The sequence below is a fragment of the Dasypus novemcinctus genome, chromosome 2, assembly GCF_030445035.2.
Source record: "Dasypus novemcinctus isolate mDasNov1 chromosome 2, mDasNov1.1.hap2, whole genome shotgun sequence".
Taxonomy (NCBI): Eukaryota; Metazoa; Chordata; class Mammalia; order Cingulata; family Dasypodidae; genus Dasypus; species Dasypus novemcinctus.
This window is the reverse complement of record NC_080674.1, coordinates 130,863,449-130,935,537: the sequence shown is the minus strand read 5'-3', so window position 1 is coordinate 130,935,537 and position 72,089 is coordinate 130,863,449.

The window sequence follows — 72,089 nt, the reverse complement described above, 5'->3', positions numbered from 1 at the left end:
ACTTTCATATGAAAACCATCTAGTGAACTGTCAATAAATTGCCTATTTTTCTTAGAACTTTGAAAACTCATGGGAAGTTGTGCAAACTTGGCTTGAAATTTACCCTGAAATATTTTTTTCCCTTTCAAAATTAGACTTTTATGGTATGGCCATTTGGAATGGAGGAAGAAAATAAAGACTACTGGGTAATCAGAATCTTTTTAATTGAGCCTCAATATCTATTCAGGAAGTCTGAAAAATAGATCCATTCTAAGGAAGGTGATTTTTCTTTAATTCTCAGCTGAAGTTGTTTGGCTCTCAATTGGAGATATTCACTAATGTCTGCTCTGTTAAAGTTTCCATTAGTATTACAATAATTTTACACTTCCCTACATGTCTATTTTACTGCCATGGGCTCTATGAAATGTGTATGCCCTCCCCTCGATGAAATCTTGGCACATACTTCCCTCTGGGTGTTCTTATTTTCTCAGGCAGCTCTTCTTCCACCATAACCGAGCTATTGAATTTGACCTCATACTGTAAACACACACGTTATACATTTCCACAATTCTCCTTTCAACTTCAGGGTTTTGCTGTCCCCCTGAGGCTCATCCATGGACCCAGGTCAGATACAAACCATAGTTCATCAAATGAGAGGTAGCAATAATTTATTCAGTCCTTCCCATTTGCCAGGAACCATGCCAAGTACTTCATGTAGTTTCTCATTCAAATCTCAAAATAGTAATCCCATGGTGGTGGCCATTATTATTACCACTTTATAAATGAGTAAAATGAGATATACCTATAGATGAGTGAAGAAAGAATAAATAACCCATCCAAGGGCACATAACTAACATTTGTCAGCAATGGGATTTAGTAATATGGTGTTGAAATTAGGAGTAAAGGTTTTGGACTCAGACAGAACTGGTTTGAGACCTGGCTCTTCCAAACAACAACTTTTCTTGTTTTCAGTTTTTTTTATCATGGGGCCTAGGAAGTACCTAGCACATACTTATGTAAGTATAATAGGTATGGAGTCACAAATACCATGCTCAGGTGTAGAAAATATCCAGTTACTTAATTTTTCCCCAAATCAAGCCAAATCTGATTCTAGTCCCCATTTTGATGACTTGGCAGAAAAATCATTACAGGTCAACATTGGAATTCCCCTTTCCTTTGTCCCAGGTTTGTAGAGATACCAAGACTATTCTATTTGAACAAGTATGAGTAAATGTTACTTTTTTCAAAGATAGCAAGGCACACTCATCATACTGGAGCACATCACTGCCAAAAAAATTATGCAACTTATAGAGAAACTAACTCACTACTAGTTCCTCTAAAAGTGGCTGCAGCTTTTGGAGTAGTGATTTGAGTTTACAGTAGTGAATTTGAGTAGTGAAAGTCCTACACTGTTATTTCCATCACATTAGTTACAGCTTCAGAGTGAGCAATGGTTATGATCTGGCATTTCCATGACTATTTATTCCTCAGCATCTCAGACGCTTTATGTTTTCCCATTTCCCAAGAAAATGCCATGATTTGTCATCGTGAAGTAGTCCCTCATGGATAGTTACATTTTCCTATTTTCTATCAGTGTTCAGCTCCTTCTTGGCTCTTATGAGCTGTTCTTGCTTTCATGTTACAGTTAAGTTGTTCTGTTCTTAAAGCATTTAAAGATATATGTCTATTTTTCTGACTTTTCTATCTGAAGGGTTAGTCTTATCAATTCACCCTCACAATTTGTATAACATCAAATATTCATTCAAACCTAAACATAGGTATCACTTCGCAAGACTCCCATCCCACTGTACCCGGAGTACAGGAAACTCATGATACCTGCTGGGCATCATTATGGTTACGCTGCCTCCAGGGTAGAGGAGCCTCACACACAGGAACCACACATGGCCAGAGTTATCCTCCAGGGTGATTCATCCATCCGTTCTCCCGACTTGATCTGGAGCCCATAGTGAATGCCCTTATTTAGATGAACTAGGAACTCCACATATCGGCCTTTTAAACTTGCTCCTGCTACAGCATGGTTAAGCCACGGTGTGGAACCGGTCAAGACGTGAGGTAAAACGATGTGTCTTGTTTTAGTCTCACAAAAATTAGTAGTCAAATTCCTGTAGGTGTGTCATAAGGTTTTTTGATAGTAAACAAGAGATTTGGTCAATAAAGAAATTGTGCTTGCTGCTTGTTGGCAAGCTTTGGAACAGTGGTACCATAAAAATGCTATCAAAGCTGGCACGTGTGTGTTTGTGCTCTATCATTGTCGAAAGAGAAAATGTACTGATTCCTATTTTCCTTGCTTTAAAAATAGCATGATAATGTGTCTTATGTTTAAGAGAATTCTATTAACCTTAAATCACCATGATGTTGAACTAGAAAAAAGGATAAAAATAAGATTCCTTATTTCAATCATCTTTGCCAGTTGTTGTTTCATACATATGCATACAGTCCTGTTAAATAATGAAACTGTAATAGCAATAAACTGCCCTTAATTTCTAATATAAAATAGGTAACAGCATATATAATATTTTATATTCTTTATATAATATATAAGACTCCAACAATTTATTCTTAATGAAGAACAACTAGTACTGGACTTTTTATTTGCTCTAATGGCCTAACAAAAGAATAAAGGAACAGGGATGATTTGACTTTGCCCTGTCAAGGTCTTATGCAGAAAGGATAAAATTGAGCTGGGAAAGAAACCCCAGTGAATTTGTGCTAGTGAATTATAAAAACACAAAAAGTGGTTCAAGATATATACCATAAAATATGGTTGTTCTAAATTATTATTTCTATACCTACCTCCTCCAAAAAGCAATCTTTGTATTTTAAAAAGGATCACTACCCAAAAATTTGTTGGTGTCATAATCATACCACATACTTGCCTAAACCCCACCCCCACTAACACACATGTACATGCATGAATGTGTGTACAAAACTCTTATAGTACATTGGATAAATAAGTCATAGGATTTATCCTCCAACTTTACATTTTCCATGGCAGCAGACTGATACTTTTGGCAGAAACAGAAACAGTTTTTGCATAAGTTACATGTTTCCAAATCTTCCCCCACTCCCCCTGTCAAATAGGAGTATTGTAAATACCAGGAAAATTGTCAGGAAAATTTCCCTGAAGCTAAACAATTTAAGTTAAAACTTCATACCAGCCAATTTGTTCAGATTTCTTGTCTCCTACAGTTAAACTGAAGGGGAGAAAGTATTCAGTGAAATGTCTACTCAGTGATTCCACCAGTTTGGGAGCAGGATCAAACAAGCGAATGAATCGTGCAGTAAGCCTTGTACACTGGAAAATGGGTCATCTTTCTGTGAACAGTAAGATATCTAGAGCCAAACCTGGTTTAGGTGGTTGAAATGTCATTTAAGTGGATTCTTTTAACTTGTTCCTGAAAAAAAAAATGTCACTGACAACTATTTGTCTTTACAAAGACACTACTTTCAAATATCTTATCCAGCAAGCCAAAGAATATATTTAATTCCAGAGAAAAGCCTTTCAGTGCCCTGAGAAATCCTTTTTGTTCAAAACTAATCAATTTTTGCTTTGTGCACAAAAGTAAAACACTTTGTCAAACCCTCTGCAGAAATCCTTTTAGCTATCTTAAAAAATACATTTGGTACAGCCTTGGCTGATTTCTGTTATATGGGCAAAAATTTACTTTGTCAAATTATACTCTTCAGAAAGCCTTTCAGCTGACTTAAAAATCCATTTTGTGCAAAACAATGACCATGCATCAGCTCAGAGTGATTGCACAGTAGTTACTTAGCCTGGCAAATGGCAGCAAAATGTCAGCTGAAATGAAAGACACACAGCCCAGGGCTTATCAGGGAAAGTGCAGATGATTCATGTAACATCATAAATAAATAACGCTGACTTTGTGTTAAGGTAGGTTTAACAGCAGAGGTTCCTTTACCAGCCATAGTAGGTTTCAAAGCAACAAAAACGGAGGCCTTACCTGATGACAGAGACATGGACTAAGATAAGGTATCGTGTCTTTAACACTCATATTTCAAGGTCACTAAATATTGTGTTTTTGGGTAAACAGGGGAAAAATCCTCTGATGATAGGGTGGAACTTAAAGTATCATCAAAGTAATGACAGTCATGAGAGAATGAAATTCCCCAACTGTATGCCCAGAACACACTGCAGTCTGCTTGTTGGGTAGCTGCGGCAGAGCTACGTAGAAGAAAGAGAGTGGGTTCAAAGAGAAAGGAAGACCCTGGCCTTAGCTCATGAAATACCAATTAGGAACAACATGACAGTGGTCATCAGCCAGCTCTCAAGGGCAGCTGTCAGGGACACGTGCTCAGAGGGTCCTGTGCTTGGTTTCACCTTCTGCTGTAGCCATCTTGAAATTCCTAACAGTTTGAACAAAGGGCTCTGCATTTTCATTTTGCACTGGACCCTGAAAATTATGTAGCTGGCCACCATCAAGGGTCATCAAGGATGCCTTAGGACTTTCGTGGGCTTAGGTACTTTTACATTCATGAAACTCTTCCTCCATAAAACATATTAAAATTACATTTCTTAACTGCATTGGTATAAAAGCGAGTGTATTAATAGTTTCTTTGACCTAGAAATTCATTTTTTTCTTTTGACTTTAAAAGAATTTAAAGCATTGTCATGAGCTGTAAAACTAATGTGAGCCCTGGATCCTCTGTTTTCTGTGCCTAATGAAGAAGTTGGCCCCGTGTTTCCAGGTTTTCACGGTGGAAAGGGGACTTCTGCAAACCGTTGCCAACGCTGCCATCAAGCTGATGTGTGCTGGTGGGAAACTCGTACCTCCTGGGTGTCAGAGTACTCACTGAGAGACGGGACCACATTCTCTGAACACATGGTCTATTGTGTTATGCAGAACATGTGCCTCCTGAGCTGCAGTTAATAACTAAACAAAGATCATGGTCATTATAAAGAAGACTCCAGAGCCCTCAGTCTTTTCTATAAGAACCTGACAGTGTACTAAAAGTCCCAAAGCAGAACATTTGTTCTCAGAGCTATTTCAGTTTGTGGCAACCATAGCATATACCTTAGCCTCAGTTTGCTATTATATTTCTGTTAAGCAGGAAACATAGGCCCTAAGCAAAATGGCTGAGTGTTCAGACCACTCTCCCAGCTCTGTATTCATTTATTTTGATGTACCTTTTAACACTATGCAAGGCAGCTGATGTCTTCCTTTTGTCCCCCCACACCCTTTAACCCAGAGATTCCTACTATAGCATCCCACAGGGTCTGCTCCTTTCAAAATAGTCCATATTTTGTGTCTTTTACTTTCCTTCTTCCCTGCCCTTCATAAAAGCTTTTCCATCCAGGTGGCTCTGATATCTGCCCACATGCAGCACAGAACTATGAAAGGATGAGGTTCAGTGGAACTTGAGAATTCTCCTAATATAGTGTTTTTCAGCCCTACCTATGCAACAGCATCACTAGAGAATTGCAAAAAAAAAAAAAAAAATCAGACTCAGGCTTATCCCTAAACCTACTGAAATCTGGACCAAGTAATGCTAATGTTTGGATTTATAACCTCTACATCCTCTTACCTGGTCAATTTAGGCAGGACCACCTTTACAATGTTCCTGACTGCACTTTGTTCTGCATTTCAGAAAAAGGCCTGAGCAGTGCACAGATGCTGAATATGCCGTCTAATTATAAATTATGTTTGGTCTCTTTGTATGATGCTGTATCTTATGTGGGATTATGGGGTGGATCTTTACTAATTAATGAGTACTATATTTGAGATGGTCAGTTAAAGTATGAGCTATTTGACATGTGTAAAATTTTGTCAGGGAGCCTCTGGGAATACCTCAAATAGAAAGGTACATCTTCTGAGTGGCTGAACTGAGTGCACAATGAGAGACCATGTGACTGCCCCAGGAGAATGTGGAAGACGTAGGAAGATGACGTGGACAGAGAAGACCAATAAGGAAGTCAAATATGAACTTCAAATCAAAAACAAGGAGGGGAAAAGTCTGAATTGCAGTCATTGATTTGTGATTGAACTGCTTCTCTCAAGAGCAATGTTATGTCATTTTGCTTTAGGTATAATGTTGGATGCTCAATAAATGTTTACAGTAGGCTCCATAAAAACTTGTTACATGAATGAAAGATGACAATGAGCTTATGGGGATAATTATATCTTCTTTGTTAAATAATTACCTTTTATAATTTGGGCCCAAACTTAAGAGAGATGTCACGAACTCGTTTCCAAATTGCATAGTCATCGTTTTTGAAATGTAACAAAAAATTTGTTTTCCTTTTTGTACTTTCTTCAGGACACTTTATGTTGGAATGCTTGAATCTGAGACAATATGACAATGCAAAGAACCTTTTATGTTACCTACAATTTGCTGTGCAGCCTGGGTTCATTACTGCCATATTCTTCAGAATTTTTTTCAGATTCAACATCAAAAGAATTTTAATGGTAGAAAATATCTTAAACACTCCATAAAACACCAAGATTACTTGCTGAAGACTGGCTGCAGAAACAGTCTTTGCTTTGTGTTGTGACCACAGTCCCCTCCATGAAAGTCTATAGGTCCAGTCTGAATGCAGAGTGCTTTCAACGTCAATCTCTCCCATGTGGCTTGACGAGACAAGAGAGTGGGACTTTAGATTCTAATTTATCAAGTTAATATTTCAGGAGTGGTTCACTTTACAGACTCTACCTCCCAGGTCAGGAAGGTCTCAAATTCTCAGCACTGTTGTCCAGGATAGACTTGTAAGGGTGACATCATTTCTGGTGCAATTATTCTTAAAAGTTCCAGTCTCTCTGGGAATTCCAATAACCTCTGGATGGCCATGAATTTTCTTTCCCCATTCTTTTGCTGTTGTAGAAATAGCTATTGTAGCTCAGTAGTGATGTTTTATTGAATTTTTCAATTCTTACTTCATCAATGGCTCTAATTTTACAGATCCCTTAAAATAGCAAGATTATCATCATCAAAACACCCTAGATTTTCACAATTATCTGCCTATATACATATAAAAGGTCTTAAAAAACTCATTATGCAGTGCTTATGTACGCCCAATTCACATTCAAGTTTAAAGACTTCTCTGCCTAACTCCAGATTGCTATTTGCAGTACACTATGTAAAGGCAGGTAGTTAAGAGCAGAGAGAATCCTATATTCATAGCACAAGACCTCATATTCTATGTAAATTATATGCTCACTTTTCTCACAGTTCAAAAGGAGATCCTAGGGAATTTTTCTTTTAGTTCATATGCTTTATGTTCTCTCTTTAGCAGGTAACAGAGAAAGAGACTATTTTGGAAGCAGGAAAGAATTCCTAAACATAAGCGTTTTTTCTGAAGATGGTTTGGAATGTGGTATTAAGTATTTCGATTTTACTGGGTTTTTTTAGAAATAAGTCACACCCTTAGTCATGGTCTGTGTTTCTACAATGGTTTTATATATTTGCATGTGAATGAATTTGATTTATTTTTCCTGTGTCCTCTCAAATTATTCCCTCCTTAGTATTTAAGTCAGCTATGTTGGAAAGTGTTTTATACCTGGGCTCCAAACTCTTTGCTGATTCCAATTTTATTGTGGGTCTGTTAAAAGGTCACTTTAACCTCCGTGCAAAACAAAGAGCATAAAGATGTATAGCTTTTCTGTCACTTTACTGATACATGTTAGTAAACGTTCAGCTGAGCTTATTCTGTAGTATGTTTGTGCAAGAAAAGCTGTCTAGATACAAAAGATGACATGATGAATAATCAAAATAATTCTGAGCCTCAAATCTAATGCTCTGGGAAGTGATATGATGTACAGTCTTGGGCAAAAGTCACATGATAATTTCTATGTAAAAGACAATTAATGCTGGATTTGTCTCCTCTAGGATACCATGCTGAGTAATGTCCTCTAGCTCTGGAAGCCCTCGGGTTACAGCCAAGCATCGATTAGTTGTCAGATAATGCTATCAGACTTACAAAGACATCTACAGAGCTCCTGCCAGGAAACAAATGACTCCAGCATCCTTTTTTGGAGAGGGGGAAAAAAAAAGAACACAATGAGATTCACTGCAATAAGTGCTCTGAAAGTTTGTAATACAAGGATACCAGGTAGAATGTGAACTCGGAGTAATATTCCAGGTCTGTTACCAAGATGATTAAAAACATTTTCTTTCCATAACAAGACATGGCTTTTGTGTTTTGGAGTGGGGACAGTTGGGACTTGAGGTTTTTTTCATTGGTAACCTGTGCCAGGTGATTGGTTACATTAGGTCATTCAATTCTCCCAGTAACCATGTGACATCGATATTGCCCATAGTCTAGAGAGGTTAAATGACCTGCTTAAGGTCACCTCCAAGTAAGAAGTTTGCCACCTGCAAAATCTTTGGGTGGCTACCAAATATTGTGGTTACAGACTTGTAGAAAATGAGTGTTTATTTGTGCTTCTTCTAGAACATTTGGTGCCAACTGAATTCAAGCCCTGGTAAAAATTTTTGTCTGCTGGAAGGTGTGGTGGCATGTATGGTTTTGGGAACTGGGAACCACTCTGATTCTCTGGTGCTATGAAAATCTTCTATATATTATAGGTATTTGGTCCTTACTTTCTTGGGGCACTCACATCCCTCGGACATTTTCCTCTACTTACTCTTGGTATCAAAGTGCTTAGTAGGGCTCTTCTACTGCTTGGGACCTCTCCCTTTATTCTGAGGGCTTTACTGGTCACTTGAAAATTCTGAGTCCTGAGAATTTTCTCTGTAACTGTTCACAGCTGTATATTTATACAGGTTGTGTATTTATATAAGACTAAGAACGCCTGTAATGCCTTGTTCTAAAAAAAAAGGTTCCCGTAAAAATAATAAAGAAATAAATAGCAGGGGTGTCTGTGTATTGGAAATCTTTTCTCCTTTCAAAAGGTGGAGAATTTTCATTAATATGAAGCACGGCAAAGTGAGCCTTCTTGCTTCACCCCTGATATTGATGTAAGACCAGAATAAGGACACTTGTTCCCCTCTAAGCGTTAACAGCTGCCTTTTTGGCTGTACATGGCATGTTCACTTGCTTTAACAAGATTTACACAGTCCTAACTCACTTATTAAAGGCTTCAAACACGTTTTAAGGCAAAGATCGTCGAAAGGAAAATGCACACATCGGCCCTCAGTCTAAAGCCTACTGAATAGAGCTCCATGTTCACGATTTATATCTGCGTGCCGGGGTCAAAAAGAAACCTGTTGGTTTCGCTAATTTTTCTAGTTCTGAGTTCTGATCTATTACCTTAATTTCTTTTCTTGAATCCCTTCAAAAACATTCTATTAAAATGATGTTTTGTTTTGTTTTTAAGTTTTACTAAGCTAAATTGAGAATTAATGGATATTGCAGTTTTTCAGTGCATGTAGGCAGGGAGGACTAGTAAAATAGAAAGAAAGAGATGGCAGCATGGTTGTGGTCCTAGAATAATCTGGAATGACTGAAAGTTGTGCAGACTTAAAGGAGAGTTAAAGAATGCCAGCAACCCTGTCAGATGGATTTAGAGGTGGCAGAAATGAAATCATGTGAATAGAATGTGCAAGGAAGAAACGCTGAAGTGTAAGGGTCATGAGGTCACCATAAAAACATTTGTCTAAAGAAAAGCACTAACTAAGCTCAGTTGAACACTTAACTATTACAGCCTTTAGAAAGTCCTATACCAAATTCTATTTGTTTTCCACCAAAGAAATAGATGAGAGGATTCATATGACATGAAAGATTTTTAAAATATTGTTGTGAAGAAGTATAGGACAATAAAAAGAATGAACCAAAGAAAAGGGAAATTCTCTTTTTCTTGGCAACCCAAACTTCTGATTCCCATTACTGTTGTAAGAAATGTTTCCTAGAGATGAAGTATTACATCGACAGAGGGAAGAGAAAGACCCTAGGACATGGACAATTTGCGTACATTTAGCTCTATTAATATCATTAGGCAGGAGACTCAGTGACACTGCGGCTAAAAGCTAGAGATGAACTAACCAGCGCTTTATCTCTTGTTGCCAAGGACTACGTGATGAACTCTGCAGTGACCCAAATTTATTACAGAGTAGTGCTCATTGCTGCTGTACCAAGCACTCGGTTGCAATTATAGCACATTAAGCAGAGGAACAAATCTCAAGGGGAAATGTCTAGTCTTTTAATCAAATAGTAGAAAAGTCAGGGTGCATAAAAATTACTCTTTAAGATTATATATATATACACATATATATCCCATCTGTACATGTGCATCTATATCTGATAACAGTCCTAGTTTTGCCCAGAAAATGCTTTCATTATATACGAGAGTCATGAATGTACATTGCCCTCACTTAATCTCTTCTCTACTGCAGTCCATTTTTTTCTTATTTTATTCTCAGTCTTCAAGAACCTAGAAGCCCGGGGAAGTTACACAAAATGAAATAAGCACTTGGAAGAATAATTTGTCATATGGTATTTTTGTCTTTTTCATTTTCCCAAGAATACTCCTCTGTTTGCCTTTGTTTTCCTTGCCTGTGTATTTTTTTAAACAGCAAGGGCTCCTCTGGTTTTCAGCAATTTGATTGCCTCAAAACAGACCAACTGATGTCATTGCAAAGGACGTATTTTAGTATTTAGTGGAAACAGAAATGCTCACACTGCCAGCCAGCTGAAATCTGGTAAGTCATTGATTGGTTTAATGGATGGCAGGAAAGCTTGTATAAACACAGAAGACACTATTAACGGGTTTTACAGGAGAAACAAGTAATTATTTTACACAATTCTCTAAAGCATCTTTCAAGAAAGGTTCAAGAATTATACATCTGAATCACAAATAAATCGAGTTGATATAGTTAACCAAAGTTTATTAAGAAGCTGAGCGTATGACAGGAGGAAGAAGAAAGGAAGCAAAAAGGAAACAATAAGGATAAAAGTAGAGGCTGGAAGAAATTTACAGGTTAGGACTGTGCTGAAGCCATGGTGAGATTCTTCACTCTGTCTTTGTTGTACTGGAGTGTGCTTTAAATCATCTGGAGCTTACAAAGTCATTTAAAACCGTGAAACCAGTTTGTGCAGGTAATCACAGCCTACCACAGAACATTGCAGTTATTTAAAGGTACAGCTGTGGCAATTATGCTGATCATAACATTTCAGAACTCCCCATTGATACCTTTTCCAATGCAAAGTCATTCAGTGACTCAAAAAGCTAGCTGAAATATGTTTTAGATAAGGCACCCATTTTTGATCTCGAGAGAATGTGGCATAAATAAGGGACATCCAGCTCACTGGTAACAGTTGTATTCTCAGCAACTCCTGTGAGGTACACCTGTATTTTTTTTTGGTAAGTGCTCATTTTCAATAAGAAAAACAGCACCTCCAAAGCTCATGTGCTATATCATGTTACGTCGTGGAACATTTGGTTTCTATTGTCCTTGTGTCCTTCCTATGTTTCTCTCCTATTCTAACAAATTCATAGCGCGCTCTTAGGAGGATAAGCACTCTTGTCGGGGTATTTAAAGGTTTCATTTCTTATTATAGTCACATTGCTAGGCCCTCCAAAATGCACCTGGGGAGTTGGGGCCCAATACTTTCCTGAAATGTCAGTAATATGATTTTAAGCCCTTAAGCAAATGCACCGCCATCAATATTTCTCTACTCCAGCGTATGGATTTCTGTTTCTGGGGCCTGCAATCATGGGGAATTTATGTCTCCCAATTTGGTCAATTTTTACTACCTATTGTGCATGTCTGATTTTGTGGGGTACTAAACAATATATCGACAAATTAGATCAGTAGAACACCATTTAAGTAGTAGAAAGATTGGTTCTTTGGGTAATTTATAAGCTTACCCTTTCCCACTTTGCTCTTTCTGGAGTTTTAAATAAAGGCTTGGGCAAGTACATTGGAGAACAGGGAAAGAAAATGAGATGTCAGAGAGGTGGACAAGTCAGGGCTGAGGAGAAAACCTAAAAAGCACAATAGATTTTTCAAAGTAAGATGTATGACAGAATAAGGGAAGGTCTGCAGAGACCATGAAATTAAATAAGATGGACTAACAGAGATGGAGAGATCCTGCAGAAGGGAAGCTGCAGATCCAGCAATGGGGAGACATTTTTCTGATATCAGCGGAAGTGAGAACTGGAGACAGGGCTATTACAGTAGAAAGAGAAAGACAAATGAAGCAATAGAAAAAGACACATATATACACATCTCTGTGAATAGTCCCCCAAGAAAGATAGCAAAGTCAAAAAGCATTCACCAATATATACAAGCTGGAGAGGATGTTATCATTATTTAGTCTTTACAGAGTACTTTCTATTCGGAAAAAGCTTCTATATTATTTTTCTCAAGTGTAAACACATGAAGGGGCAATCAATATTATTATCCAGAGTTGAAGAATTTGAGGCCGAATAAAAAGTGAGTTAACCTGAAACAAGAATTAGAAACCAAAGCTAGAAACAGTCCATATACTCAGACTTTTAAAAAATTTTTTAATTTAAAAAAAATTTAATGGTGAGAGTTGAATGGCTGGCCAAGTCTTAAATGGTTCTGTGTTATCACCGTCCCCATCAAGAAGTTTATAAGCATTATAAAGCAACTGCTTCCTGCCCCCCTCCTACCTCCGTTTTGATTCCTTACAAGATCTCTGCTTAGCTTATGCTGCTACTTGATGGTTGTAGCTTACTTACTTTTAGACTTAAAGTGACTAGAGTAATTATCAGGAGAGTCCATGTGAGCTCGGTTCAGTTTTGCTTGGGCCATATTGGGATTTAATGCCATGTTGGTACATAGTTGGCTGGACCCTGAGCAACCATGGGACCGAGACATTCTAGGAACTAGAGATGCCTCAACCCCTCAGCTCAGGGAAGGCATTGTTGGCAGGTTCTTCCCTGGAGTTCTTGTCATAGAATTTATACCCAGGATTGGTCCAAGGAATACTGCTTCTGAGATGAAACTTGGTGGGGATTTTTCCAAGACAACATCAACTCAACTGTGCAATATGGTCTCCAAACCACTAGTGGAAATTAATTTAAAAAATCAGAGGCTAGGTTAAAAACTTTTTTGATTTCCAAACCTCATTTCCATTTGCCTGAGGGTTCGATTCACTTGTATATCCCTTGTCACTTAAAACTCAACAAGTTCTAAACCTAATCAATCTTGTCTCTTTCATGGTTTGTCCAATCCTTACACCAACTCTTGTACTGTATTGCCAAATGATCTCCAAGGTTCAAAAGCCTCAGATCATATTCTCTTTCTCAATACATTCAGTAGCAGGGTGTCATTGTTTCTACCCCTGTACTGCCATTACATCTGCCCATTTTTTCCATCCTCATCATAAGTGTTCTAGTTATGGTTATTATTAACTTTATTGGTACAAAAATTAACAGTGTATCTTATATACTCACAGTTCCTCCCCATTCCACATCATATGGCACACCCCGGGCCAAGTATCTTGTTAAAGTACAGTTAAGCCTTTAAAAGCCAAATGTACAGAGTAATCTTTATCCTTGGGCCAAATAATCAGCCATTCCAAGTCCTTTCCACAAATGTTAACGTCCACTTCATCTCTCTTCCTATCAGGTGCCCTAAAGCCCCTAGAGCATAACTCCACACCAGATGTGATGTGAATGTTACTCTTCAGTAATACTGGTCATGCTGATCATTCCTGAATGTCCACTACTCTTCAACGTCCACCCAAACTTTCGCTCTTGCAGGTTCTTCAGACTTCCCTCAGCACTGCTTGTGGAACTCTAATAGAGCTGCTGAGTAACACTCAAGTTATACCTCCTCTCTGAGGATTCCCCATATCCTATTCATGCCCCTTCTTCCAATGTCAGACTGATCTCATCTTCCTTCCTCTGCTATACAGCAAAGACCCATGGCATAGATAATGGAAGGTCTGGAATTCCTACAGGGAAGAGTTTAGAGGTAGCAAACTGTTTGGAAGAGAGGACAAAGGAATGCCTTAAAAATGTATTTGGGGAAGCGGATGTGGCTAAATCTATTGAGCTCCCACCTACCACATGGGAGGTCCCAGCCTCAGTTCCTGGTACCTCCTGGAGGGGATGAGCAAGACAATGAGCTGGCATGACAGGTAGGGTAGCTGCAGCAAGCTGATGCAACAAAGAGATACAGAGAGGAAAGACAATGAGAGACATGATAAAGTTAGGGAGCTAAGGTGGCTCAAGCCATTGAGTAAGTCTCTCCCACATTGGAAGTCCCAGATTTGGTTCCGGGTGCCTCCTAAAGAGAAGACAAGCAGACACTGAGCACTGAGAGCACACAGCAAATAGACACACAGAGACAACAAGTGCAAACAACAGGGGAGTGGAGATAAATAAATAAAAAATAAACCATAAAAAAACCAACTGTATTTGCAGAGCAAGCATACTATTTTACTTACACTATAAGCGTTTAGGGCAGGTTTCAGGAATTGGTGGGAGTTAATGTGGAGGTCAAAGTCTCCCCATGGCACTTCTTGGCAGCATCAACTATGTTTTATACTTAAGGTATAAAACATATATAGGGAAGCAGATGTGGCTCAAGCAGTTGGGCACCTGCCTACCACATGGGATGTCCCAGGTTCAGTTCCCAGTCTGTCCTAAAGAAGACAAGTAAGACAGCAAGCTGACACAATGGGCTGATATGGTGAGTTGATGCAAAAAGAAGACACAACAATATAATGCAATGGGGAAACACAATGAGAGACACAACAAGCAGGGAGCTGAAGTGGCTCAAGCAATTAGGGACCTCCCTGCCACATGAGTGATCCTGTGTTCGGTTCCTGGTCCCTCCTAAAAAAAGAAGATGAACACAAAAAGAATACACAGCACATTGAATAGACACAGAGAGCATACAGTGAGCACAATCGACCAAGGGGGTGGGGGCAGAAATAAATAAATAATGTAAATCTTTAAAAGAAACCCAAACGTATATAAAGGACTATTTCAGAAATGGGGAGGAGTTTTATCTTTTTGTCCTTCATAGAATGCAGCAAAGTGCCTTTCATTTCACAGACGTTTCATGAAAACAAACTTTGGACAAATATTGAAAATGCTAATATTCCAAACATTTATGCTTTGTGTAAAGAACTAAGCTCAGTCAAATTTTGGTCAATTGAATCCTTAATCTGTTTCCCCGTTTATTCTACATTTGAATCCAAAACACACTGTCTCTCTTTGTCTCTCCCTCTCTCTTGGCAGTTTTAGAGTACTGATAAAAACTAGCCCTTAAAACAATTTCTTAGGCAGGATTCCTAAAGTTTTAAAACTTAGGTGGTCAGATAGAGAGAGATGGATTGTGAAATATTTTTTCCATTTTATTTCACTCCAAAATGAAGATGAGCAGAGACATATCACAAAGAGATTTTAAATCACATTTAATCAATTGTTTCATTCATTTTTGCTGTTGTTTTCTTGAGCGGTTACAGGTGAACCCAAAGGATTGTAATATAGAATCCTTCAAAAGTTTATTATATTTTGCTGTCCCAATGTCTAGTCTGAGTTTTTGGGTTCAAATAATATTTCTAAGTCAATATTTAATATTTTATACTTTAAACATTCATGAAAAATGATCTCTATAAATATTATCTCTGACCAGTTGAGAAATTTAGAATTTTCCAGAACGCTTATATGTAGACAATTTAATTTTGGCCATCTGTTTTTCATAGGGACACAAAGTCTAGGACTTATACATAAATATCACTAATAGCTGCTAACTTAAAGGGATTGAAAGATAAGGGGTTTTGAATCAAAAGAAAATGCCTCTCCTGCCAAACATCTGCTCAACTAACTTGTCAGATATGATATTCTCTCTGTAGCTAATGCAGGGAATTGCCATTTCTTATACCAGACCAGGAAATGAATCTAATATGTGAAACCAGGACTGAAAATGCAGTTAGAACACCCAGTTAAGTTATGACAGCCGCTCTGTAAACAAATGAGGCACGGATTTTTCAAATCTGAATCCTTAGGATATAACCACAGGATCTAATACTTGTAAAATGCCCCTGCTCTTTGTTCTTCTCCCCAAGCCATAGGAATATCCATACTCCAAATCCTAACTCTGTCTTTTTTTAAGATTTATTTATTTATTTAATTTCCCCCCTCCCCTGGTTGTCTGTTTTCTGTGTCTATTTGCTGCGTCTTGTTTCTTTGTCCGCTTCTGTTGTCGGCAGCGGGCACGGGAAGTGTGGGCGGCGCCATTCCTGGGCAGGCTGCACTTTCTTTCCCGCTGGGCGGCTCTCCTTACGGGTGCACTCCTTGAGTGTGGGGCTCCCCTATGTGGGGGACACCCCTGCGTGGCAGGGCACTCCTTGCGCACATCAGCACTGCGCATGGGCCAGCTCCACACGGGTCAAGGAGACCCAGGGCTTGAACTGCAGACCTCCCATGTGGTAGATGGACGCCCTAACCACTGGGCCAAGTCCGTTTCCCCTAACTCTGTCTTGACCAGAGCAGAACATCAAACTCCAACCCTTTGGAGCAGGGATTCAAGTTGCCTCACTCTGCCTGGTCTTTTACTGGGATTTGATGCCCCAATGTTGATCTTTAAATTCTTTTTTATTTTTTAAAATTTTATTTATTTTAGTTTTTAAAAATTTCTCTCCCCTTTTCCCCTCTCCCCCCTGCCCCATTGTCTGCTCTCTGTGTCCATTCACTGTGTGTTCTTTTGTGTCCACTTGTATTCTTGTCAGTGGCACCGGGAATCTGTGTCTCTTTTTTGTTGTGTCAGGTCTCCGGGTGTGCAGCACCACTCCAGGGCAGGTTGCACTTTTTCATGTGGGGCGGCTCTCCTTATGGGGTGCACTCCTTGTGCGTGGGGCTCCCCTACACAGGGGACACCCCTGCATGGCAGGGTATTCCTTGAGCATATCAGCACTGCATATGGGCCAGCTCATCACGGGTCAAGGAGGTCCTGGGTTTGAACCCTGGACCTCCTATGTGGTAGGCTAACGCTCTATCTGTTGAGCCAAATCCACTTCCTGATCTTGAAATTCTTAAATTGCTTTTTGACCCTTCACATGCCCAGTAAGGATCAAAGAGCAGCAGCCTTGTGCAATCCCTTTTCGCCTCATTTTGCTCCATGTTCTTCTTGTGAGTTAGTCCCTGATTCCCTGAATCATTTGCAGTCAAATGTCCAAGATCCCATATCTTACCTTTGTCTCAGTCTCTTATGGGATGTCTTATCTTCCTTGTAGGACCCTACCTTAAACTTATCATTCTTATCTCTGGATACAAGCAAGTCCTCTCTTTGAACCTTGGCCCAATAGCACTATCAAATCACTATCAAGCCAAGAGTTTATATTTTCTTTGTTGTACTTATCATTGTTTGATACTTCCTTGTTTGTTTGCTTGTTTCTTGACGGTGTCTTCCAACTAGATTTAAATAACAAGAATGTTTGGACCTTATCTGTCTTGTTCTTCACCCTACACTCAATGTCTAGAATAGCAGGGCTCAGTAACTGTGTAGTGAATGAATGCACGAATGAGTAAACCTTATAATAGGAAAATGGCCAAGATACTAACGGCCTGTCTGCCCAGACTTCTGAGTATAGCCTCTTTGGGTTCCTTGGGGAACTGTTTTACACTAAGGTCTTGTGGTGCTAACAGCTTGTGTGAATATTACCTGAAGTATATAGTGCTCTTAGATGCCTAGACAAACCTCAAAGCATCTAAACCTGAGCCTTAGCCTACTGGGTCTTATCCAGGTTCCTTTCTAGTTAGAAAGTTCCAGTGCAAGCTAAGCAATTAACCAACACTGATGCCTCCACCTTTCCTCCTGTTCACAAGAATGATATGACTAATATGGCTAATTGTTTATTACTCCTTCCCACCAAACAAAGTATAGCTTCATAGTCACAGTTTTTCACTTAGGCAATACCAATTGATCTGCAATGACATTTTAGTCATCCCAGAGCTAATCTAACGTCTAACTGAAGCACAAGGTCTAGATATAACCTACATGAGAGTTGATCATTCAACATCTACCTGAGAATTGCTGGTAACAGGGAGCTCATTACCACCTCTTGGCAGTCTAAATTTCCAACAATACTAAATTTTAGGAAAGTCTCCTAAATATTCTGCCATTTGAAAAACCTACATGACGAAGTGGAAAGCATTCCCAAGCCCAATGAAAGTCATACCTATCCTGAAAGAAATAACCCATACAGAGACCAGTAAAAAAATGCATGAAAATGATTTTGATAACTGGGCTATTTGATAAAACAAGAGAAAATTTAATAGAAAGAAATATTAAATCCTTCATTTAAGATAAAAATATCAACTATACAACTACAAGATAAAATATACCCAACTTGCAGCAATTCTTTGAAAGTAGATCTAACATTAAGATTAGAAATGTGATATGGCTATAAATAACAATATTATTAACACTTTTGTTTATGTCTCCCTCTTTGCTGGGGGACAGTAAATTTCTCAAGGACGGAAGCTATGTCTTTCTTTTTGTTTCCTCATGCCTAGTATAGCTCCTTGTAGATGGTACATCTATTGATTTAATCTTAACTTTTGTAAATCCCAAGGCCTCAATCATCCAATGTCTCCAGCAATTCACATCTACAATTTCAAAGTGTAGCAAAACAAACTGATTTCAGTGTAGTTTATATATTTATTTTCATGTCTTTAGAAAGACTATGGGAGATCCATGTCAATAACTTTCAAAAGACCTGAATCCCCTCCCTAATTCTTTTTTTTTTTTTTCCAGGAGGTACCCAGTATTGAACCCAGTATCTCATACATGCAAAGCAGGCACTTAACTACTGAGCTAAACCCACTGCCCATCTCCTCCCTGATTCTTAAGTAACCCAAAACAGGCATTCACCAATTTCATTAGAACTCTTTTCCATGCTTTAGGAACTAATTTTCTGTGTCAGTCTTGCCATCACTCTCTCATTCTGCTGCAATATTATTTTCTTTCTATGAAATCAGTCTCGGGAGTGGGGAAGCAGAAATTATTCAGCAATGTCAGAATTTTTTCTTTCATTACATATTCAAATAAATAAGTACAATGTAATGGAAATATTAAGTGCTGAGAGTACTCCCTTTACATCCACATACCTTGTTCCAGAAAATCTTCTTTTAAAATTTTTAAAAAATTTTTACAAAAATTTCCTCTCCCTTCTACCCCAATAACCTCTATCTGCTTTCCATCTCTGTGAATTCTCTATATCTAGTCACCTCTAATATGGGATATCATACCATTTTTGTCCTTGTGTGCCTTGATTATTTTCCTGAGCATAATGTTTTCAGTGTTCCTCCAGGTTGCACACGTCTCATAACTTCATTCTTTCTTACGGCCAAATAATATCCCTTTGTGTGTATGTACCACATTTTATTTATACATTCATTTGTGGATGGGCACTTGAATTGTTTCCCTCTTTTGGCTATTGTGGGTAATGCTGTTCTAAATTTTCACATACAAGTATCTGTTTGCAGCGCCCTGTTTTCATTCTCTTTGGGTATATAACTAGAAGTGGACTTGTCAGATCATCTGGTAGTTCTATATTTACTGCCACATTGTTTTACATGGTGGACACACCATTTTACATTCCAATCAACAGTGCACTAGAGTTCCAATTTCTCCTCATCCTCTTCAACACTTGCTATTTTCCATTTTAAAAATAATAGCTATCCTAGTGGGTGTGAAGTGGTTTTGACTTGCATTTCCCTAATGGCTATTGATATTGAACAGTTTTCATGAGTTAATTGACCATTTGTATACCCTCTTTGGAGAAATGTCTATTGAAGCACTTTGCCCATTTTTAAATTGGATTTTTTTTTTTTTGCTGTTGCATTGTAAATTTTCTTTATGTATTGAATTATTCTTAGTGAATTACTAGAAAGAGTCTATATTAATAAATTAAATACCTTTCTTTGTTAGCGAATGAATGAAGTCCAACACAATAAACATTACTCTTGTTTGATGACAGAAGAGTTTTCAGATCAGGGTACAATATAGCTCTTTCTAGTCTATGCTGAGTAACATGTTTGGTATTAGCTGTTCCAGTCTATCAAGTTACCCAATCAAGTAGGGTATCTGGAATTGTGAGGGACATGATGCTCTGCCACACAAAAATGGAGCTATTGAGTTTGGAGAAGCAAAGAGGAAATGAAGTGTGGTCTCTCCTTTTCCTGCAATACTTCATGGTTAGAATAATTTCTGAACTTAAGCCAATAAGTGTGAGATATAGGAAAATTATTAGAAGGCTGTTTTGTGGAAATGTCTATTAAATGTTGTTCTTAAGGACTTCTCTGTGACGGGATTGGTGTACTCTGTCAGGTGTGCTATTTTCTTTTTGGGTAATTAGAAGATTGAATATGGACACTTTGGTGGCTCTGTTATCAGATGACTCATGGATTTGCGCAGCTACTGGGAATTTGAGCAACAAATGCTTCAGAGACCTGTAGGTCCAGTTAAAAATATTAATTGCAGGATTCAAAGCCCATAATCGCTTGATCTGGGCCCTGTTACAGGAGACGTGTTCACAGATCCTGGAAATACCTTAATTAATCTCCTAAACATTGTGCTCACTTGTTTGCCTAAAAAACTTGGGTAAGAATTTCATTCCTTAACATTAAAGTTTCTATTCTGTTACAATGCATTTGAAAAATGTATTTGAAAATGAAAACACTCAGGCTACTAAATACTTAAACTATTGTCAGTCATTTTTGCCTTGTTTTAGGGAGAGTCAGATTAACATTTAATAGAGAATGAAATGAAGGAGTTAAACTTTCAAGTGGAAAGGAAGGTTGCCTGTTATGGAGGAGAAAATGGGGCTGACTGGGGAGACCAGCTTGGACCAAGTAACTTTCTTCAACTTTGGGCCTAGGACACATTTTGGGTCTCATACATTAGTTAGCTCAAAGTGCATTCCAGAGCAACATTATTCCTGCATGAGTCACCTTATAAAAATGGTTTTTTGAGGTCAAATAAGTTTGGGAAAGCTGGATTCTAGGAAACTCAAAATCTGGTAAAGTAGGTTTAAATCCATATTTTCTGAATGAATTGCCTTAGTAGGAAAAGAGAGTAGGTGGGTAACACTTATTAACATTGCATGGATTTAATGTTCTCTGGAATACACTGTGGGCGATACTGCTTATTCTTCATAGAAATATAAATCAGATGGAGTGATCCAGCTAACCATTACCACATTTCATCGGTAAAGATCTCAGGAAGAAATCAGATTTTTATGAAAAACTCTTGTTTGTGGAATTCTTTGTTCACCATAGTTCAGCCCAATTCTTGTCTTATGACCTTTTTTAAGCAGAGCTGCAAAGAACTGAAAGCCATCTCTTAACAATGACATCTTATTTAATTTAATATATGCCAGTTGTTGCTCTAATTTTTATGCATTCTGATTGCTATCCTTTTGAACTTTTGCCCTGAGGCAATGTAATCATGATTGGTTCAATTGTGTAAATCCAATAAACAAATCTTGGTCCCCTGGAGGTATTATTCCGACATTTCTCTGGGTGTGTTTACAAAGCCCTTTTGCCTAGTCATAAAACCATAGCTTTTGCCATATATTCTTGGATTCAGAGAAACCTACCACTTTACAGAAAAAGCATCTGAGATCACATGAATGCCCTTCATTCCTAAAAAGAACACATTATTTGATGATTTTAAGTCTCTAATTTCCTTCATATTTATATGTTAAAAGCAGTCTCGCAAAAGCATAGCCACAAGGACAGTGCTTGTAATAGAAACAAGCCGTTACAGCCACACCCAGCTCTAAAACTAAATATAACTAGCAAACTTTATATTTTACGGCTTTTTTTCAAAGGGAAAATTTCCAAATCTTTCACAATTTCTAGGTGTAGCCTATTCTAAAGAGATGTTTTCTACTACCTTTAAATAATTACTCTTACTTCAAAAGTAAAGGTGTTCTTTTTCCTTTCATTTCGAGCTTCCTAGGACCAAATGCTAAGATACTGCTCAAAATTGATCTTCCATAATAAATATGCAAAATATATGACAATGGAGTTAGTACGTACCCCAGAGTAATATACAAGCACAATTTGGGAGCTATAGCTAAGATATGCCTCTCCCTGCTTTTTTTCCCCTAGGAATTGTAAATATTTGTGGGAGTTTTTTTATTATTAATTAAGAAACTTGAAATTATCATTTTAATAGTTCTTGTCTTCCTTTTGAAAGGGAGAAAAATGGGCTGCTGCTGTGGACATAATTTCATTTCTCCAAGCTGTTTAAGATAGCTATTTTCATGTAGAATATTTAAATCAGCTTGTAAACTGATATATAAGAACTTAAAATGTTTCCACTCCATATACTAATGTTTAGTTCTGGTATTCACCCAAGAATTGGGCCCCTCACAATTAAAGCATCTGTTTTTGTTTGGTTAATTTTATAATCTCAGATGTTTCCATAAATCCTGAATTAAAGAGAAAACTGCTGGGACCAATTTGTGTGGGTACACTGAATGTATAGTCTACCATCACTGTGCAAGGATGTTTTCCTTTCCTTTTTTTTTTTTTTTTTGCCCTGTGGCTTTTTATTATAGATATCACATTTCAGCAAATGCTCCCACCCCTTTAAAAGCAAAACAAAACAAACAAAAAACAGTTGGGTACAGAAAATGGTCTATTTCATTTTGTTTCAGTAAGATATATGGGATTTAGGCCATTTGTGTCATTGGGAACAAATGAGTCGGTCACTTTTAGCTCTCATAAAATTTTCTGTCAAGTTCACAGGCATTTCTAGTTTCTTAAGATAGTTCAACACACACTGGCAAATGGTTTTTTGGTAGTCAAAAAACAAGATCAACGAATAGAATGATCAGGAATACAGAAAGGAAAACAGTGAAAAGGAAAAGGTAAAAACATTGTGAAAAGGCTGAGAGTCTGTCTTTCCATGTTACTGGATGGATTCTCACAACCTGAGAGATTATGAACCTGCACAGGATCTTTGCAGATCCCTTGCCAATAACCTGGTAATAAAGGGAGCAAGTGTTATTCACTTTATGAAGAATTGAGCAGGCAGAGGCTTTTCAAGCAGCTCTAAGTAGTGCAGTGGAATTCTCAGAAAGGCTAAAACATGAGGAATATATTTTAATTGCTTTAGAGTTCCATCAGATGCAGGATTGTAAGGGACAATTTACAAACCAGTAGCTGGGGCTTTTAAGAACTTGTATATTTATTTGATCATTTTATGGGTATTTAAAATATATTTCCTTATCACTGAAGTCAATGGAATCACAAATAAAAAGAAGCATTGCTGTCAACCAGTGCTCCTTTTTTCTTTAGGTAAAATCCAGTTTGAGTTCTGCTCATTTGTGGATGAATGATTTGAGGGACTACACTGGAGGATTGATTTTTTAATTGAAGCCTAAAAAGCTGGCTAGGTCTATCTTTCAGATCATAATAATTTTTCTCAACAATATGAAGTTATTTATCTAATTTTCATTTAGAAGACAATTGAATTTTTCCAAAATGGTTCCAGTTCTTTTATGAAAATTAATTGATGGCATTCATTTAAGTCTAACTTCTGAATTTTTAATTTTGAAAACTAATTTTATGTGCTTTAGAGCACATAGTTTCCTCTTTATAGAGAAATGGAATATAATTTCATTTACTATTATAGCTCTGAGGGACTCCCTTAAAATATTGTTATCCTTTATTAAGCTTTCTCCCTACAAGTTACTTGACCTTTAGTTATTTTAGATAAGGACTTGCAATTTTATATAAGGAAAACATCATGTTGGTCAGTTTGTTTATTAGACATAGCAGAAAAAGGTATAAAATATACTTTGGAGAAAGTAACAAATCTGACTAGACACTGTAAGGTGAGGAATGGTGGTCCAATGGTTACAGATCTGGAGCATGGCAGATATGATCCCCTCAAATTTGAGACTTTAATTAAGGTACCTAACATCTCTGAGTCTCAATTATGTATAATTGAACATCAAATGGTTTCTATGAGGGTTTAGTGGAAGAGTAGCGTAACGTACCTAGCATAGTGTCTGGAACAAATACGGAAAATAAATAAATAATTTTAGTGGCACCACATTGAAAACAAATGATTCTTAAGGATGCCAAAGATAATACCAAAAATGTCTACAAAATTTCAAATCTTTCTTTGCCAAGACCTTCATGATTTAGATAAGACTAAACAGAAAAAAAAAAGCCAAAGGAGACCCTTCTTGCTTTATATTATAATACGTCCTTTCAAGTCTATCTAGAAGTTAATATAAGCTTATTTAAGCAACTAGGGAAGAAGCTGAAAGGCTCAATGATATTCAAATTAATATTTCTCCTTCTATTTCATCTAATATAAAATCCTGGAATATGGAAGACCCAAACCAGTGTAAGGAAAAAAGTTGTTATTAATAATTTGGAAATTCACAAAAAGCTTTTGTCAAACTTTTTTCTTTTTTCTGAAGGATTCAAAATAATTTTATTCTTTTTTAGATAAGTCCAAATTTCCATGAAAACAAAACATGTAAAACATGTTCTTTGAACTTCCTTTTTCTCTTTTTAATTTAAATTTCAGGTTCTGTCAAACAAGAACCTATAAAACACAATTTAGTAAACTTAGCATTTTGAAAACTTTTTATAATTTATTTTTTTACTATACAAATAATATATTTTAATTAGAGAAGAGCATGACAAAGAAATTGAAGGTCAGTTCTAATTCTAGTACCCCATAGAATTACTTATAACATTTTATGTCTTTCAGGTCTAGTTCTCTAGAAGCTAAGCCTGAGAAAGGGATTTGGTGCACCCTATAAATTCTAGGTACATTTCCAGGGCAAGGAAAGGGAAGATGGCAGGATGGAGCAGAGGAAGGAGCTGAGGAAGGCTGTGGAAACAGCTGCAATCTTAGTTGGTCTCCTGGGGAACTCCTGCATTGGCTATACCACAAGCTGTTCCCAATTTGAGGCAATGGGGCTAAGCGTTTTTACTCTGTATAAGTCAGTCACTGATGGCAAGTGCTCCTGAGAGGCGGTGTTGTGACTTTCTGGGAGAGGCATTTCCCATTTGGCAAAGGGCATTTCTAGAGAAAGGGGTAGTGGTGAGGTTGTGAGCAAACAACCTTCATAGCAGCAGGGGTTTGAGTGCACTGGCCCAGTAAACTTAATAAAGCAGGGGTACTGTAGCATTTTGCCAGAGCTGCCTTGACAGATACCACACAATGCGTTGGCTTAACCGAAACTTAATAGCTCAGGGTTGGAAGGCTAGAAGTCCAAAATGAAGGCATCAGCAAGGCCATGCTTTCTGCCAAAGTCTGTAGTGTGTTGGTGTTGGTGTGCTATAATCCTTAGGGTTTCCTGGCTTGCATCTCTGCCATCTGCTACATGGCCATCTCTTTCTGCTCTTCTGGTTTCTGCTGGCTTGCAGTTCCTCCTGTGTGTTTCTCTGACTGCACGCAAATTTCTTCTGCTTATGAAGGCCTCCAGTGATTTGGACTAAGGCCCACCCTGATTCAGTTGGCCACACCTAAATAGTATCTTAGAAGATCCTAATGACAAATGTGTCCACACCTTAACTGTTAATACATCTTCGAAGGATCCTGTTTACAAATGAGTTCATATCCACAGGAATAGGAATTAAGATTACTAATATATCTTTGTTGAATTACATAATTTAATCTACCATAAGCACCTACAGCATTCACGACACTTTCAGGTTAACAGAAGTACACATTATCTAATATTTTTTAAATTGCTTTTTAAATCCTCCCCCATCCCAGATGGCTCCCTCGTCTATCTGCTTGTTGTTTTCTGCTTGTTGTCAGCTCACTGTATCTACTAGTTGTCTACTCATTGTGTCCATTTGTTGTGTCTACTTGTCTGCTTGTTTTCTTTAGGAAGCACCAGGCACCAAACCCTGGACCTCCCATGTGAGAGGTAGGTGCCCACCACTTAAATCACATCCACTCCCTTTTGTTGTGTTTGTTTGTCTGCTTGTTGTATCAGTTTTTGTATCAGTTTATTGTGTCTGTTTGTCTTCTTTAGGAGGCACCAGGGAATCAAACCTGAGACCTCTCATGCAGGAGGTGGGCACCCAACTGCTTGAGCCACATCTGCTCCCCTTAAATTGCTTTTTAAAGCTTTAACAATATATGGTGGATATCTTTCCATTTAACCAATAACATAATATTGAATTGTATGCATAGATATATCACATTTATCATTTATTTCCAGATCTCTCTCTCTTTTTGATAGAAGAATATATTTTTAAGTTTTTTTTTGTCTCAGAAGGCATAGGTGTTTGAGCTATGATCTTATTCTCCACACATATTCATGTGTTGTGTTTATGCACTTCTGTCCTGCCAAATGAATAATTTCTATAGTACTCTTTCTGAGATAAGGTTTTTCTTGCTAGTTTCTCATTTCACAGTCTGATCAAGAATGTAAACCATACTAATAATGTCTTTTTATTTCTGATATTTGCTTGAATCCAAGTGATAAACACTGAAAAAGCCTGAAGTTCCATCAACTGATGTTGCTAACTCTCAAATGGAGTAAAGGCTTAATCTGAATGGTCTAGAACATGTACTGTAATTTAAAGAGAAAAGATGGTTGTTTTAATATTAAGTGGTTTAAAAGAACTTCCCAGTCCATGTGAGGAGTACAATACAGGAATAAATCAAATTTCTGAATGACTTTATGTTACATATATGTGTTCTTTGTGATCCTCAGGTGTTTTTCCAAATATGCTCTCTCAAAAAGTTCTTCAATATGTTTCTTAATAACAACTGGACTTGGTACGAAATGAGCCTTCAATCACTGTTACCTCTGCTACTACCACATTGTGCTGCATCTTCTTCCTAGATTCATCATCTGCAAGTATAGCAGTTTCTATCTCATGTTTTCTGTCAATATCTACTTTCTGCCTTGTTTCTGTCCTTTCTGGGTCAGACTCACCTTGTTTGGCAGCAACTGTTTGAATTTTGACTCTACTTAGTGTGGATATTCTTAATTTATGAAGAAAATAAAAATGACCTGATTTGGAGAAATTTGATAAAGAAAATTTGACAGTGAAACCAGTTTCCTCCAAAAAACCTTTTGTCTTTACATGTTTTAGAAAATGTTCAAGGTTTACACCTTTGCTCAATAACATTATAATGGATAACTGTATACTGCAGGATATTGTGCTTACAATAACAAAACAAAAAATAAAAACATGTCAGGGCTGGCATGTATTTAAAGGCTCTAAAATTTTCTTTTGATTTCTGTATTCTTCATGTTTAATACAAATACTAAATCATATACTTTTTTTTCATAATTTGTATGTAAACTTTAAAAACATTTAGCCTTCTGCATATCTCATTTTGGTTTATATTACACACACAATCAGCCAAAATTTATCGAGTTTCTCTCTATTGAGTTGGGCAAGGGTTTGTAGGAATTTAAAAACAATTCATGGTCCTTGACCTCAAGAAACTTAAAATCTAGTTCTGGCTAAAGTTAAATAAAATATAGCAGCTAAATAACTGCATAAAGCAGAAAGAGAGTTCATGTACTAAGGCAATTTACCAATTGCCAAAGGAGTTGTGAGGAAATACTGGTCATATTTTCTTATGTAAACACTGTGAAACTGCATGATTTCGAAAAACTGTGCCAAACATTGGAAGTAGAACTACTTTTGAAAGATTTGGAGCATTTGGGAAAGTAGAGAAGAACAAAGAAGTATTTCAGAAAAGGGTAAGAGTTTGAACCAAGTTAGAGAGTTTCAAGCAAAAGAGTGTAACTCTTCTAGGAAGTTGACACGATTTATTAAATCAAATCAAGACAAGATTTGGAAGAAAGAATGAATGAAAAGAGAGAGTGGGGAGAGGGAGGGAGGAATGAGAGGGGGAGGAAGAAAGGAAGGAAAGAAGACAGGGAAGGAGGGAAAGGAGATGGAGGGAAGGAGGGAATGAAAGAAGGAAGAGGGGAGGAAGGGAGGAAATCTTGATTGCTGTGATGATTTTTAGAGAAAAATATCACCACATTTCTTTTACACTGAATTATAGAATACAGCATTTTCATGTATAATTCATTTTATTTGTCTAAACATATTGGTCAAATAAGTCACTCTTAATTTAAGGAAATAGATATTGTGCTGTGTTTTCAAGGTTTATTCAAATCTGAAAGATATCAATTACAATGATTGAAGGACAAGTCATGACCTTACTTTTTAATAAACAGTCTGAGTGAGACTTGGTCATTTTTTTGATCATCACAAATCCTATTATTTTAAAACTATAGCATTCAGAAATGTAAATTCAGAAAAAGATAAAAAATGTGTTTTCAGCTTCACTCTCCTAAATGAAAATATAAAAAACAGAAAAGTATGAAAAACTTCAAAATTTTATCCTCAGTGTAAATAAAAATATTGCCTCAGCTCCTACCCAAACTATAAAGATCAGTCAATGAATATGGAAACATTTGTACCAAACCAAGCAAGGGAAATACATAAAATAATCTAGGAGTAAATAATCCACCTCGGCCATGAGAGGCTCAATCAACAACCCTTTATTTGGAGTTGCAGTATGGGAGCAAGTTTGTTAGCAGGAATATCCCCAGCCACATTTCACTCAGCAGAATGGCTGGGGGCTGTCTTAGCACATCCTCACCAGAAGCTCCTTTCAGAGTGGCTGGGTGAAGTGTATGAAACCCATCAGCTTTGCAGCTGCAGCTCATGGTTGGTTGAAGAGATATAAATAAATGCCAAATGATCATACAAAACACCTGGGTCTCATCTGGGCTTCACTGCTAATGCCCAGAGGGGAAACTCTGCTGGGGAGAGACCTCATGGTAGGGTGCACCTCAGATTTGTTGGCCAGGAATATTGGGGCAACATATCTGAATTGGCGTTCCAGGCAGCCCCAGCTCACTTTCCCAGCACCTTGCCATTCTGTTCTATAGCTGGAGTAGTTCACCTGGAGGAAAAGGATCCTGTTGAACTATGAGGAATAATAAGAAAGTCATCAGTAGCAGTACTACCAGAAAAAAAAAAAAATAGACAAGAAACACAAATGGAAACTATGCATCAGAAGAAAAATTATGACAGGAAGTTGAGCTCATGAAACACACATTTTGGATTATACCAAGAACACTAGAATATAAACTCTGAAACAGAAATTGAAGGAACAGATACAGTGAATCCTATTAAAAATAAAGAAACGAAAAGGGAGCCAAAAAGAAATGAAAGAGAAATATAAAATAATGACAGAAAATACAGCACAGTAGAAGTAGCAAAATGTGAAATGGATAGGTTGAAAACACAATTATAGACATCTGGAAAGGACTTGAAAAGCATAGAAAATAAGGTGCAAAGAATAAAGAGTAATAATTAGAGAGAAAGATAATACACAAAAGACAAAGGAAAGCCAATAAATAAACAAGTGGAGTTACTGAAGAAACTAGGGAAAAAATGAGAAATTGTAATAGAAAAAATAATAAAATAAAGGAAGAACTCAATTTTCATCATTTTGGTATTAAATGCTGCCAGGGAGGGACTGTAGCTCAAATGGTTGAGCACCTGTTTCCCAAGTACAAGATCCTGGGTGTGATCCCCTGGAACTCCTAAAACAAAACAAAACAAATTGCTGCCTGGAATAATTTACACAGGAAAAAATGTATAAATAATAAATAAGTTACTTGAAAAACTGCAAAATTTTTGGAAGCCTATTCAGCAGTTGACAAGCAGAATGAAGGTCTATTACAAGGGTACATGGCAATATTTTCGGTGTGCAAACTCCTAAATGTTTGCCCCAGAGTTTTTCACATTTGAATTCCTCACCTCAAAGATTCACAAGAAGGCTTCCAGGAAGTATTGGCAAGCCAGCGAATTGAAGCATTGCTAGCATTATTCTCAATGGGTAGTAGGCCATGTCCAATTTGTGGGTCTCACTCCTTTCTACTGCAGATATCCAGAAGATAGAGAGAGGAATCTGACAAGTAATTCCCACTTTGTTTTCCTTCTTTTGATATACTTCTGAAGTTGGTGAGACCATCTAGCTCCCCATCTATCTCTGGATAGACTCAGAGTCTCTCTTCCTCTCCAGAATTAAGTAAAAGAGTGGAATTAAGAGTCATTAAAATAATATTGCATTTTTCCTGACAGTTTCATTACATTTGAAGTCAGCTGATTTAGCACATAAATTAAATAGGTTATTCATGTAGTTATAGAGAACATACATAATTATACTGATGCTTTTATATTATTGACTTAAGCATTTCCACATACATGGTTGGATATATTGACACAAATGGAAAGATTACCCACCTCACTTTACACTTTACACTTATTTTTTTAAAAGATTTCTTTATTTATTTCTCCCGCCTTCCTCCATTGTCTGCCCTCTGTGTCCATTTGCTCAGTGTTCTTCTGTGTTTGCTTGTATTCTCATTAGGCAGCTCTAGAAACTGATCCTGGGAACTTCCAGAGTGGGAGAGAGGTAAACATTCTCTTGTGCCACCTCAGCTTCCTGGTCTGCTGCATCTTTTATTGTCTCTCATCTATGTCTCTTTTTGTGGCATCATCTGGCTGCCATCAGCTCTCCGAATGGGCCAGTACTCCTGAGGAGGGCAGTACTCTTGTACAGAGCAGCACTCTGCATGGACCAGCTCGCCACATGGGCCAGCTTGCCTTCACCAGGAGGCCCTGGACCTCCTATATGGACCTCCTATATGGTAGACGGGAGCCTAATTGCTTGAGCCACATCCACTGTCCTCACTTTAAACTTTTTAATAAGTCCTGGTCAGCTCATGGAATGGAGAATACATGGTTAGAAAATGATGAAACATGGTATACTAATTGTAAGGCAGTGAGTATTTCTTTATTCGTGTTGAGAACAAGTAATGACTCAGAGCACAGAGACCAGAGCTCAGTGCACAAACCAAGGGCCAGGAAAAAAATGAATTAGGAATTATTCCTAGAGGGCAGAGCTAGTCCCTAATAAAGGAACATTCCCTGACCCTAGAGTAGGGGACCCTGAAAATATGTGCCTCATTGGATTTTAGAATTGCTATGGATCAGCAGCAGCTATGCACATTTCATTTTCCATTTTTTGGAACAGGAGTGTCTGTTTGTAGCTAACCTATTTCTGTCTCACCATTGTACTTTGAATATGTGTGTGAGGTGGAGAAAAAGGGAAGAAGAGATAACTTGTCATTTTAGGTCACCAATCAAGAACTGCTCTTGAGCAGCTGCATCTGAGTAACTGAACCTGTGGTTATATGTCTGCATCTGGATTGGATTTAAATTATGAGATTTGGACTGTGAGCTGATGCTGTAATTGAATGAGACTTTGGGAGTTTGGGGAAGAAATTAGTATATTTTGCATGTACAAGGGATATGCATTGTTTTGACCAGATCCTGAAATGAAATTGACTGTCTACAAAATGACCACCAACAATTCCTGTCATCTCTCTGCTTGCACACCTCTCATGCCATCAAGAATGATGAAAGTCCATTTCTTCTTGAATCTGTGCTGGCCTTGTGATTAATTTTGATCAAAAGAATGAAATGGGAGTGATGCTGGGCTTTAAGAGGCCTGCAAGTTTCTGTCTTTGTTCCTTAAGAACACTCTTGCTGCTATGTATGGGATCCTAGACTAGACTACTGAATGATGAATGACTAGGTAAAGGGAGAGGCCCACTGTCCCAGCGTCCCAGTGGCGTCGAGCCCACTGTTAACTCGTCAGCTGAACACAGTTACATGGATAAGCTCAGGAAGACCAGCAAAGAACCACTCATGCAAGCCAAGGAACTTTAAAAAACAAAAAGTAATTTATTGTTGTGGGCCACTAAGTTTGGACCATTATATTACATAGTAATAAGTGTGCTCTCAGCCTAATCTGGATTTTAGGCATTACTAGGCAAGTCTGGGAAAGTGGCAAAATATTTCTGATAGGGCATCCTTTTTAAAACAAACAAACAAAGAAACAAACCTCTGGTTAAAGGAAAATGAGACAAGGGGTTTAGACATATATGGAGAAAGAAAAGTGAGAGCTGGAAAGAATGGAGAGAACAACAGTGTCTGCCTCAGACATAAACTTGGGCTCATGGTAAGGTCCTGTGGATAGAGAAAGCTGGGGGAGGTCGTAGAGGGCACTTAGAAATACAGCTTGTTGCCCAGTGTGACAAGGAGTGACTTGGAAATTGTGCCTGTCTTCGGCTTAGTGCGTAGAAGAGGAGCACAGCTGCCCTCTGGCTCCTTGGATGCTGACACTTTATGAATTTGCAGGATAACACCTGGATGCAAACATTGCTCTTGTCATGTGGCTGAACGGGTTGGTTGTGAAGCGCAGTGGGGGATCCTCAGCTGGCTGCCTGGAAGAATCAGTGAGGAACAGAAGCCGGGCGTATGAGAAGCTTCTTATTTCTTCACTAACTCCTAAACTCCACTCCCCCTTGCTCTCTTGAGACAAGCTGGGTCAAATTTAGAGGTGGCTTCTTCAGGATGTGGGCAATGGCACTGGTGACATTCAGATTATTATTGTTATTAATAATATGACCTTACTTAAACCTTACTTAAATCGATACATCAGTCCTAGAAAAATTCAAGCCATATCTTAGCACTTCTAATATCTTTTTATAAGTTTCTTCACACACTTTATCTCCTTTAAAGGCCTCCTGACCATCCTATGAGAGATATGAAGCAATATTATTGACTCCATTTGGACTGAGAAGTAAGATCAGCTTAAATAAGAGATTAAGGGATCTTCCTAAGATTACAAACTAAAATGATAGAACCAAGACTTGAATTCAGTTTTTCTAATTCCAGAAAAATGCTTCCATACCAGATTGTATGTGTGTATATGATATTTAAGCACTGAATTTGGAATATCAAATATATATGCATATATAGATATGCATAGACACAATTGTGTATTCATATAAACACATAACTTTTTCTGACATCTTATAACAGAGTTAAAGAAAAATATGTAAAACCAAATTATTAGTAGTATCTAAACGACTGTCTTATCATTAAAAACCATACCCTATAAAGTCCCCTATAATACATATGCTAATACAATATTTTAAAAATATTTTGGCTTACCCATGTGTGTGTGTGTATATATATATATATATTTCTCTAAATATTATTCATGCAAACATATTTCTAGCATCTAATGTAGTTTTTTATATATAGTCACTACTGATACAATGTTGTCTAGCAAAAAGGTTATGCATCAACAGTTTCCACTGAAAGAAACTGTCATCAGCACATTTCCTCATGAAATAATATTCATTAAAAATAGGATAGTCTCTTACCAAAAGTGACAGCTCATCACCTTATCAATTTTCTAAAATAATATACACTCTATAATACAGTGCTAACAAGACATAAGGTAGCATTTCACTTATCTGCTATAATGTCAAAATGGAGACTAGTTATACTGCATTCAAAGAAAAGATGCCAATTAAATGTATTCTCTCTACAGCCAGTGCTCCAATACCATACAATAATGTGATCTGTGGTCTCATTATCCAATATTAGATATTTATGTTCCATCACACTGAGTTTCTCTCCCTCTTTTCTTTTTTAAAGCATTAACTCCAAGTCTATTGTCATAACTATTATAAGATTTGGCAGCGGATTGCCAGACCTTGGAATGCTGGGACACAGAGCCTAGGCAGACCCACAGAAATGGAGGAAAAAAGCAGAACGTTTAAAGATAGGAGACAGCATAATTTATAGGATGACTGTATTTGGAGTGTATCACAATTAAGTTTAAGTCTTTACCTCTGATTAGTTGTCTGACTTTGTGCTAATAATTAACTTTCCCAAGCCTCAAAATGGAGTTATTAATTCTTCCTCACTGGGAAGGTGTAAGAATTGAATGCAGTAATATTTGCTAAGGGTTTAGTCTTGAGCCATGAGCCAGGCATATAATTGGAACCTGATAAATGCTAGCTCTATCCATATGCCTCATTTTAAAGATGTCATTCCATTGGCTTTTGGCTTCCATTACTTCTGCTGGGCAGTCAAACTCAGGCTTATTGTTGCTCCTCTGAAGTTAAAATCTTTTCCTCTGAATGCTTTAAGAGTGTTTGTCAACAGCTTAACTAGATGTATATAGTTATATTTTCCTTTGAAATTATCCTGCTTGTAGGTCATGAATTTACTGATGATGTAGCTTCAAGACTTTCATCAGCTTCAGAAAATTCTCAGCCATTATCTTTTTCTTTTTCAAAAATTTTCAATATATTTTTATTACAGAAATTGTGAACTTACAAAACAATCATGTGTGTGTAGAGAATTTCCATAAACACCCCTTCACCAATATACCATACTGTAGTGGAACATTTGTCACAGAACATTTGTTATATCATCAGACTGTTACCACTAACAGTGGTTCATAGCACACTTTTGTCATATTTTTTCCATATCCCCATATTATTAATACAGTACATCTTTGGTATTGATGCAAGAATATTACAGTATTGCTATTAACTATAATCATAGGTTACATTAATTGTATTTTTCCCGTGCTTCTCCACATTCCCACCACCCTGCAATAGTGATGTACATCCATTCTAGTTCACAGGACATTTTTGAATTTGTATTATTAACCACAATTCTCATCCACCTCTAATTCACTGTGTTGTTCAGTCCCTAGATTATTCTCTAGCTTTCTTTCAATTGACATTTACATTCCTAGACTACTCTTTTCAGCCATAATCCCATTTATAAACAAGCTGTTACTCACTATAATGTGTTACTATCAACTCTAACCCATTATCTTTTAAAAATTGGTTTCTAGAACATTCTCTTTTTCCTTCTCTGCTATAATTCCAATTACACCCACATTAAACTTTAACAGAGTCTAGTATCATTTATGCTCCCTTCTATATTTTCAATCCTTTTTCTGTCTGTGCCTCAGCCTGACTAAATCTCTCTTCAAATGTATCTAATTTGCGGATAAATTCCTTTATTACATTATTTTTCCTTGGCATTTCATATTGGAAATATTCAGACATAAAGAAGAGTTGAAAAAATTTTACATTCAACACCCATATACTTACCAACTAGAGTATCCCATCAAATTATTAATAATTTAATAAATATTATTATAAAATAAATGACAAAGATAGATAATTTTATTAAATTAATAAAATAAATGATTTATTATGCTTGCATTATTACATACATATTTCACCATCTCTTTATCCATCCATCTATTCACCTTATTTCTGATGCATTTTAGTTTAAATTACAGATATCGGTACACTTCCCTGTAAATACTTCAGCATGAATATCATTAACCAGAGTTTAGTATCTGTTTATAGATTTTTTTCTTTTGAGGTAAAAATTACATACAATGAAACAAATATTAATTGCTCATTTGTTGAGTTTTGAGAAATGTAAGTACTTGTATAACCCAATTTTCTGTCAAGAAATAGAACATTATCATAACCCAGAAGTTTTCCTCATGTCCCTTCCAAGTCAATTCCCTTCTCTACTCCCATAAGCAATCAATGTTCTGACTTTTTTCCCATTATAGCTTAGTTATGCCTGTTCTAGAACTTCATTTAAAGTGAATCAGACAGTATGTACTGTTCACGTCAGCTTCTTTTAAGCAACGTCATGTTTTTGATATTTATCCATTTGTTAAAAATGAATTAGTCATTCATTCCCTTGTACTTCTAAGTATTATTTCATTGTATGAATATTTCACAATCTATTTGTAATCAATTCTATTGATGGACAACTGAACTGATTCAAGTTTTAGGCTATTTGAATAAAAATGCTCTGACTATCCTTCTATAAATCTTTTTCGTGATTGTAAGCTTTTCATGTCTCTTTGTTAAATACCTAGCAAGAGTGTATGTTTAGTTTTATGTGAAACTGTCAGATCTTTCTCCAAAGTAGCTGGACCATTTTATATACAACGCACGAGGATTTTGGTGGCTCCACATTGTCACCAACATTTGGAGTTGTAAGTATTTTAGTTTTAGCTGTTCTGGTTGATGTGAGGTAGACTTTACTGCATTCTTGATTTCAGTTATTATTATTTTTATTTGTAGAATTTCTATTTTATCTTTTTTATATAGAGTCCAGTTGTGTGATTAATTCCTTCATCTTATGATCTATTACCTCTAATATATTAATCGTAGTTATTTCTAAGTTCATGCCTGAAAACCAGCATCTCGTTCACCTATAACTTTTTCCCCCTTATCTTTTCTCTTGTATACCTGGTCATATTTGAATTGAACTATTTAAATTTTGTATTAAAATATAGAGGTTCTGGATAAGTTATCTTTCTTGAGCAATGATTTCTTTAGTTTCTGACTACCTTAATTCACACATGGATTGAGGTGATGGAGGTCTGGGCTTCAGCCTTTTTAAAGGTCGGGGAAATTCCAGTTTACTTGCACACTTAGACTGTGGCCCTTACAGAGTCCAGCCGAAGGCTTGGTATTTAAAAAAAATTTTTTTATCAGAACTCCACTCCCATTTATTATCTCACAAAAACCATGAGTCTGACAATAATCCTACGTAACTTCTCAGTTTTTAATAGCTACTTTTTGCTCTGCTTCTCTACAGTAAGGAGCCTACACTCCTTAGAAATTGGCAAATATCTTAACAGAAAAAAAGAGTTTCAGACTGTTGAGCTCAGTCTGAAACTCTTTTCTCTAGAACCTTGGCCTCTCGGGTTCTGGCTGACTTGGTATCCTTGAACTCTAATTTCAGTCTTTCCAATCCTGTGAGATTGCTGATAGTTCTTTACAAGGCTATTGATTATTTAAAGTAAAACAATAACAATAGATTGTTAGATATATAAAATATGTCAAATTAAAATATATGGCAAGGACTCAAAGACAGGAGTGGGGGTTAAATGAAATTACACTGTTATGTGACTCTTAGATTGTTTTCTTATATAGTTGCATAGTTTCCTAGGACTGCTGTACCAAATTACTACAAACTGGGTGATTCAAAACAACAGACATTTGTTCTTTCCCAGTTGTGGAGGGCAGAAGTCTGAAATCAAGGTGTTGGCAGGGTTGGCTCCTTTTGGGGGCTATGAGTGAGAATCTTTTCTGTGTCTATCTCCCAGCATCAGCAACACTTGGAACTCTTGGCTTGGGTTTGCATAACTCCAATCTCTGCCTCCATCTTCAGTTGGCCTTCCTCTCCCTTTCCTTTCGCTTATAGGAACACCAGTAATTGGATTTAAGGCCCATCCTAACTCAAGGATGAGATCATACTGAGATCCTCAACTTAATTACATCTGCAAAGATCCTATTTCCAAATAAAATTACATTTGCAAGTACTGGGGCATTGGACTTAGACACATTTGGGGCGGGGGGAGGGGGGAGGTTAGACAGAATTCAACCCACTACAGTTGTATGATATTATTTGAGTGAGAATGTGGTAAGTTAAATATCCATATTGTAATCTTTAGAGTAACCACTAACACATACATACAGGTATAGTTGAAGTCAATAGAGTAGATAAAACTGAATAACCAAAAAACTTTATAAGCCCAAAGGAAGATAGGAATATGTGAATAGTTGAAAAAATAACACAAGGCTAATAGGAAACAAATATCAAGATGGTAAAATTAAACTGAACTGAACTAAAACTATGGTCATATTAAATGTAAATAAACACTATTTGAAAGAAAGAATTGTAAGCTGCATAAAAAACAAGACTTATTTATGTTTTTTTAAACAGGAAACATGCTCTAATACTTAAAAACACAGCAAAAGTTAAATTTAAAAGAGCGGAGATACATCACACAAATATTAAGCATATAAAAGCTGGTCATAAAGTAAAACCTACATCTACCCTATGACACAGCAATTCCATTTCTGGGTAATTAACCAAGAGAAAAGAAAATATGAGTCTATAGAAAAACTTAAAAAAGAATTTTCATAATAGTCTTTATACAGACTTGGGAACAAACCAAAAGTCCCTCAAATGGAGAATGGATAAATAAATCATTATATTCATACAGTGGAATATTACTCATAAAAAGTGAACTTTTAATTGATGCAACAAAATGAATGATTCTCAAAATCAGTATTTTGCATGAAAGAAACTAGTAGCCAAAGAATGAGTTCATTTTACATGAATTCCAAGAATAGGCAAAACTAATCTATGCTTTAGAAATGAGAAATATGTTACATTTGGGGAAAACTTGACAGAAAGGGAGCATGAAGTAACATTCTAGGTTAAAGAAAATCATCTATATCTTGATTTGGGTGGTAGTTGCATGGAAGTAGGTGTGTAATTGTCTAAATCAGGAAATTGGACACTTAAAATATATAAGCATTTTATTTTGTGTAAAAAACACAAAATAAAGTATATCATCACTTAAAAACAAATATGGAATAAGATACTACTCTATCTAGCTATCCATCCATCCATCCATGTATCTATGACAAGAGAATAGGCACACATAATTTGTAAAAAATAAAAATAAAAAAGGAAAAATATCATTCCAAAGGTAGAGCTGGACTTTTAATCATCTCATTTTATTGGAAAATTTAATAGCATAAATAACTGAATATGTGATTACAGCCATTGAAAAATATAATGGATCAATGAATTCACCCTTCCGATGATGGCTGGGTCTCAAACAACTCTTAGTTTTAGGTCCAAAGTGCACAACTCATATGTCAAAAATGTTAGATAAAAAAGGTTTGGGTTTGAGTCGTACATCAAAAATGACATAAAACATTAAATTATGGTACCATCTAGTAAGACCAAAATAACATGTATACACTGTCATTTTATATTTTCACCAAAAGAAGATTTTACTGAAGTCCTTAGACCTCTAAAAGAATCTTAATTTATAATAAATATTTTCAAAGATTTAATGTAAAGGTGAATATAATATAAAGAAAGTAGAAACCATGAACAAAGAATCTAATGTAAATTTGACAAATGAAAATGCCACTGGAGAGTCATAGCAAACAGATAGGGCAATCAGAAAAGGTAAAAAAAGAACAATTATATCACTTTCTTCATGAGTGACCCTCAGCAAGTTTCTAAGGTTCATTATATCATCTCTCTGATGGCAATCAAATCAGCTCTCATTTCACAAGGTTGTTTTTAGGAGTACATTTGATAATAAAAGTTAATGCCTAGATAATAATGCTTATTTTTACTTTTATTGATATTATCTTGTATGGAAACATAACCTTAATGAGAAATGTGTAAAAATGGATCCTTTATTGGGGCATTCTTTCTGTATGTGTATTTTTTTTCCTTCTTATATCATGTCCACGATGAAATGGAATTGTAATATATACTTCTTTATCTGTGTCAAATATTCCATTGACAAAAGCATCAATGGATAAAAATATAAATGTTCTTCATCAGATATTTATCTCTACTGTAATAAACTCTGATTAACAAAAAGAAAAAAGAAAAGATCAATGAACTTGAAGATAAATCAGTAGAAACAGCTCAAGCCAAAGCCCAGAGAGAAAAAAAAGATTGGAAAAATCAAAAGGGCTGTATTGACCGCTTTATTGTGAGACAATATCAAGACAGCTAACATACATATAATTGGGGAAAAAAAATTATTAGAGAAAAATATTTGAAAAACAAATGGTGAGAAGTTTTGCAAATTTAAAATATTTTCATAAGAGTTTAATTACATACTGAGGAAGAAAACTTAGTGTGACTTGCAAAGTGTTCTCTTCTCATCCAGTAAACCGATTTGTCATTTCAGAGTTAATATGTTTAAACAGCTTAATTGAGCTATAATTGAAATAAAATGAATTATACATATTTAAAGGATGTTTTTCTTTTTTAAAATTTTTTATTATTCATTTTATTTTATTTTTTTAAGGATACATAGATCACACAAAATAATTTGATAAGTTTTGACATATCAATACATCTCCAAATTTTCCCTTGTGGGTCATTTTTAATCCCATATATCAGATTGGCCTAAATTTTGTCATTAAACTTAAGAGAAATTATTCAAATTAATTTGCAACTCAAGTAAGTCCAATTACATAGCATATTTTTATTGAGTGGAAAATGACTTCATTTTGAAGATTTACCCGTTCATTTATTCACTCAAACATTTATTGATCATTTACTGTAAAAGTAGGTATAAGATTTTGTGTGCCCCCACCTCAGATCTCTTTGGTCTTTTCAACAGTTAACGTCAGTTATATAAAATAAAAGAATGATTACATTTTTATACATAGCATGCATTATACATAGCTCAGTATTAAGCTTTTATATATAACCCAAAAAAGGGTGTTGGGGTCAGAGCCAATTCATGCCTGGGTCATCTTTTTTAACAGACCCCCTTCAAAGTAAACTCAGTCTTCCATTTGGCTTAAATATCCTTCACTATAGTAGAGCAAAAGTGTACAATTTAGTGCCTGAGTGTCTTTCAAAGTATTTACTCAGCCACACAAACACATCTACAGAGCCCCTGACTTGAGTTATGCTTCTGTAGGGTTTGGATCGTTGTGATTTTCCAACTAGAACCTCAACACAACAAGCATCCTTCAATAACAGTTTATCCCCATCCTTGCTCTTCTTATCTAAAAATTCCACTATCTGATGCTCAGACTCATCCAGAATCGGAGCTGGAGTCTCAAGCCTGAGCTTGTTCAGCAGGAGCTCTCCAGTGTCTTCCCTTTGCCCTTAGGAAAACTTCCAACTCATTGCCCTTCCAGGTCTAGGTCTTCCTTCTACCTCCCTCTCAGGCTTAGCACTCCTGATACACAGGTGTAGTCTCTGGCCCCACTGCCTGCCAACCTCATTCTTGCCTTAGGGTCTTTGGAATGCTCCTTAATCTCTTCACAGTACTGGATCTTTCTTATCATTCCAATCTCAGCTTTGACATCACTTCCTCATATGGTATGGCCCTTCTTCCTACCCGCTTATTAGTGTTAGCAGTGTTATTTTTGTTGTTGTACTTGTAGCTATTATTATTTAATGTACCTGTTGGTCTTCCTATACATTTTGCCTCCCTCTGTCTACTATAAACAGGGCTGTGGACTACACAGCTCCAGGGGGCCCCTCTCACATTGTCGTCTGCGAATGGTTCTCCCTGGACCTGCACAGTGCCACACAGTGGCCCTCCAAAGCAGCCAGAGTAAATGCTGCTATTCCTAGTCCGTAAAACAGTGCCTGGCACACAGAAGGTACTCAGTATGTATTTGTTGAAAAATGAATTCTTGAATTTAATGGTTTCAAGAGGACTAAGGGAGCTAGAGAATTTATTCTAGCTATAATCTTTTTCATCCCTACTGCTCTGGTGATTCCTTGGGAAAAAAAACTTAGATTTAAAACACAGTGAAAATGGACCAAATTTCTGATATATATTACAAAGAAAACAATCAATCATTTAACTGAATTGCTTAAGAAAGAAATTGCTTAAAAATGATGTGCTCATGTCACTGATGCTTTAGTTCAATTTTAACGATTATGGGCAGAATGTATCTCTTTATCTATTTCATTAACATTTGGATCGGCATCTGTGTATTAATCATAAATAACTAATGTGCTACCAGTATGGGATATTGCCCATCTTTATAAATCTTTTGTGATTAGACCACTTTGCTAGGTAGATTAGATTTCACAATAATTTACATGAGCTTTTGAACTGAAAAAATATTCCTCAGTTTCAAACTTTAAATATGATGAAAAGTAATATTACCTTTTATTTAAAAGGAAGTATAAAATTTCAAAGCAAGAACAATAGCATTGATGAATGAAGAAAAAGACCCAGCTTATAAAATTTAAAATATATTTTTTTATCATGTAATGTATATTTATTCACTTTTAGCATAAAGATCCTGAAGAAATCTTCCATTTTCAATTTCTAAGAAGTATTTAAAAGCCAGAGTTAGATTTTTTTTTTTTTTCCCCACTCTGATTTCTGGACTCCAAGATGAGTGGTTGTGAGAGCTTTGGTCAGATTCAATGAACTTGGCCTGTCTGATTAGTAATTGATCCAGCATATGTACATTATGTCCCCTAGAATTGAAAACAACCACAGGAAAAAGCAACCCTGTTGACTTCCAAAGCCATCTACAAAATATAAATACTGCAGATATTATGTTTTTTAAAAATAGGCATTTTATTACACCCTGGCATTTCCTCCTTTTTCTCCGTGGTATCATTTGAAGTCTGCTTTTAAAAACAGAAGTTGAACAAATGAATCCTTCTGTCCTCACTTTCAGTTGTCAGCAGTGTTTCAGTGTGAGATGAAATAAATTGCCAAGCCCTTTCATCTTCTATAATCAGCTCTGCACAGCTGAGTACACCCGCAGCCCCGTGTGCCGCCTCTGCCCGGCACTTTCTATGCGGAAAAGGGAAGTCTTTCTTAGTGCCACATTTCCAACGCTCTACACGGGAATAGGTTTATTTTGTTTCCTTCTTCCTTTCTTGCTCCCTTGCCTCTTCCACCTCCTTTCTCCCTGCCTGCACAACTAATGTGTGACCCATTTTCTATAAGAAAGAAGTTTTTAGGAAGTAACATTATTATGATAAAAATGTGTCTGATGTAGGGTTTTCCCCCACCCTTTAACACAATTGCATATAGCACCACTGCTTTAGTCCTATATATGTCGACAAGATTTACAAATTGAAAGTTATTTGGAGAAGTCTTAAGCCAGGCCTTTACAGTTCAGAATACTTCATTTTTAAAGGTATAGAAACAACAGATTTCTATTTATGACACTGAGGCAGGGCATCCACAGAGACTTCCTTATTACAGTATCACCTAAATTATGTCCATTATGGAACAAAGCAGGGATTACCAGGTTGGTGTAGGGGTAAATATCTGCTAGGATTATTTTCTGCCCTGAGCCCATTCCTTTCGGAACTGTCCTTCCTTTGCCCCATTTGATTCTGGTGGACCATCACTTCTCAGTCGTTCCTCCTCCTTATCATCATCACACCATTCTCTTCGCCAGCATAGTCATCATCAATGCTAACACTTGCGAAACTGTTACTGTATGCCGGGTGCTGTTCTAAATTCTGCTCCTTTAACAAAAGTATGAGATAGCTATGATTTATTATCCCTATTCTCCAGATGAGGAAATTGAGGCATGGGTTGGCTTAAGAGTTTGCTTAATGTCAAACAGGTGGTAAGTGGTGGAATTGAGTCCCAAACCTGGACGGCATGACTCCAGACTCAGGGCTCTTTCAGTACACTGTAGAACTGCTCTCAGTGCAGGCATAGCTCTCCAAACTCAGAGATGGGTTAAGTGCTGGGCATGTGGCCTATATTAGTCAGAGTTCTCCAGGGAAAACAGAATCGACAAGAGATATCTGTCAATAGTACGTGATTTTATAAGTCTCTCACGTGACCGCGGGGATGCACAAGTCCGGGTTCCACAGGTAGCCTGCAACCAGGAGCTCCGATGAAAGTCCAATGAGGGAAACAGACTTGGCCCAGTGGTTAGGGCGTCAGTCTACCACATGGGAGGTCCGAGGTTCAAACCCAGGGCCTCCTTGACCCATGTGGCGCTGGCCCGTGCGCAGTGCTGATGCATGCAAGGAGTGCTGTGCCACACAGGGGGTGTGCCCTGTGTAGGGGAGCCCCACGTGCAAGGAGCGTGCCCTGTAAGGAGAGCTGCCCAGCGCGAAAGAAAGTGCAGCCTGTCCAAGAATGGTACCGCACACACAGAGAGCTGACATGACAAGATGACACAACAAAAAGAAACACAGATTCCCGTGCTGCTGATAAGGATAGAAGTGGTCACAGAAGAACACACAGCAAATGGACACAGAGAGAGGACAACTGGGGGAGGAGGGGAAGGGAGGGGAGGGAAATAAATAAAAAATAAATCTTAAAAAAAAAAAAAGAAAGTCCAAAGAAGATTCTTGACGAGTTCTGGGAGATGTTGGTTGTCCAAAGATGAACTGGGTAATTCTCACTCAATGCTGGAATCTCTTTGCCTTTTAAGGCATTCAACTGATTGGATAAAGCATCACTCATTGCTGATGGCACTCTCTCTGATTGATGTAATTGTAATCAGCTATGATTTACCACTGCAGTAAAGTCTATGGTGACTAGAGTTCATAAATGCCCTTGTATTACAGTTAGCTTAGTGCTTGCTTGACCTAACAACTGGGCATAATTACCTGGCCGAGTTGACACCACAGCCTAACCGTCACATGGCCCAAGAGAGGGAGGGAGGTTACCCAGCCAGTGAGATGGAACTTGTGGGCTGTTAGAGGTCACCGTGTTCATCGCGTGCAGAGATGGGGACAACACAGAGTCCTGCTCATATTTACTGAGTTCTGGTCCAGCTGTCCTAAATCCAATTTAATTCAGGACATTTTGCTAAGTGAGTTAAAGTATTTTCCTTTTGTTTTTCAAGACAGCTACATGCAGATCTCTATCACTGAAAGCAGAAAGGGTACTGAGTAATAGAGGGGAAAAGCAGAATTTTGAAGACTTCCTGAGTAACACTTGAATGTCCTTCTTCTATGAGTACCGACTGTAGCCCTCCAGGACCATATCCAAATCCAGATTATCCCTATAAAAATTACAGAGGTCCACTTAGCTAGGCCACCAGCTTCTCAAAAATAAAAAGCATATTTTTGAGATGAGAGGACATGCCTGGTCTGGAAATGTGTATTCATTTTTAAAATTTGAATTTATACATTAAAATTTCATCTCAGATGAGAAGGGACTAAAAATGTGAAGACCTATGTGAAATTGATTAGTGTTTTCCAGCCAGTTTCTGGTGAGAGCCTGAAGTCAATTACAAAAGCAACAGACTAGAAAAGGCAAATCCCAGGGACTGTCCTTCTCTCTGAAGGCTGGTGGGCACCAACAGAAGGGAAGTTACTTCTCTTCAGACTTTCATTCAAATGAGCTCCATCTTCAAGACCAAATTTCCAAGAAACCTATGTGACTCAAACAACCGGGCTCCCATCTACCATAGCGGAGGTCCAGGGTTCAATGCCTAGGGCCTCCTGGTGAGGGCGAGCTGGCCCATGCAGAGTGCTAGCCCATGCTGGAATGCCGCCCTGTGTAGGAGTGCCCCCCGGAATGGGAATGCCGCCCAGCCCGGGAAAGCCATCCCATGCAGGAGTGCCAGCCAACGCTGAGAGCTGGTGCAGCAAGATGATGCAACAAGAGACACAGAGGAGAGAAAATAAGAAGATGTAGTAGAACAGGGAGCTGAGGTGGTGCAAGAGAGTAATCACCTCTCTCCCACTCTGGAAGGTCCTAGGATTGGTTCCCAGAGCCACCTAATGAGAATATAAGCAGACACGGAAGAACACACAGCGAATGGATACAGAGATCAGACAATGGGGGGAATGGGTGGGGGAGAGAAATAAATAAAATAAATCTTTAAAAAAAGACCATATTCCCATGATTTTTAAAGAAATCTAGCACTCTGCAAATGATGTATGTTACAAGTATAAAGTGAAACTCTCTCATTGTTTCCTATTGTTAGTCCCTCAGGGAGTGTTTCTAGTTGGGATTATGGAGAAGGTCAAAATGGTGACTGTTTGCTGTGGACTTTGCAGAACTACCTTGTTCCATTGGAGAGAAATGTGTTATATGCATCCTGTGAGCCCAGCACCAAACAGTGCATCGCACACATGGCAGTCAATATCTTTCAAGCACTTCCCATGTCAGGACTCCTTAAAGAACTTTATGCATATTCTTTTGTTTAAACTTCAAGAGAGCCATGTGAGGTGGGTATTATTATTACCACTCCCATTTTACAGACCAGGAAACCGAGACACAGAGCTTCTAAGTAACTTGACCAGTCACCCCGGTGTCAATTGGTAAAATCAGGATTTGATTGGGCAGTTAACTCCTGAGCCCACACCGTTATCCCTTGTGCTATGCTGATTCCTTTCTAGAAGGTGCCTATTAAATATTTGCTGAACTGACATGAAATGATTGAATTTACTATCTTGGCTAGCAAGAAAACAGGCCTTTTGTGTTATGAAAAAACAAACTGCAACCCCAGGTTATAAGAACTAGCCACAGTCAAAAATTCTTCTATTCGCCTGAGGTTTTGATTAACTCAAGATAACCACAGTTTGCAGAATCACTTTACTGTCATCAGCATGCATAGTTAAATATTTATTAGGAAAATTAATACATTTAAATTTGTTTAAAATTAAGCTGACCATTATAGCTTCACTCATCAGTAGGGACTTTATGTTATTCCACAGCTTAAGAACATTTTAATAGCTAATAAAATTGCTCCCTAGATCCCTGGCAGTTTTCAGATTTTCAATTTATAGCTGAAGATACAGTTAATCATTGCTAAATTGCCAACTGGTCACCATTGACCTCTAAATTGTCTTGTTGATCTTTACATTTGAGAAAAATAATAAATATGACTTCCCCAGAGGTAGATTATATACAGAGCAGGAATATTTTATGCATGTATATATATATTTATGACATGGATTGCTACACAGTTAAATCCAATTGCACCCTCTCTATATAGATGTATCTGAATGCAGTTAGTTGGTGTATTTGCTAACTTTGGGGGAAGAATGCAAAAGACTGTGTCATTTTAAGATGGCTAAAAATACCAGCATTATTCAAGCATTTCCCTAACTAGATGGCTTTTCATTATAATAATTTTTTTATTTACTTAATGTATCTATTTGGGGACAGATGTCTAATTATGCATTCCTACCACTACAATGTGTAGAATAGTAGGCTTTTGAATAGATCCCTGTTCACTTGGAGATTAAACATCAATTAAAACTCTTTCAAATCAAATTATTCCATCAAAAATTTCTAAGCTATAAATCAAAATGGAAGAACTGTAAATAACAACAACAACAATTGTAAAAAGATGGTGTGGTCTGTCTATATAAATAAAAAGTAATACATTCTGAACTCCAGGGATGGAGAGGATGGTGCAATGGAATCATGCTTTTCAAATATGTTTAAATATGCTGACAGCACTCACTGTGCCTTAGTATTAGTGAACTGTCCTATCTAGGTAGATCCATGCTGAAATTCAGGTAACCCTCACATCCACTTTTGGGGGAGTATTTCTAAAACTTAAAATAATCGGACTAAGTGCACATTCTTTTATCTGCTTAAATGTATTTACTTTGAAAATTGATGACATTTTAATAGCTCCTTTGAATTCAGTTTAATAAACATTATCAACTGTCAATTCTGTGCAAGATAATCTGCTCTGTGCTGGGGAAGATACAAAAATGATCAAAAACAGACCTCTACTTTCCAGGATTTAATCAAGGCAGAGAGACAGACAAGCCAAAAATTAATCATGAAAGGAAAGTGTGCTACAAAGGAAGCACAAAGTCTGTTAAGAAGAAAGCAGAGGCAGTGGGCAATTCTTCTGACTGAAGGAGGGCAGGATGGCTTCAAGAAGGTAGCAGCATTTGAAGTTAACAGAGAGCCCTTGATACAGGGAGAGAAGTGGTGGTGGGCTCTTCCCATGGATGTGATGTTTTTTCCTATGAACTCCAATTACCTTCAACAGAGATGGGAGAGCATGTACTTTACAGATTGAGCTAAGCTAATGAAGAGGACCACATTCCAGCAGTTTCTGGTTTTGTGACCTTGATTCCAACATTCAAACATTTTTATTATTTTCTGTTATTAACTAGAAACTCTGTGTTAAAAATTTAAATAATTATGAACACGGTGCTGCCAGGTTCTTTGATGACAATCACTGCCTCCTCCTTGGCTCTTTAATCCTCACATTTTCAGGTTCATAAAGGTGCAGTAATCTTTGAGAACTCTTCTGTACAATCTGTTCTATTAGAATTGCATTCTTAAATTTCTCATATAACCAAAGAATAACATTATAAAAGCAACTGTTTCAATGACTAAATAGAATGTTTTAACTTAAAATCATCATACATTTTCTTTTGTAAAACATTCAATAATAAATTTTTTTTAATAACTAGAAGAGAACTTTTTATTGCCATCCCAAAATACTTTGGTTTACCAAAACTGACAAAACATACACCTAGATCTTTCCTCATTCACTCTTTCAAACAATTACTCAGAAGTCTCTTGATTTTCTTGGTCACCTTTGAATTTGACCTTACAATTCTGTTTGTAGTGCAGTTCACTGTGACCAAAGGTAAATAGAAAAACAAAGGAAATTGTTGCTAACTAATCAGTCCACAGCAAACAATGCAGTAGTATGTTTTTAGTTTCATGAAATTTTTTTTGCTACTTAGGTGAGGCTAGATCCAGAGGTGGGAACCCTGCAGTATTTGAACCTTCATATAGTTTGGAACCATTAGGTAGTTTGTTTAAAAATGTAGATTCCTGGGAGGTGGATTTGGCTCAACTGATAGAGAATCTGCCTACCATATAGAAGGTCCAGGGTTCAAACCCCAGGCCTCCTGACCCATGTGGTGAGCTGGCCCACACGCAGTGCTGATGTGTACAAGGAGTGCCATGTCATGCAGGAGTGCCCCTGTGTAGGGGAGCCCCATGCGCAAGGAGTGCGCCCTGTAAGGACAACCGACCTGTGCAAAAGAAGTGCAGCCTGCCTAGAAGTGGCGCTGCACACAAAAAGAACTGACAGGGAAGCGGACTTGGCCCAGCGTTTAGGGCATCTGTCTACCACATAGGAGGTCTGCGGTTCAAACCCGGGACCTCCTTGACCCGTGTGGAGCAGGCCCATGCGCAGTGCTGATGTTCGCAAGGGTGTCCCCCGCATGGGGGAGCCCCACGCTCAAGGTGTGCACCCTGTAAGGAGAGCCACCCAGCATGAAAGAAAGTGCAGCCTGCCCAGGAATGGCGCCACACACATGGAGAGCTGACACAACAAGATGATGCAACGAAAAGAAACACAGATACCCGTGCTGCTGACAACAACAGAAGCGGACAAAGAAACAAGACACAGCAAACAGACAGAGAACAGACAACTGGGGGGTGGGGAAAGGGAGAGAAATAAAATAAATAAATCTTTAAAAAAAACAAAAGAAGAACTGACACAGCAAGATGAAGCAACAAAAAAAGACACAGATTCCCGGTGCCACTGACAAGAATGCAAGTGGACACAGAAGAACACACAGCGAATGGACACAAAAAGGAACAGAGAACTGGGAGGAAAGGGGGAAGAGGGAGGGAGAGGGGGGAAGGGGGAGGGAGGAGGGGAGAAAGTGGAAGGGGAAGGAGAGAAGGGGAGGGGGAGGGGGAGGGGAGAGAAATAAAAAATTAAAATCTTTAAAAAAATCAGTAGATTCCTAGTCTCACCTCTAGAGCATCCAATTCAGCAGATTTGAAGTGGAAAGCAAGAATTGTCCTTTTTAATTTTTTATAACTTCTCCAGATGGTTCTAGTGCAATTTGTTCATAGAGTACTTTGAGAGAAAAAAATGCAAAACTGGCTACTCATAATTAATCAACACCTCTATATCCAGTTTCAGTTTTTAAAAACCTAATGTATAGGAGAAGAGTAACTTCTCTGACTTTTGTAGGTCTAAATCTGCAGGTGAGAAAAATATTTAAGTGCTCACAGTTGCCTGAGATTTGTCCTTTCAACCTCCTTCCGAACCAACTGGAAGATCTTTGAAGACTTCCAAAAGGCTGTGGACCACACTGTAAGAATCACTGTTCTCAGCTGTCTTAAAATTATGGCAGAATGCCCAGAAGATGATATTTAACAATCACAGAAATATATCTACTTTCAATCTTACAAGTGAAAATGACTTTGGGACGCCAGTTCCCATTTCAGTCTACTTGGCACTGGATAAAACTTTCGCATCCACATTGGAGATGTACATTAAAAGACAGAGGCACTTCAATATTCACAATTAATTTCATTTTACCTAAAAATAACACCAAAAGAATGGACAGCTGTTGGTGATCCATGGCAGCACGTAGTTTGTTTACTTTCTGTCTTGGCTATACCCATCAACGTGTCTATAGCCTTTGGACATACTATGAAGAGCCATACAAGTTTATAGAGAAGTATGAAAATAAAAATCACTGTGAGCAAATACTGAAATACTTTAAAATGAACAAACGCTATTTTGCTCAAATTTAAAAGCAATAAGTAAATACATATAAAGTATCAAATTATAAAATTTTGTGACTTCAGGTGGTTTGTGTTTCATTTGAAATTTTTTTTTTAAATTGAGGTGCAATTGACATACAATAAACTGTACAAATTTGAAGTATAAAATTTGGTAAGTTTTGCCGTATGTATTCACCCCTGACACAATTATCACAATCAAGATTATGAACACATCCATCATCTCCATAAGTTTCTCTTGTGCCCCTTTATAATGATGCCCCCTATCCCTGTCCCCAACTTCTCTTCTCATCATCAAGCAACCACTGATCTCCTTTATGTCTCTATACATTTGTTTGAATTCCTAAAATATTATATAAATGGAATCATACAATATGTTATTTGTTTGTCTGACTTCTTTTACTCTGTATAATTATTTTGAGATTCATCCATGTCATTGTAAGTACCCTAGTATAAAATAGTAAATTTTGATTTCTCTCATTCCAACCTTTGTACTATTGCCATATGTTTTACTTTTACTATTGGCATACATTTAAGCTGTCATATAGTTTAGATGTGTATAACATATACACGTGTTTGTTTGTATGTTATAAACCCAACACCTACATTATCATTTTTGCTTAAACAGTCAATTATTTGTTACAGAGACTTAAATGACAAGAAAATAGAATATATGTCTCATTTCCAGCACTCTTCATTCATTTCTATCTTTATTTCCATCTGGCATCATTTTCTTTTTGCTGGATGACTGCCTTTAACAGTTCTCAGATTACAGGTCTATTGGCAATGAAGGCTTTCAGCTATAGTATATCTGAAAAAATCTTTTTTATTTCACCTTTGCTCAAAAAAGATATTTTTGAAAGAGTTCCTAGGTTGACTTTTTTTTCCCCCTAAGTGCTTTAAAGATGCTGCTCCATTGTCTTCTCACTTGCATTGTTTCTGATGAGAAATCTGTTGTAATCCTCATCTTTGTTCTGTCTGGAATGTGTCCTCTCCTTCTGGTTACTTTTAAAATACTCTCTTTATTACTCACTGTGAGCACTGTGTTATGATATGCCTTGATGATATTTTCTTAAAGGTTATGTTCCTTGGAGATTATTTATTTTCTTAGATCTATGGGCTTAGACTTTTCCCTAATTTGGAATATGTTTGGCTTTTTTTTTTTCAAGTTTTTTTACTTTCTCACCCTCCTCCCCTCTTCTTGGGACTCTGATTTCATGTATATTAGTCTTCTTGAAGTTGTCCTACAGCTCTCTGATTCTCAGTTCATTTAAAAATATATATTCCTTTCCCTCTTTAATCTTGGATACATTCAACTGCTTAGTTTTTAAGTTCACTAATCTTTTCTTCTTCAATGTCTAATCTGATATTTATCCCATCCAGTATATTCTTCACTTTAGTTATTGTAGTTTTCCCCGCTAGGGAGTTTTTCACATGTTCCATATCTCTATTTAACTTGAACATATGGAATAAAGTTATCGTCAAGTTTAATGCCCTTATCTGAGAACTCTGTTTCAGTTGCAGTTCTGTTTTTTAAAAACAAATATTTTATTTTGAGATAATTGTATATTTGCATGCAATTTCAAGGCATAATAATAATACTCAAAGAAATAACGCCATGTACCTTTTACCAGGTTTTGTGCAATGATAACATCTTGCAAAATTGTAGTACAATAACACAGCCAGTATAGTGAAATCGATACAGTCAAGATATAGAACATTTCCACCACTATAAGGATTCTGCATGTTACCCTTTTATAGCCACAGCCTCTCCCTCTTCTCCCTTCTTTAGCCTATGGTAATCACTAAGCTGTTTTCCATTTCTATAATTTTACTATTTCAAGGATATTATATGAATGGAGTCTAACACTATTTAACCCTTGGAATTGTCTTAATTCACTCAGCATAATTCTCTGGAGATTCATCCAGCTTGTTACATGTATGAATAGTTCATTCATTTTAATTGCTGAGTAGTGGTATGGATATGCTAAAATTTGTGTAGCCATTCAGCCATTGAAGGATATCTGGGTTATTTCCACATTTGGGCTATTATGAATAAAGCTGGTATAAACATTTATGTATAGGTTTTTGTGTAAACATACATCTTCATTTCTCTGAGATAAATGCCCATGAGTTCAATTGCTAAGCTGTATGGAAGTTTCATGTTTAAATTTTCTAGAAACTGCCAAAGTGTTTTCCAGAGTGGCCATATCATATTTATATTCTTATCAGCAACAAGTGATCCAGTTTCTCCACATACTTGCCAGCATTTGTTGTGGTCACCATTTTAAAATTTTGGTTTTCTGATAGATACGTTGTGATATTGTATTGTAATTTAAAGCTGCATTTTCCTAATGTAATGAGGCTGAACTCATTCATGTGCTTGTCATCTGTATACCCTCTTCAATGAAATTCTTATTCATGTCTTTGCACATGTTCTAATTAGATTTTTTTTGAGGTTTGAAATTTCTTTGTTATTCTAGATAATTGTACTTTAGTAGAGATGTTTGCAAATATTTTCTCTCACTCTGTAGCTTGCCTCTTCACTCTCTGAACAGGGTCTTCTGTAGAGCAAAATTTTAAAATTTTTGATAATGTCTTCTTTATCAATTTTTCATTTTATGGATTTTTTGGTGTCATGTCTAAGAACTCTTTGTCTAGACTTACATCCTGAAGGTTTTCACCTATGTTTTTTTCCCTAAATTTTTATGGTTTTGCATTTTACATTTGCATTTCAGTAATCCGCTTTGAGTTAATTTTGTTATAAGGTGTGAGGCATAGGTTGAGGTTTGCTTTTTTGCTGAAATTGCTCCAGAATCATTTGTGGAGAAGTTGATCTTTCCTCCATTGAATTTCACCTTTGTCAAAAATCAATTGGATATATTTGCGTGCGTTTATTTCTGGGTCATCTATTTTGTTCCACTGATCTATTTTTCTATTCTTCCACAAATACCGTACAGATTTGATTACTATAGCTATATAACAAATCAGATAGATTTTTCACACTTTATTCTTTTTCTAAATTGTTTTAGTTATTTTAGTTCCTTTGCTTTTCCATATAAGTTTTTTTAGACTAGTTTTTTTCTCAATCTACAAAAAAATTTCTCTGTGACTCTGATGGAAATTGCAGAAAGATTCTGTATTTCACTTTGGGAAGAACTCACATCTTTATGTTTAGTCTTTGTGATGGGAAATGCCATGTCCCAACTTGGCTAGTTATATTATCCACCTGCCTGCTTGTTAATGTGAGGGTCTTTTAGAGGGGTTTTTCACATATTTGCATCTACAGTCAACAAAGAAGATTGCCATCAGTAATGTGGGGAGTTTCCTCATCCAATCAATTGGAGGTCTTAAAAGCCCAAACTGAGGATTTCAGATGTCAGAAGAGGAATTCAGATTCAACTTCAGTATTGGTTCTTACCAGAATTTCTGGCCAGCCAGCTTCCTCTGGGGAATACACACTAAGGACTTTAGTATCTCCTTCATTGGAAGTTCCAGCTTGGGGCCTGCCCAAAGGCATTTGGATTTACCAGCCTCAAGGTGAAATGAGCCAAATTCTTAGAATAAATATTTTAAATTTGGTTATGTTGGTTGTTTCTCTGGCTACAACCTTCCAATCCATAAACATCATTTATCTCTCCATTTATTTAGAGCACCTTTGATTTATCAGCATTGTTTAACTTTTTAGCATACAAGTTCTGTACTTGTTTTTTTAATTTTTTTTTATATCCCCCGCCCCTTGTGGTTTTTTTGTGTGTGTGCTGTCCACTCTCTGTGTCCATTCTGTGTGTTCTGCTGTGTCTGTATTATTTATTTTTTATTTCCCCTCCCGCCTTGCAGCCTCCTTGCTGTCTGCTCTCTGTGTCCATCCACTGCATGCTCTTCTGTGTTTTTGCTTGTCTCCCTTTTTTGTTGTGCCACCTTTCTGAGTCAGCTCTCCATGGTGCTTGCAGGGCGGGCAGCTCGCCACAGCATGCGGGCCAGCCTGCCTTCACAAGGAGGCCCCGGGACGTGAACCCAGGACCTCCCATATGGAAGACAGGAGCCAAATTGATTGAGCCACAGCAGCTTCCCTGTATTTGTTTTTTAAGATGTATACCGTAGTATTTCTTTTTTTTTTTGAGTGATTATAAGTGGTATTGTGTTTTTAATTTTGATGCTTATGTGTTCATTGCTAGTATTTAGAAATACAATGGATTTTTGTATGTTTATCTTTTATCCTGACCTTACCAGGCTCACTAATTCTAGGAAGTTTTTATTCTAATTAATTAATCAATTAATTAATTAATTTTAGATTATTTGGAATTCTCTATGTTAGACAATTATATCATTTACAGATAGGGACAGTTTATTTCTTCTATTCTGATCTGTATGCCTTTTATTTCCCCTTTTTGCCTTCTTGCACTAGTTATTCACACTGCAATAAATAAGAGGGTGAATAGCCATGCTTGTTTTGAGAGTAGCCATCCTTGTTTTGTTCCCAATGTTTGGTTTCTTTCACCACTAGTTTTCATGTTGGCACTAGTTTTTTGGGTTTTTTTTTTTAGATACTTTTTTTCAAGTTGAGGAAGTTCTCTATTTCCATTTTTCTGAGGCTTTTAAAAATCAAGAATAGGGCTGAATTTTGTCATTTGTTTTTTCTGCATTGATTGATATAATCTTGTGATATTTCTTCTTTAGCCTATTAATATAGTGGATTACAGTGATTGATTTTTGAATATTGATCTGACTTGCATCCTTGGAATAAACCTCACGAAGTCACAAGGTACATAAATTCTTTTATATGTTGCTGAATTCTATTTGCTAATATTTTATTAAAGAGTTTTGCATCTATATTCATGAAAGATATTGATCTATACTTTTCTTTTTTTTTTTTTTTTTTTTTTTGTATTGTCGTTGCCTGCTTTTGGCACTAGTATAAGACTGGCTTCATAAAATGAATTGGGAAATGTTCTCTTCTATTTTCTGTGGAGGAGATTCTATAAAGGTGCTGTTAATTTGTCTTTAAAATCTTGGTAGAAATCTTCAGTGGGGCTGGAGATTTCTTTTTTTAGGAGTTTTTAGATCTCAAATTTATTTTCCTTAAAAATTTGTGGGACTCCTGGCCTTGCTGTCCACCTTCCAGCAGATGTGGATCAGCAAGCAGGAATACAGTGAGTCTGGCCCCTCCATCTTCCGCTGCAAATGCTTCTAGGTGGACTAAGTTGCATTACACCATTTCTTGAAAAAAACCTAACTTGCACAAAAAACGAGATGGGATTGGCATGGCTTTATTTATTTATTTATGTTTGTTTGTTTTGTTTTTGGTGCTTGACTCAGGATTTGAAAACTGGAACGGTGAAGGTGACAGCAGTTGGTTGGAGCAAACATCCCCCAAAGTTCTACAAATGTGGCCGAGGACGTTGATTGAACATTGTGTGTGTGCTTTTTGTTTTTTTTTTAAATAGTCATTCCGGATACATGAGATGCATTGTTACAGGAAGTTCCTTGCCTTCCCAAAAGCCGCCTGCTTCTCCTTAAGGAGAAGGGCCCAGTCTCGCCCATGTCACACACGGGAAGTGACAGCATTGCTTTCCTGTAAATTATGTGTCATCCAAAAAAAAATTTTTTTAAAGCTTCTGCCTTAATACTTGCTCTTTTATTTTTTGTTTTGAGCAGTCACCCATTGTGGCCCACTTTCGGTCTCCTAACTTTAGGAGTATGAAGGCTTCTTTTCTCCCTGGGAGTTGACTGTGTTGCAGACACAGCCAGGGCTTACCTGTACACTGACTTGAGACCAGTTCAAAAAGGTGCATACTTTGAAGAAAAAAAAATATGCAGCTATCAAAATTATTTTTTACTGAGCAAGTTGTGGTAGTTTGTTTTTGAGTAAGTGTTCCATTTCATCTAAGTTATCAAATTTATGTGTGTAGAGGTGTTTGTAGTATTCCTTTATTATCTTTTTGATGCTGGCTGGTTCTCTAGTCATATTGCCTGGTTTATTCCTGAAATTGATACTTTGTGTCTTTTCCTTCTTTCATCAGCAGTCTTGCTAGAAGTTTGTCAAATTTGAAATCTAGGTTCCTCACTCAGGTTCCATTTTCACCTGAGAGGACATGTTCCTCATTATTGCTAAATGGGAGTGGGAGTTTTATCCCCCGCCCCGCCCCCAGGGTCTCCCCTGACACGGTGCGGTGGGGGTACTTACTACCAGCTGGCGGATATGAAAGACGACGCTTCTTGGCCTTCTCTGACACCATCTCAATGTGGGTTTTGGGGTGCCTACTTACAGTCTCATGAGGGTGGCAGTCTAAGCTCCCCATTTTGCCTTTGCTGTGGTGGAACCACAGCTTTCTCTGTAATGTTTGGGGAAGTAGAGCTACTCTTGCCTAAAAGTTTTGTCTTGTGAGGTTGCCCCTTTCATGGCCTTTTGGCTAGAAGGAACTAACTTTTGTAGAGGTTTTTAGTTATCTCTGCCAGTTGGTGTTTCCAGGTTGCCTGAATCTTTAGCCCCAAGTCTGGACTATATGAGAGAAAAAAACCTAACACACAAAAATCCCAGGGAACTCAACACCATATCATTCTTTGGGTCCCAAGTGCCCTAGCTGGTCTGACTTCTTCTCTCTATCTTTGTGTCTGATGTTTGTTTTACATATAATGTACTTAGCAGGAAGAATAGGGAAAAGTCTGGGTCGATTTTGATTGGCTGCTTTTTCTTTTTAGCAAAGGTCATATTTTCCTGCTCCTTTTTCTGCCTTGTAAGTTTTGATGGGATGCCAGGCTTTGCAAATTTTATCTTATTGGTTGCTGGCTATTTTGCATTCCTAAATTATTCTTGAGCTTTGCTCTAGAACTCATTTAAGTTACTTGGAAACAATTTGAGCAGTCTGAGTCTTCCTTTTATGATCCTTCCAGCAGGACTAGAGTAGTGCTCAGTCTAGGGCGAATTATTACTCACTGCCCAGGGTAGCTCCTTCTGTGTACTCTCCCCAATGTCCCATAAATCTTGTTTTGTTTAGTCTTGTTTTTTCTATTCTGGCTCATGTATACAGGCACTCTTCCCAGTCCTGTGTGAGCAGTGGATTCTATTCCCTCTTATTTTTTCTTGCTCCTTCCCCTAACCTCAGGAAGTTTTTTTGCCTGCATGTTACCAATCAATGCTCAGCTTACTACTCTAGGGGACCCTCCGCTCATCTCTGAGGTTCCCCCTCTATGCAGCTCTGTCCTACCTGGAACTCTGACTTGCAAACTCTAGCCAACATGGTTCCCCAGGCTCTCAGCTCCATTCAGGAATTCTGCTGGGCTCCACTTGGGTTTCCCCTCCCTGCACTGCAACCTAGAAACTCTCCCAAGGCAGTGAGTTACAGCAGTCACAGGGACTGTTTGCTTCCTATCCCTTTGGGATCACTGTTTTCATCTTTAATGTCCTAATGAAATCTCTTGCTTTGTATGTTTTGTCCATTTTGGGCGCAAATTCAAGAGGGAAGGTAAATCTGGTTCCTGTTACTCCTTTTGGCCAGAAGATCAATTCTGATTTTAACTTCTGCAAAATGTATGAGTAGAGTAAATAATTTCTCAGAATGCCTCTTGCTCTATCATTTTATGATTTTATAGTTTGAAGTTCAAGTCTATGGAGTGGAAAATGTCATTGCTCTCCCTTTCTAAATGTAGAACACTTAGGCACAGGACAGACTTTTAAAAGACTTAAAAGCTGACATTTAATTATGCTTTTAAGTGCTAGTTACTGTTCTAAGTCCACAATCCCTTATCTGCAATGATTGGAGCCAATTTTTTAACTTTCTAATTTTACAAAGTTATATGTATCAAATATAACCTTATATTCCAAGCTAAATCTGAGGCAGTAATCATATACAACAATATTTCTGTGACAAAATTATGAATTTTAGCTCTCAAGATGCATAAGGATTATAGACAGCCTAATTTTAGCTCAGGTCTAGTTTTGTGGCCAAAGAAGTTTGTCAATGCTTATCTCTAAAAGGTACAAAATGCCTTTTGGTTTCCAGCTGTTTTGGTTTCAGAATTTTGGGTAAGGGATTGTATACCTGTACAAAGTTATTTAATCTTCACAGTCACCCTTTGAAATAGCTATATAATTATTAACATTTTAAAAAGGAGGAAAGTAACGTAGAAGATCAAGTAACTTGGCCTAGGTCATAGAGTCGGTAAGGAGTAAAGCTAGGATTCAAAGCAGACATCCTGGCCCCAGAAACCAAGCTTTTATCCCTTGAACAATGCTGCTTTCCCCTCAAGGACCCTCCAGTCAGGGCCACCAAGAAGTTGAGCTTGACCACTGGTACTGCCATGGCAAAGAGCTTCTTGGTTAATATCGGTTAGGGGCCCCTCTCTGTGCCACCACGAACGGAGTATATTGCACTTGGTTTGCACCTCAGGTGGACTTTTGCATGTGCTATGGAAGCTCCTGCACTTGCTTGAGGTATACATCAGGGAACTTGGGAATCTGTTCTGCTCTGAAACTGAATCTGGTATAATCTGAGTTCTATGCTTGCATGCCAGATTACCTAATAGTTGTCAAAATTGGTAGTTACTTTGCGATGGCTTTTGATTGTATCCATATTTGCAAGCTGGCTTCTCATATGTTTGTGAAGTTTCTGTTTGTTGTCACTGATATCCCAGTATGCTCCAGTCTCTTCTTTAGATTCTTTCAATTCACTTTTTGCTATACTGGTTGTGCCTTGCAGATAAATCATGGTCAAGAAGGTAATTAGGAGCTGAAATTCAGTCTGTGATCCACTCCACAAATCTGCAGCTGCCCACCCAGGAGCGCAGGATGCTATCTGCTGAGAGGAAGAGGTTCCTTGGTCTAATACATCCATAGCTGGCCTGTTGTCCTGCCCCAAGTGTTCTCTCATCCTGACACCATAGACTCAGGGTAGAATGATCTTGGCCAGGAGTCCCCAAAATATCTGAATTCTGAGTACTTAGCTCAGGTAGCTTTTAAGAGTACCCTGACTTTTCCTTATTACGACATTGTCTTAATTATTTAAGCTCAGTTTTATGCTTTTTCCTTTTACTCTACATTTCCGCAAAAAGCGAGATAAACACTAAGCAGGCTCTCACATGTCAGATTCCTAGAGGTCTATCTTCTTCACAAAGCTCTAGTATTATGCCTAATCCATGCTCAATACTATGCTTTATTGGTTACTGAAGAGAGATGTGGAGAAAATGTGGACACAGTTAAAATCAATTTACCTTTGGAAGACTATATGGATTTGTATTAAGTATGTTTGTGGGAAAACGATCTCTATCTTTCAGCAATTAAAATCAGGCAACAGGGCATGTTTTCCATTTGTCTTGGTCTCTGATGAGAAAACTTGAGTTCGTACACTAGTTTTTGGGTTTTTTAAACCGTTTTATTTATTCCCCCCACCTTCATTGTTTTGCACTCACTGTCTGCTCTCTCTGTCCATTTGCTGTGTGTTCTTCTGTGTCTGCTTGTCTTCTCTTTAGGCGACACTGGGAACTGATCCTGGGACCTTCCTGAGTAGGAGAGAGGTGCTCAATCTCTTATGCCACCTCAGCTCCCTGGTCTGCTGTGTCTCTTATTGTCTCTCCTCTGTGTCTCTTTTTTTGAGTCATCTTGCTGCACCAGCTCTCTGTGTGGGCCAGCACTCTGTGCGAGCCAGCACACTGCGTGGGCCAACTTGCCTTCACCAGGAGTCCCCAGGAATCGAAATCCTGGACCTCCTGTATGGTAGACGGGAGCCTAATCGCTGAGCCACATCTGCTTACCTACACTAATTTTTATATATCAACTGTTTTGCCAGAACTGTATTCTTACAACCATTCTCTCTCCCTCATTTAATTCAGTTCTTTAAATTTATTCGATGAAACATGATTTCCTTTTGATTCTTTCTTTCTATTTTAGGGGAAAAAATACTTAAAAACACACAAGCAAAAAAATAAATCCTCTTCCATCAGGAAAAATTTCCCAATCCTATATTCTAGGGTTTCCTTTCCCCTTGGGTTTGCATGCAAGGTTAGAACTATTGATAGAGTAAAAACGTGAGCATATAGGATATCTTACTGGTGTTAAGTTTTTCACATATTTTTCAGTTAGAACTGTGGTTCTCTACCGGCTGTTTAGTTTGGAATTATCTGGGGCTTTCTTTATAAAAATACAGATTCCAGGACCCTGCCACAGGCCTGAAGAATCAGAAAAAATCTGAGAATTACCAATTTAAAAGCCAAACACTTTGAAGGCACGAGCCACTCCTTACCCATCCTCATAGCTCCTTAATTCTGGAGACAAAGCCACAAGATCATTACTGAATAGATGTTTTGTTTGAATTTCCTTTTATTATGCTGATATTCAATAAGGCGGCACTGTTCTTGTTATGTGAATAAACAAAATATATTCTTTGCTTTGAGACTGAGTTTGAGAGGTCTTTTTATTAACTCCTGCATAATTAGTGCTGGAAAATATTCTTTACCAGCTCCCCGTTATTGACAATGACAAAGAAATTTGCTTTTCAATAAAGCATTATCACAGTGTATCAAGGTATTTGGGGGGGGGGGGTGAGGAGGAAACAGTTTTCTCTCCCAGACAATGCCTTGCCATAACCTTGACATAATGCACATTAATTTTACATTATACCCAGTAGGCAGGAGAAAGTCAAAACTCCTGTTGTTATTATCTCCCCAAAGGGCTGATAACCTTCTCTCATGAGGTCATGCCAAGACTGTGCTTATCTCATCTAGCTCATACTGATCTATTAACCGAAGTGCCATCATTTGGGCTCAGAATCCCTGACATGCTCACTTTTCTGACTTCCATTTTTTAAAAAATATTTATATTATTGGAGAAGTTGTGAGCTTACAAAACAATCATGCATCCTGTGCAGAATTCCCATATATCCTCCTCCCCTCCCCGCAACCGCCAATATCTTACATTGTGGTGGAATGTTTGTTACAGATAATGAAAGAACATCATTAGACTATTACCGCTAACTAAGGTCCATAGCTTATATTTGGTATATTTTTCCTTACAGCCCCTATTATGAACACCATGTATTAGTATTGTACATTTGTTATAGTTCATGAAAGAACACTCTCATATTGGGACTCGTTTTCTTCCACCACACGGTTCACTGTGTATACAGTCTCATGCCTTGTAAATCTATTCAAAATGTACACTCGGGGGTTTTAAGTTTCATCACAGAGTTGTGCAGTCACCATCTCAGTAAATTCTTGAATGTATTCATTAGTCCAAAAGAAAAATCCCATACCCTCCTATTATTCACCCTTAGCATTGACATAGTACCTTCTTTGACATTATGCAAGATTATTACAATATTGCTGTTATAGCCCATAAGTTACATCAATTGTATTTTTTCCATGCATCACCATATTCTTACCACCTTTTAATAGTGACACACATTTTTCCAGGTCATAGATGTAAGTTCTTACATTTGTACTGTTAACCACAGTTCTTATCTACATCTGGGCTCACTGTTATTCAGTCCCTAGCTTATTTTCAGCCTTTCTTTCAATTAACTTTTATGTCCCTAAATTACCCCTCTCAGCCCCAATCCCGTTTATAAACCAGTCATGTTAGTTATACTCACTATAATGTGTTATCTGACTTCCATTTTAATGAACATTTATTTAGCCTTTGGTTAGAGCACATCACATGAAGATCAGAGCTATGAAACCTGATTCTAACCTAAACTCTTTGTGGCATTTCAAATTTTTTTTTACACAATTCCATATATATATAGATTTAAATGTAACTTAGAAAACATACAGCATTGGGAGTTTGAGAAATCTCAACTACTGGATTTTTAAGACTCAGACTAAATAAATGAACTGCATGAAATAGAAAAATTGAGTAACCTATGCTTCTTCAATTCACTAGAAGCCAAAATGTTGTTAAAAATGAAGTCAAATAGATAATTTGGATACTCAAATCTAAGTGTAGATATTTGTTGAAAATAGCAACAGATGCACAGTAAGGGAAAGTTGTTAATCTCTTACAGAAACTAACCTCAAATAATTAGCAGGTTAAGAAAGTTATAGTGTTATACAACTTTCCACCAATTATTCAAATAACAAAATTTTATTTGAGTATCTGTTGGTGAAAGTGAAGTGTGAGGTATCAAGGATTTCTGAATGGAACATGAGACTTTAAACTAAGGGCCGAATAACTATTTCTCACTATCAAAGGAAAATTTTAAAAATGTATTAGATTATATGAAAAATAAGTTTATCTATTCATTCCAGTTTCCAGAGTTAATATTTGTTAACAGGATTGCTTTTGTCTACTTTTTTTGGATGGAATGTCTCTATTTTAAATATGTACTCAATTATCTTATAAGCCATCCAGAGACAACATGGTATCAATATGGCAAAAGTTTGGGACAAGTTTGTGTGCTCCCAGCCTGAGAGCAGACAAAATGCTTCCACTAAGAGAAACAGAGGTGACCATCCCTGCAGAATGCATTTTACCCTTGTATAGTTCAAAGAGACAGTTTATAAGAATTTTACTTCTTCATGAAATAGAGTTCTTCTTTCCTTTTTTTATTTATTTTAACTGATGACTTGTTTGTGTCTGCATTGGATGTGCCAGATGGAAAGGTTTACTCATTAGAGGCAGCTGTTTTAGCAAATTACCTCACTACAGCATAATGACCGAGTTATAACAGACTATTGAAGAAAATCTTTTCTCTTCCCAGTGAGATCATGAAAACCAGAAACAATTTCAATGAGATTTTTGATTTACTTTGGAAATGGTTCAGTTGGACACATGGGTGATAAGATGAGATATTTCTTTTGTTCATATTTCATTCAATATTTATATATAACAGCATAAATATATGATATAGATTTACAATTTGATTTCTTTTTCAACTAATGGATTCATTATCTTTGGTGGATGATCTCATTAGTTCCTTAAGTATGAATGATTCTACTGGGGAAGATTTTTCCCTTTACAATATCCCGTTTAAAATATATGCCTTATACATGATAATATATCTCGCTTTCACATTGGAGCCTTACTATTATAACATTACTCTTGAGATTCTTGAAGGGGAGAGATCTCCCACTCAGGGTTTCCTTACTTAGTAAAATCTCGTTATTTCCTCACATAATTTTTTTTTAATAGGATTCAAAAAAAGGCTACTTTTTATTGAATTTCCACTGTTGCATGTGAAATTTTAACAACAGTGCATAGTATGGTATTTGAATGTATATACAGCACATTATAATTCATTCATAAATTGCTTATGTGTGTGTGTATATTTTATCTTCCTAATAATCCCGCAATACAAATAATTATCCAATTTAACAGAAGTGGGCATTTCAAGTTCAGTTATGTTTGATGACCTTTACCTAGGCCAAAGAAGATATTGGGTGGTGAAGACACTCCAGGTAATTTTCAACAAGGCCAATATCTACTTTTATAGGAGGCATTCAGTTTGAATCATACTACCAGGAAACATCCATCTGAAGTGTGAAGACAGTTATTCTTTTTAAATAACAGACATGTATATTACAGGATGATACAGTAAACTTTGAGAGTCTAATATATATGTATTCATTTTCATGGCTATGGTCCATTCGTTTTACGTAACACCTTGCTGGTGTCCATGATTAATGTCACATAGTTTAGCGGAAGCCTGAATCACGTAGAACAAGGTCTAGCTACATACCTTTCGGTACTGAAATTCGGATGTAAGAGTATGAATAGTTCATTATTACTACTGTAAGCTAAATTGTTGCCCATAATGAGTTATACTTTAACTTTATTTATTTGTTATGGTGGCATACAGTAAAACAAAATTTTAGAAATCATACTTTATAAGAGGAAACAAGTGTGCTTTATCTTTCTTCATAGGTAGAAGCTTCCTTCTTAACATGTTTCTCAACAGAGTATTCTATTTTCCTCTAAGAAAATGTATTTATATATTTCCAGAGGACTAGGTAGTGAAGGATTAAAATTCTATTAACCTAGAAAACCAGGAAAAGAAAGAACTTCCTCAACGTGATAAAGGGCACACAGTAATACCTTGGAGATACTGCAGGTTCAGTTCCAGACAATCAAAACAAAGTAAGTATCACAATAAAGTGAGTCACACAAATTTTTTATTTCCTAGTGCAAAAACAACAGTTATTTTGATGCTATAATGTGGACTTTAAAGTGTGCAATAGCATTATGTCTATAAAAACAATGTATATGCATTAATTAAAAGTATTTATTTGCTAAAAATGCTAGCCATCCTCTGATCCTTCAGCAAGTTTTACTCTTTTTCTTGTAGAGATCTTGGCTTGATGCTGTCAGCTACTAATTGATTGGTAAAATTGGCTGGGGTGATTTTTCACAAATAAGACAACAATGAAATTTGCAGCATGAATTGACTCTTTCATGAAAGATTTCTCTGTAGCATGTGATGCTATTTGATAGCATTTTACCCACAACAGAACTTGTTTCAACATTGGTGCCAACGTTCTCAAACCCTGCTGGTGCTTTATCAACTATGTTAATGCAATATTCTAAAGCATTTGTTGTCATTTCCACGACATTCAAATATCTTCATCAGGAGGAGATTTCATCTCAAGAAACCACTTTCTTTGCTCATCCAAAAAAAGCAACTCCTCATCTGTTAAATTTTTATCTGGTGATTGCAGCAATTCAATCATATCTTTAGGGTTTGCTTCTAATTCTAATTCTCTTGCTATGTCTACCACATCTGCAGTTACTTTCTCTACTGAAGTCTTGAATTCCTCAAAGTCATTTATGGGGGTTGAAATCAACTTCTTGCAAACTTCCGTTAATATTTTGACTTCCTCCCACAAATTTTGAATGCTCTTAATGGTACCTAGAAGGTGAATCCTTTGCAGAAGGTTTTTAATTTACCCTTTGCCCAGATCCATCTGAGGAATCACTATTTATGGCCTTATGAAATAAATTTCTTAAATAATAGGACGTGAAAGTCAAAGTGACTCCTTGATCCATGATCTACAGGATGGATGCTGTGTTAGCAGACATGAAAGCAACATTCATCTCATTCTACAACTCATCAGGGCTCTTGGGTGACCAGGTACTTTGGTAATAAGTGGTTCTATTTTGAAAGGAATCATTTTATTCTGAGCAGTAGTTCTAAACAATGGGCTTGAAATATTCAGTAAAACATGTTGTTAACAGATGTGTTGTCACCCAGGCTTTGTTGTCCCATTTACAGAGCAAGGCAGAGTAGATTTAGCATAATTCTTAAAGGCCCTAGGGTTTGTGGAATGCTAAATGAACGTTGAGATCAACTTAAAGTCACCAGCTGCATTAGCCCGTAACTAGAGAGTCAGCCTTTCTTCTCAAGCTTTAAAGCCAGGCATTGACTTTGTCTGTAACTATGAAAGTCCTAGATGGCATTTTCTTCCAATAGAGGGCTGTTTCATCTACATCAAAAATCTGTTAAGTGTGGTCACCTCATTGATGATTTCAGCTAGATCTTCTGGATAATTTGCTGTGGCTTCTATGTCAGCACTTGCTGCTTCCCCTTGTATTTTTACGTTATAGAGATGGCTTCTTTCCTTAAACCTTATGAACCAGCCTCTACTAGCTCCAGGCTTTTCTTCTGTGGCTTCCTCATTTCTCTCAGCCTTCATGGAACTGAAGAGAGTTAGAACCTTACTCTGGATTAGGCTTTTACTTAAGGGAATGTTGTGACTGGTTTGATCTATCCATACCACTAAAACTTTCTCCATATCGTCAATACAGCTATTTTGCTTTCTTATCATTCATGTGTTCACTGGAGTAGCACTTTTCATTCCCTTCAAGAACTTTTCCTTTGCATTCACAGCTTGACTAACTGGTGCAAGAGGCCCAGCATTCAGCCTGTCTTGGCTTTCAGTGTGCCTTCCTCACTAAGTTTAAGCATTTCTAGCTTTTGATTGAAAGTGAGAGACATGAGACTCTTCCTTTCGCTTGAACACTTAGAAGCCAATGTAGATTTAATAATTGGCCTGATTTCACTATTACCGTATCTCAGGGAACGCAGTAACTGGAGGAGAGGGAAAGAGATGAGGAAATTGCCAATTGGTGGAGCAATCAGAACACACACAACATTTATCAATTAAGTTCAATGTCTTAATATGTATGTGGTTCCTGTTGCCCCAAAGCAATTACAATAGTAATGTCAAAGTACCCTGAACATAGTTTACCATTACAATATAAAAATAATGGAAAAGTTTGAAATAGTGCAAGAATTACCAAAATGTAATACTGAGACTTGAAGTGAGTACAGGTTGTTAGAAAAATGGTATTGGTAGATATGCTTGATACAGGGCCTTGACAAACTTTCAATCCGTAAAAAACACAATATCTGTGAATCACAGTTAGAGTGAAATGCGGTAAAATGAGGTGTGCTTGTATACAAAAAGCCCCCAGCTGTAACAGTTTGCTCAAGAATGAAAGACTAAAAGTGATCTCCCTATGATCTGGAACAAGACAAGAATGCCCACTCTCACCACTGTCACTCAACATTGTGGGGAAGTTCTAGTCAGAGCCATTATGCAAGAAAAAGAAAGAAAAGGCATCCAAATAGGAAAGGAAGGAAAGAAAATTTCCCTACATGCCTATAATATGATCCTGTATATAGAAAAATCCTGAAAAATTCACATAAGGCTGCCAGAGCTTATAAACAAATTCAGTAAAGTGACAGAGTATAAGATCAACATGCAAATATCTGTAGTGCATCAATTCACTAGTCATAAACAATTTTTAGAGGAAATCAAGAAAATATTCCATTTATAATAGCAAAGCAAAGAATGAAATATCAAGGAATAAATTTAACCAAGCATATAAAGAACACACAGAAAATTACAAACCACTGCTAAAAGAAATCAAACACCCAAATAAATGAAGGGCATTCCAAGTTTAGGGATTGGAAGACCAAATGTCATTACAATGTCTACTCAACCCAGAGTGATTTATAGATTAACACAATCGCAAATGCCAAACCCCTTTTTTTTTTCCAAAATTGGAAAAGTTAATCATCAAATTTATATGGAAGGATAAGTTGTCCTAAATAGCCAACACTGTCTTGAAAAAGAATAATGAATTTGGTAGATTCTTATTTTCTGATTTATTGCAAAAACACCAGAATCCAAACAGTATAGTACAGGCACAAGGATAGATAAATAGACACATGGAATTGAATTGAGAGTTCAAAAATAAATCCTCCCATTTCTAGTCAATTGATTTTTTACAAGGCTATGAAATCCACTCAATGGAGAAATAACAGTCTCTCAACAAATAGTGCTGGGCAAACTGGGTATTCATATGCAAAAGAATGAAGGTAGACCTCCACCTCATACTATATATAAAATCAACTCAAAATAGGCTAAACACCTAAATATGAGAACCCAAAGTATAAAATTCCTGGAAGAAAACATAATGAAACATCTTGAGAACCTTGTGTTAGGCAATGGTTTCTTAGACTTTACGCTGAAAGCATAAGCAACAAAGAAAAAAAAAAAACAGATAAAAGGAATTTCATCAACTGTTGTGCATCAAAGGACTTCATCATGAAAGTAAAAAGACCATCTACACAATTGTTGAAAATATTTGGCAAATATATACCTGATACAGGTTTCATATCCAGAATAAACTTTAAAAATCCACAAATCAACAAGAAAAATTCTACAAATGATCAACAACAACAAAAACAAACCCTATTTCAAAAATGAGCAAATGGGAAGCAGATGTGGCTCAAGTGATAGGGCTTCTGCCTACTATATGGTAGGACCTGGGTTCCATCCCTGGAGTCTCCTGGTGAAAAAAAGAAGAGAAAGCATGCTTGTGCAGTGAGCTAGGGCCCACATGGTGAGCCAATGCCCACATGGCAAGCCAGGGCCTACGTGGTGAGTTGAGTGCCCACATGGTGAGAGTTCCTGCATGGTGAGCCAGTGCCCATGCAAGTGAGTCACGCAGTAAGATCATGATGCAACAAAAGAGAGACGAAGGGGAGAGTCAAGGTAAAGCGCAGGAGAAACCAGGAACTGAGGTAGCGCAGCTAATAAGGAACCTCTCTCCACATCAGAAGTCCCCAGGGTTGAATCCTGGTGAATCTTAGAGGAGAAAAATGAGAAAAGAAGACCAAAAAGAGAAATAGATACAGAAAGCAAAAACAACAGGGTAGGGATAGGGGGAGGAAGGGGGGAAATAGAATAAATAAATAAATAAATCTTTTTAAAAAAATGAGCAAATGGTGGCAGACTTGGCCTAGTGGTTAGGGCATCCATCTGCCACATGGGAGGTCCACGGTTCAAACCCCGGGCTTCCTTGACCCGTGTGGAGCTGGCCCATGTGCAGTGCTGATGCACGCAGGAAGTGCTGTGCCATGCAGGGGTGTCCCCACGTAGGGGAGCCCCATGTGCAAGGAGTGCACCTCTTAAGGAGAGCCGCCCATCGGGAAAGAAAGTGCAGCCTGCCCAGGAATGGTGCTGCACACACGGAGAGCTGACACAACAAGATGACGCAACAAAAAGAAACACAGATTCCCATGCCACTGACAACAGCAGAAGCGGACAAAGAAGACGCAGCAAATAGACTCAGACAACTGGGGTGGGGAGGGAAGGGGAGAGAAATAAATAAAATAAAATAAAATAAAATAAATCTTTAAAAAAAAAGGGGCAAATGACTTCAATAGACATTCTCCACACAAAATGGCACATAATGGCCTATAAGCACATAAAAGGCTGCTCAACATCATTAACCATTAGGGAAACACAACTCGAAACCACAAAGAAATACCATTTCACACTCAGTAGGATGGCTACTATTTTAAAAAGAAATGGAAAAAAGCAAGTGTTATAGGGGATATAGAGAAATGGGAACATTCATTGTTTGTAGAGACGGAAAATAGTGCATCTGCAATTTGGCAATTCCTCAGCAAATCAAGTCTAGAATTACCATACAGTCTGGCAATCTCACTTCTAGGTATAGACCTCAAAGAAGTGGAAACAGAAACTCAAACAGATATTTAAACACAAATATTCAGTGTCATTTGCAAAGTTGACTAAAGATGGAAACAACCCAAGTACCCATCAATAGATGAATGGATAGACAAAATTTGGTATATATATAAAATGGAATATTATTCAGCCATGAAAACAAATGAAATTCTGATGGAACAGCATGGATGAACTGTGAAGACATGTTGAATGAAATAAACCAGATACAAAAGGACAAATATTGTGTGATCTCACTGATATGAAATAAGTAGAATAAGAAAATTATGAGGTCTGAAACTAGAATACAGATTACCATGGCCTGGAGTGGGTAGGGAATGTGCAGTTAATGATTCACTGGTACAGAGTGTCTGGGATGGTGGAAAAGCTTTGGTAAGAGATGGTGGTAATGGTTACACAGCATTGTAGATGTAATTAACAGCACTGATTATATATTTGAAAATGGTCAAAAGGCGGAAATTTTAGGTTGTACATATTTTACTATAATAAGATTTTTAAAACTATCTATAGGACTATGCACACAAAATAGGAAACGCTAGTGTAAACTATGAAATTTGAACTTTTCACAAGGCACAAAGGTTTTCTGCAAATCAGGATGATGCATGGGGAAATTCTTACTCACTTCTGAATGGTCCCTTTTGCTCTATTCTCTCTTTGCATACTTTCACATAGCCTATAGTAATATAACTGGAGAATCATTGTGTTCATGTTGACTGGGGACAGCTGGGGAACAAGATGGAAAGATTGCTTTTTAATTAAATATTCACCAGGGTTAAAAAGAGTGAGTGTCCTCCCCTGCTAACAAATGCTACTGCGGGACTAAGAGCATTTTTAATTTATATATTTTTTTATATATTATTTATTTTTTTATAAGATACTTAGATTACACAAAATGTCACACACAAAAATACAAGGATTCCTGTAGCCCCCTGCCCCACACTTCCCACCCTTCCCCACATTAACAACTTCTTTCATTAGTGTGGTACATTCATTGCAATTGATGAACACATTTTGGAGCCTTTCCACGAAGCATGGATTATAGTTTACATTGTAGTTCACACTCCCACACTCAATTCTGTAGGTTATGGCAGGATATATAATGGTCTGTATCTGTCATTGCAATGTCATTCAAGACAATTCCAAGTCCCCAAAATGCTCCACACTTGCTTGTCTCCTCACGTTTCTAAGCAGGTTTTCAAAATGCAAGGCAGTTGCACATGCAATGCACAGAAAACTTCATGTTTTCTTTCCTAACTCTATCAGTTGGAAAGCAGGGGACATGTTCTCTTGATTCCAAATCTTTGGAAATCTTGCATGTAAAATGTACCACTCTGGAGCTCTTTAGCTGTGTCTGGTCCTGGATGTCATTTTGTGGCACAAATTGGCAAAGCTAAAGAGATAAAAAGAGTTGCAAGGACGTCTGATATGGTGGAAAATTAAAGGAAGAGTTCTTGGCAACTTGGTAAGACTGCACACTGAAAAACAGATTGAGCTCTTTTAGCCACATGGCTGGAGTTGACTTACTTTTGTCTAATACAAAAACGATGACTGTAGTTCAGTTTGTGCTTATTTATTACCAAAATTATTTGCAACAATTATCTATCCCTTAGTCGAATTTAGAGTTCCCTTGACTATTCAGAAAAATTCTTCCTGAATAATGCTCCATACATTATTTTTTCCTCTGATTTCAATGCATCCAAGATTCTCTTTTTTTCCCATTTTCCATCTTAGTTTAATACGTGATTTTCTTAGATCTTTTCAATAGTAGTTGACTATCTTCCTTAATCTTTAAATTTTGTCACCAACAAATTCAACTACTTCGCACTTCATCCATCTTGCTGATTGTTAATAAATATACCAGAGTATAGTGATCCCAGTATTGATTGCTCCCTAGGGAACTTTCTTATTAATCTCTTCAGTCTCAAAGCTAGGCATTTATTCTTATTCTTTGTATTCTCTGCCATTAATTACTCTTCATTCTGTGTGCAGATGTTAAATATTCACACCATAATAGTTTTTTTTTGGTTTGTTACATTCTTAACATTTTTCCGGAACAATTGTCTAGCACTTGCAGTCTGAAAATAATCTGTGTGTAATGAGAGGATTGGATGTCTACTGAGGGGGTTGGCCTGGATGACCTTCTTACTCTAACATTCTAGGATCTATTTTTGTCCCAAGCAGAAACCAAACAGGTGCAAGAGTCTGGCCACTGAGAAGAGTAATTTGCACATTCGTTAATTTGGGTGCTGTTAGCATAGTTAGTGTCAGCTGTAGTCACTTTTAGACTTCCATAAGTAACCATTAGTAAACCATGGTATATTTTATGCAACATACATCTCCTGAGAGGGCTAAGCCAACTTTTGCACATGTACAAGAAGGAAGCTGAAGTTCTAAGTTAACAGATTAAAAATACGTGAGAATGATAGAGAATCAGAGCATGAAATTAAAGCAAATGTTGTTGCTTTTAAGAAGTCAACATGTGTTATTTATATGTTGTACTTTACATTTTTAACTATTTATTAAAGTGGTTCAATTTGTAGTCTTTTTAAGAGGACATACACCCTAGTATTAAACACAAATACATAGTCTGTCAATATATCTATATTAATAAAAATTTTAAAACATTTTTTCCCCTCATCAAATCCAGAGCTTATCAGGTTGTCACCAGCCAGCACAATTGGGCTCCTGTCATGCAATGCTGTGTGTTTTCCATGCAGAGGCTTCTGCATGTCACACTGGCTATGAAACAAAAGTCTCTTTGTGTCACCTCACGCAAGGAGATGCCATAGAGATTGCCAAATTCAGTCACTCCTGACCTTCTCTCTGAAACACAGTATCCCTATGAAGGGAGACCCCTGCCCCTGTGTGTTTCCTGTTCCTGATCTATTTAGAGTGTGTAACTTATTCTAGCTATTAAAAATATTCTATTTTATAAGAGTGATAAAGCACTCACTCTGCCCTGACATATACTGTTGCTCAATTTATGACACAAGCTGGGTGATGCCTCACAGTCACCCTGCTGTAGAGTCAGTAGTGTCCATTGCTCTGTTGATGAAAATAATAATAATAACCATGTATTGAGGGTTGTGAACCAGGCCACTTTTGAATGTTATTTCTATTATTCCTAATAACAATTTTACAAACTAAGTATTGTTATTCCCATTTGATATTTGAATATACAGAGGCACAGGACAGTTTAATTATTTGTCTAAAGTCAGCCTTTGGTGGGGCTAGGACTGGTT